This window comes from Choloepus didactylus, chromosome 15 (genome assembly GCF_015220235.1).
Source record: "Choloepus didactylus isolate mChoDid1 chromosome 15, mChoDid1.pri, whole genome shotgun sequence".
Taxonomy (NCBI): Eukaryota; Metazoa; Chordata; class Mammalia; order Pilosa; family Megalonychidae; genus Choloepus; species Choloepus didactylus.
The window spans coordinates 67,090,760-67,146,307 of NC_051321.1; the positions used below are offsets into that span (position 1 = coordinate 67,090,760).

At 43.6% G+C, this 55,548-nt stretch overlaps 2 protein-coding genes and 1 non-coding gene across 3 annotated transcripts; 2 read left to right on the plus strand and 1 right to left on the minus strand.

Annotated features, from left to right (window-relative positions):
- Window positions 1-212: 212 nt before the first annotated feature.
- On the plus strand, window positions 213-33,144 carry EIF4EBP2 (eukaryotic translation initiation factor 4E binding protein 2). Its single transcript, XM_037804690.1, has 3 exons — window positions 213-693; window positions 25,570-25,755; window positions 26,736-33,144. The coding sequence occupies exons 1-3, from the start codon at window positions 549-551 to the stop codon at window positions 26,765-26,767; spliced, it is 363 nt and encodes a 120-aa protein (XP_037660618.1). The 5' UTR covers window positions 213-548; the 3' UTR covers window positions 26,768-33,144.
- On the plus strand, window positions 22,113-22,282 carry LOC119511018. The gene has a single exon (XR_005212110.1). It is a non-coding gene; the product is annotated as a U1 spliceosomal RNA (small nuclear RNA).
- Window positions 33,145-36,408: 3,264 nt separating the features above from the next.
- NODAL (nodal growth differentiation factor) lies at window positions 36,409-43,046 on the minus strand. Its single transcript, XM_037803902.1, has 3 exons — window positions 42,860-43,046; window positions 38,193-38,890; window positions 36,409-36,741 (listed from the first exon to the last, which is right to left on the minus strand). The coding sequence occupies exons 1-3, from the start codon at window positions 43,044-43,046 to the stop codon at window positions 36,589-36,591; spliced, it is 1,038 nt and encodes a 345-aa protein (XP_037659830.1). The 3' UTR covers window positions 36,409-36,588.
- Between the last annotated feature and the right edge of the window lie 12,502 nt (window positions 43,047-55,548).

Sequence of the window (55,548 nt, forward strand, 5' to 3'; positions counted from 1 at the left end):
AAATTACTTTATAGTAATAGGAAACAGGAGTCGGCGGGAGTAAAATAGTGTTGACAATTTAAAAAATATATAGAAACTGTTCCAGTCTGCCATCGCAGGGCTCACACACCTTGCACAAGCTCCCTCCTGGCACACGCGGGTTTAAGCCCCTCCTCCACCCTCGGCCCCGCCCCCTCCGCGCTAGGCCCCGCCCACCCACCGGAAACGTCACCTCCGGCAGGCCCGCTTCCCCGAACTCTTCCAGGCTCCCGCCTTCGCCTGCTTCCGGTTGTCGTCGTCGCCGCTGCTGCCGCTGCTGCTGCTGCTGCTGCTGAAGCTGCTGGCGGAGGCCGGAGGATCGGGCGGCGGCGGCGGCGGCGGCTGAAAGGGCGGCGGCGGGAGCGGAGCGGGACAAGGGAAAGAGAGGGAGCGTGCCAGGAACGAGTGTAGCGCGTCCAGCCGCGCCCGTAGTTCCGCCCGCCTGGGGAACCGGAGCAGCCCCGGCCCCGCAGCCGCCGCCGCCGCCCGCCTACCCGCCGGACAAAGCCCGAGAGCCCGCGTCCAGAGCCATGTCCTCGTCCGCCGGCAGCGGCCACCAGCCCAGCCAGAGCCGCGCCATCCCCACCCGCACCGTGCCCATCAGCGACGCCGCGCAGCTACCTCATGACTATTGCACCACGCCCGGGGGGACGCTCTTCTCCACCACGCCGGGAGGTGAGCGCCGGCAGCCCCGCGCGCCCCCGTCAGCCCCCAGAGCCTGCAGCCAGCTTCCGAGCGCGGCCGCACCAGCCCTCCTTGGCGTCCCCGATCCCGCCACTGTCCTCTGCAACACTTTCAGGGCGTGTCCATGATGGGTCGCTTCGCCAACCATTCCCCCTCCCCCGGGTTCCTGGCGCTTCCCCAAAGCCCTGGAAACTGACTTTGGGGCGCGTTCGCCCTGTCGGGAACCTTTAACTTCGAGTTCTTCCTTCCCAGCAACTTGATTCGGTGCGCGCCGTCTCTGGGAACATGTCGCTCCCGTCGCGGAAAAAGCCCTTGTTCCCGCTTCGTGGCAGGTTTACGCACTTGACCCGGTTTTCTCTTCCCGCTTGGTTTACTTCCCGGGCAAATGGGTCTACACTAGGCTGTGCGTTCATTTCGTATTACCGCTGCCTTTTGCAAATTGTGCATTTGTGCATATTAATGTTTGATTTTGGAGCTGTCTCCCGGGCCTTTTTAGAAAGGAAGTTGGGGAGAGTCATTCACTCCTGGGACCCTGCGACGACTTGTGCTCCTTTTAGAACACAAGGAGGAGGCAGGAATGCGGAGTTTGGAAGCCTCGCCCAGTGTTATCCTGCTTTGACAGCATTGTTTACTTTGCTGGATGTGGTCCCACGGGTGGGGGTAGTCCTCGGCCAGGAGGAGAAAATGATAAAAGTAATGCTGAAGTAATAGCCAGGGGAAAAGAGGTGGTGGTGGTAGTTTTTGGCGGCGTCGCGTTTGGAGATGGGTTGAAGTGGGCATTGTCACAGAGGCCACCCTAGACGGACGGGGTTGCTCGATCCTGGTGAAGGGGCATATGGAGAGGCGGTGCAAAGGGAGGAGGTTCCTGGGAATTGCTTTTCCAAGTAAGATCAGGAACTGTTTACGAGTAAGTAACACTGGGGTAGAGGTGACGCGTGTTGACTTGGTCACGGGAAAAGGGAGCTCAAAGGTTGTCTGTCTCCTGACTGGGATGTTCTCCAGAGGGAGGATACTGGAGGGCAGGATTTGCGGGACGTCGTGGAAGGGAATGGTGCTTTTCTTTCTTTCTTTTTGCTAACTTTTCTGTAAGACTCCTTTATGACCTGGTGCTTCATTTTTAACTTCTGAACCTTGTCTTTGGGTGATGGGTGTCTTCTTGTTAGAGGGTCAGACTTAAGTGGCAGCCCCTGCAGTGTACAGGATCGCTAGCAGCATTCCTGTGGGCTGGGCTCCTGGCTTGTGCTACCACCGATCTGGTGAAGTTGGGCCTGGGCAAACCCTTGAATCTATTGCACAATAGCAAGGCCTGTAGAATAAGGAGGCCTTCTTGCCAAAATCAAGGAGACAGCTTTACAGCTTTACTCTAGGGGAAGGATGGCTGTCTTAGAAGACTTCAAAATGACTCAGACAGGAGAAATTCATCCATATGTATGTATCGATAAGTTAACTTTCACAACAGTGGAGTTCCTAATGAAGTTGTTTAACCTTATTAATGAACACCCCCTGATCTTTAAGGACCAGTCCCTGTGTTTGAGCATGCTGAGACCTTGCTTCTTAATGGTGACAGATTTTGACAGACCAGAATCTCCTCTAGATAGTTTCTTAAACTTGAACTGATAGATTTTAAGAAACAGTTATTGTTTTCTAAGCTGATGAAAAGAGATTTGTAACTACTTCCAGAATTCTTTGTGATATTGGTCAGTAAACGCCTTTGCTTCTGCAGTTCAGAACATGTCATAGTAATAACTGCACTCAGCCATAATTTATTTGGGGAAGGAACTAAACTTGTAGCTATATATTCCGCTGAGAGAAGAGCCACAGAGGGGCACCCTTTTGGCATAATTCAAACAGCCAAGCTACCATGCTTTTAAAATAAAAGCATAGTCTTTGAGCATCGCTTTAAAGATAGAAGCCCATCTCATAGTCTGGATTAGTTCCTAAAATGCTTGGAAAGATTCTGCCAGAAATACTGATTCATTTACCCCTCCTCCCAACACACACACACTCACCACCTCTTTCTCAAATATCACTTAACCTGCCTAAAAATAGTTTCTACACACAGTTTTAGGTTTCAGACTTAAATACTTGTCACCTTGGTTCATTTACAATGTTGAGCCTGTATCTATTGATAGAGCATGTTATAATCTTAGGATTTTTAACATTAGGGCTTACATAATATGTTTATAGCATTGTTGCAATTGGATTTAATCACTATTTCCTAGCAGATAACTCAATGCTGTTTAGATGCTCAGTATTTATTGATTTAAATTTTTCCTCCTGTGGAGTTTTTCCTCCATCTGATGATTTGTTCCTCTCCTTCTGTTTTGCCTGTTCCCTCATGTAATTTTTTAACATATTTTTTATTGTACAGTAGAGCACATATACATAAAACGATAACTTTCCAAGTGCAATTTAACAAGTAGTTAGCAAATTTCAAAGAGCGTTATGGGTTACAGTTCCACAGTCTCAGTTATTTCCTTATTGTGAAATATAACATAGATGCAAAAAGGTAATAATATCTTTCAAAGTATGCTTTAACAAGTAGTTACATAGGAAATTTCCAAAAATGTTATATGAGTTACAATACAGTAGTTTCAGTTATTTCCTTATTGTGAAATATAACATACATGCAAAAAGCTGATAACTTTCAAATTACAATTTAACAAGTAACTATAGAACAAATTTCAAAGGATGCTTTGGGTTATTGTTCTACCACTTCAATTCTTTCCTTCTAGCTATTCTAATACCCTATCCCCATGTAATTTTATTTCCCTGAACAAGGGTGAGATAGTTTGTTGTTTGGTCACCTCCAGTCACCTAAATTAATATGGCTAGGGTATTGTAAGTGTGCTTTGTGTACCCAGTGCAGTGCTTTGCAGAAAAGGGAGCAACAGATGAAAGTAGGAAATGCAGTTCTTTCTCTGAATGGGCTTAAAATCTTGATGGAGAAAAAAACAAAACAAAACAAAATCTTGATGGAGAAGTAAAATTTTCAATTCTAGTACAGTATAGAGTCAAGTGTAACATATTTCAGGCTTGAAAACATCTAGAAAAATGTTAGTAGGCTTGTATTGGAAATCTCTGTATAGTGGGAGGGGAGAGGATTACCATCTCCTTGCCTCCAACTTCTGGAAAACTTCTGGAGTGTCACATGAATGGTTGATGTGCTGAATGCCCTAAACGATCAGACAGGACAGGGACATTCACAGCATAGTGAACTTCTGTCTTCCCCGTTGAGAGTCCTTTATCCCTGGACACAGCCTGTCCTTGAAAAGATTTCTCAAAATCGCCTTCCTGTAGTTTTCGGAAATGAAATAGTGGATTTCTCATCTTGTGAGAGGAGTACTTCTTCTCATTATTAAGGAAGATTTTATTTTATTTTTTTTCTATCTGCCTGCAGAGGAGTGGGATGATGTTTGATTCTTACATTGAGAGACTACTCGTGCCTCAGTGGAAGATAAGGTTGCTATAGCCAGCTTCACTTTTATAACACTGTAGTTGGCTTGAAGGGACCTAATGCTTTTGTTTTATAGTTGAGGGAAACCAAGACCCTAATATGACATCATATAGCTCATTAATGTTGGTGGGTAGCCTTGGATTTAGTGTCCTGATTGCTATTCCAGTTTTTTCCTCCATTATTTTAGGATGTTTATCATACTGGAAGAGGATTTAAAGAGACCTTTCTACCTCTGGAATATTAGTGGAATGTGATTCTTTCTTTTATAGGTGCTAAGCTGTCTCCTTTTGGGAGAGTTGTGCTCTGGGGAATGCATAGAAACGTAGAGACTTAGCCTTTCTTTTTGCCTTTCTTTTCCTGCTTAACATCCTCCTCAGCTGTGGAAAAGTATGCTGTTGCCATAACAAGAGCAGCAGAGGAGAACTAACCGTTGGGGTCTGAAATCTCGTTCATGGGGCTACTCTTCTCACTGCCAGCTGGAGAGTTGCTGTGATTGGTTTACAGCAGCAGAATTACCTGAAGGCCATCAGAACTGTGGAGAAAGAAAGGAGAAGGTAGAAAGAAGGGGAAATACCCCACTTAGAGTGAGATATATCAAAATAAAAGTATTTTGGGGGAGTCTTAGTTTTGAATCTGGTTTCTTGGGAGAAATGAATAAAGCTGTGTATGTAGATACAGGAAAGGCAGACCAGTTTTTTACTATGTCGTGAAATTTCTAATTTGGTGACCTTGGGCCGAGTTTATTCTAGGCAAATAACTTGTGAGCCAACAAGTGTTCTTATATAGCTCTTTAACTTCATTTATTAGCCAAAGGACTACATTATTACACTTGAGAAGTGCATGAAAAACATAATGAAAGGTGTGTTTAATCACTTTGTCTAGTTGTCGAGGAAGATGGACTTTGTCTTGAAGTAATGCAAATTAACATGTATTATTCTGTAGGAGATTCCATTTAGTGTTACATTTGTTCGCTGTGAAAAAAAAGTATATGTATACACACACACACACTGAGATGCACTTCAGTTTTTGTTTGGGTGCATTTTCGCTGGTGGGGAACTGAATTCTAAGCCTGGAAAAGGAGCAGTCCCCATCCTCAGGGCATGTATCAGGGCACCATGTGGAAGGGAGAGCCTCCACCTGACCTTAGGTCAGATGCAGTCCACCGGGAGTGCAGGGCTCTTAAAGTTGATAGTGTGGTGAGCATGACACACCTGGGCAGGGCTCCATTCGCCTCCCGGGCATGCTGTATGAAATAGGAAGGGTGAAAAACAATGAGTTTGTAATCTCAAAGTTTATACAGTAAAGATTTTTTTAAGGTTTGGAGTCTTAAAGACAATTTTGTAGTCATCTTGGATGGTTTGGAGACATTGTTGGCATAATATAGTGGTGGTATATGAATATTTGCAGATCAGATGGCACAATTAAGATGGGGAAAGGTTGGGTTCGTCTGATTGGTGAGGGAGAGAGCCTGAGCAGGGTAATAGTTTGTTAATGAATGAATGGCAGAAGAGCTTAATTTTTATCTTCTTGGCTCCCAGTTCTGTAGGTGAGCAAATTGACATTTAATATATTTTTTTAACTTTCTATTTTGAAATAATTTCAAACTTATAGAACAGTTGCAAAAAATAATATGAAACCAATACAGAGAGCTTCAATATATCCCCTACCCAGATAAACAGGTTTACTAACTTTTAGCTTTTGCCACATCTGTTATATCTATCATCTGTCCGTCTATTTTCTAAACAATTGAGAATAGTTGCATACATCATGCTCCTTGAATATTAAATACTTCCAGGTATATTTCCCAAGAACAAGGATATTCACGTATGTAATCACATTAAGTACAGTTATCAAATTCAAGAAATTTAATTCTGAGCATTTGCTTGGAAAAAGGAAGAAAAATTAAAGAAATTTAACATTGTGATATAAAGCTATAAGTTCCAATTTTTTGTTGTGTCCATTTCTCTTTCATTGTTAGATCCAGTCAGGGGTTATCTATTGCATTTAATTGTCATTGGCTTTTTAGTCTCTTTTTTAAATGTTAGAAATGTATACAACATAAAATTTCCCATCTCAACAACTCCCAAGCATACAATTTAGGTGGGATTAATCACATTCACAATGTTGTGTTACCCCCATCATGGTCCATTACCAAAATTTTCTGTCACCCCAGACAGAAACCTTGCGCCCATTATGCATTAACTCCCCATTCCCCATCTTCCCTGTCTTTACTGTCTTTCTCTAATGAATTTGCATATTCTAGCTATTTCATATAAGTGGAAACAGTCACACAATATATGTCCCTTTTATCTGACTTGTTTCACTCAACATGATGTCTTCAAGGTTTATCCAAGTTATAGCATATGAGAACTCCATCCCTTTTTATGGCTGAATAATATTCCTTTTTTTTTTTTTTTTAATCCCTGCATCTGTTGATGGACTCTTGGGTTTTTCTACCTTTTGGCTATTGTGAATAATGCTGCTATGAACATTGGTGTACAAGTATCTGCTTGAGTCACTGCTTTCAGTTCTTTTGGTGTATAGCTAGAAGTGAGATTGCTGGGTCAGAACTTTTTCAGAATCCTTAGTATGTCATACCACTGCCTTCTCGCCTCCATGGTGCCAGCTGAGTAGTCAGTACTTAGTCTTACATTGTTTCCCTTGTACGTGGTGAATCTCTTTTTTCTTGCTACTTTCAGAACTTTCTCTTCAGGATTTGACAATCTGGAGTGGGTTTATTTGGATTTATTCTATTTGGAGTTTGTTGGGCATCCTTGATTTGCATATTTATGTCGTTTAGAAGGGTTGGGAAGATTTTCCCAACTATGTCCTGAGACATTCTTCGTAGCCCTTTACCCTTCTCTTCTTCTGGGGACACCAGTGATTCTTATACTTGTTCTCTTCATGTTGTCCATCATTTCTCTGAGATCCATTTCAAATTTTTTGATTTTTTTCACCATTTGTTCATTTCCTTTATGTCTTTAGCTATCTTGTTGAAGTTCTTTTGGGGATTTGTTGTTTGTACTGCTTAAATTAATTGCTCCAAATTTTGTGTCTCTTCTGTCTTTTTTAATTTGTTCGTTTGGCTCTTCTAGATTCTTCAAGTGCTTTGTAATTTTCTGTTGGCTTCCGGGCATTTACTTCTCTTGATAAGGTTATTTTGGGAAATGCAAGATTATTTGAGCATTTATTTTGGGAGAGCTATGGCTGGCTGAAGTGCAGTTTCCCATTCTACCAGCAGGTGGCGCCCTTGAGCCACCTTTTACTCTCAAGCCAGCCTTTCTCAGACTTCTCCTGTGCAGTAGGTGGAGTCCAAACCTGGTGGAGAAGCAGTTCTTCGTGTTCACTGGGGACTGCCTGCCCTGGGCTGCAACGTGGGCCCAGGACAGTTAGGCAGGGAGTCTGCTGAAGGTATCCTGCAGATCAAACATGCAGGCTCCCTGCCTGTCATGCACCTGTGAGCCTTTGGGGTGTGGGAGGGGCTCCTGATGCATTGGTATGGCACCCGCTACTATCTCCACCTCTTGTTGGTGCACCTCCGGACTTCTGTGGGGGGAGAGTAAATGCTGCCTCCCTGATTCCCTCATAGGATCTCCCAGCTGTCTGGCTGTGGAGGCTCACCTCGCAAAGGTGGGTGCACAGGAGTGGAGAGCCACTGTTCACTCCCTTGCCTGGAGGTTGTCCAACTGCTGCCGCCCCAGAGGCGGACCCAGACAAAGAAACTCACCCGGTCCCCCGAGGCGCCATTGCTCCACATTTTTGTCCACCACCCCTCCACATACTATGGGATACCCTCTGTGGCTGGTCACACCCTGAAACTGCAGTCCTGGGCATCATCCAGCCCCTCTCTAGTTTCTTTCAGAGAAGAGCAGCCTTGGTCAAAACTTTTTGAGGAAATGCCAAACTGTTTTCCACAGTGGCTACACCATTTTACATTCCCATGGGCAATATATATATATATAAGGGTTCCTATTTCTCTGCGTCCTTATCAGCATTTGTTATTTTCCATTTTTTCCATTCTTCTGTGTATGAGGTATTATCTCATTGTAGTTTTGATGGACATTTCCCTAATGACTAATGATGTTGAGCATCCTTTCATGTGCTTATTTGCCATTTGTATATTTTTTCTGGAGAAATATCTATTCAGGTTCTTTGCTCATTTATTAATTGGGTTGTTTGTCTTTTTGTTGTTGGTTTGTAGGAGTTCTTTTTATATTCTGGATGTTAAACCTCTATCAGATATATATGGTGTCCAAATATCTTCTCTCTGTTGGTTACCTTTTCACTTTCATGTTAATGTCCTTTGATACACAAAAGTTTTAAATTTTGATGAAGTCTGGTTGAGTTAATTTTTTATGTGGTTTGAGATAGGGTCCACTTTTGTTGTTTTGTATGTGGATATCCATTTTTCCCAGCTTCTTTTGTTGAAGATACTATTCTTTTCCCTTTGAGTGGACTTGACACCCTGGTCAAAAATCAATTGGCCATAGATGTGTGGGTTTATTTCTGAACTCTCTGTTCTATTCCATAGGTGTATATGTCTGTCCTTGTGTCAGTACCACACTGTTTTGATTACTGTAGGTTTTGAAATCAGGAAGTGTGAGTCCTTTGACTTTGTTCTTCTTTTTCAAGATGGCTTTGGCGATTTGGGTACCTTGCCCTTCTATGTGAATTTGATGATTAGCTTTTCCATTTCTGCAAAAAAGGCTGTTGGGATTTTGATTAGGATTATGTTGAATCTGTAGATCGCCTTGGGTGGTATTTATATCTTAACCAATATTTAAGTCTTCTGATCCATGAGCACAAAGTATATTTCCATTTATTTAAGTCTGCTTTAATTTCTTTTATTAATGTTTTGTAGTTTTCAATGTACAAGTCCTTTATATCTTTGGTAAATGTCTTTTGGTAAATTCCTGGATATTTTATTCTTTCAGTTGCTGTTGTAAATGGAATTGTTGTATTGATTTCCTTTTTAGATTGTTCATTGCTGGTGTATAGAAACACCACTGATTTTTTTTTTAACATATAATTTATTAGATGGACTCAGAAATCATCACAAATCAATTTTAGGCACTTCTTGAGTACAGACTACAAGAATTTTCTACCAAAGAACAGTATAACTAGCAGACAACACCATAAAGATTTAAAGTTTAGTTTTTAGAACAATACACAAGGGCCAGACAACTGAAAATACTGCATAACTAACCCAACTGTATTCTGTTAAATTTTTTTTTGTAATTCCACACACAAATATAGGGTTTAGTAAAAAATCACCTTTTATCATCCAGAGTTTTAAATTCTGTTTCTCTTTCCTTTATGCCACATGATGGTCTTAAAATAATCTATCATACCTTGGAGGCAGCATGATATAGTTATGTTTTTGTGCAAGAACTTTAAAGAAGTATTTTCTGTATTATGCCTACATCTACAAAGAGTCAACACATGATAGCTGACTATTTTGATGTCTTTTAAAGCCCATTTCAACAGGTTTATTTTTTAAAGATAGGCTTCTTATTACTAATTTTTCTTGGCAACTAACTAATGTTTATCCTTGTTCTTTAAGTAAACATGAGGAAAGAATGGAATGTGGGCAACAGTTTTTAAAGATGTCTTTAGGTTAAACACAACATATAAATTTGTTCGGCATCTTTTTACCAGTTTAAACTGTTTGTGCTGGTATTCTTCAAAACGTAACCCATTCTTGGTTATGGAAAGATAATACACATATTACTTAATCTAATCCCCTTTGTAATCCCCTTTGTGCCTAACTAGTAGGTCAAGGAGCTGGCAGAGTCTAGGTAGTTCTCTTATTTTTCTGAATCTACTTCTTAGCATATGAGGCTAAAATTAAGAAGCCTTAAAACGTCAAATATAGTATAATTTAAAGGATTCTGCTACTACTGGCATGTACATACTGTACAAAAAGCAAACCAGTCTTCTGATGGACTCCGCAACTCTGACACTGGTCTCAAATGACCAAAGTTCTAATCAGTGAATCAAGCCAGTGGTGGGAAGATAGCAAGACCTAGAGAACCTACTTAGAAACTAGTAGTTTGGGAAACAATGGGTGCAGTCAAAGTTAAGAATACCCCCAGGAGTTATATGACATGTCTTCATTGACGGTGAATGAAACTACAGGAGAGCAAGGAGTGGCTGAGCTAAACACCATTGATTTTTATGTGTTGATCTTATACCCCACCACTTTGCTAAATTCATTTTTTAGCTATAGTAGCTTTCTTATATAGATTCTGCAGGGTTTTCTATATATAAGATCATGTCATCTGTGAATAGGGGCAGTTTTACTTCATCCTTTCCATTTTGAATGCCTTGTATTTTTCTTGCCTAATTGTTCTGACTACCACTTCCAGTTACAATGTTGAATAGCACTGTGAAAGCAGGTATCCTTGTCTTGTTCCTGATCTTAGGGGAGAAACTTTCAGTCTTTTTTCACCATTGAACATGGTATGTTAACTGTGAGTTTTTCGTATATACCCTTTATCATGGCGAGGAAGTTCCCTTCTATTCCTAGTTTTCTGAGTGTTTTTATGAAGAAAGGGTGCCCGATTTTGTCAAATGCCTTTTCTGCCTTGATTGAGATGATGCAGTTTTTCCTTCATTCTATCAATGTGTGGTGTATTACATTAATTGACTTTCTTATTTTGAACCACCCTTGCATTACTGGAATAAATTCCACTTGATCTGGGGCAAGATGGCAGACTGGTGAGCTGTATGTTTTAGTTACTCCTCCAGGAAAGTAGGTAGAAAGCCAGGAACTGCGTGGACTGGACACCACAGAGCAATCTGACTTTGGGCATACTTCATACAACACTCATGAAAACGTGGAACTGCTGAGATCAGCGAAATCTGTAAGTTTTTGCGGCCAGGGGACCCGCGCCCCTCCCTGCCAGGCTCAGTCCCGGGGGAGGAGGGGCTGTCAGCTCCGGGAAGGAGAAGGGAGAACTGCAGTGGCAGCTCTTATTGGAAACTCATTCTACTGATTCAAACTCCAACCATAGATAGACTAAGACCAGACACCAGAGAATCTGAGAGCAGCCAGCCCAGCAGAGAGGAGACAGGCATAGAAAAAAAACAACACGAAAAACTCCAAAATAAAAGCGGAGGATTTTTGGAGTTCTGGTGAACATAGAAAGGGGAAGGGCCCTGAGGCGCATATGCAAATCCCAAAGAAAAGCTGATCTCTCTGCCCTGTGGACCTTTCCTTAATGGCCCTAGTTGCTTTGTCTCTTAGCATTTCAATAACCCATTAGATCTCTGAGGAGGGCCTGTTTTTTTTTTTGTTTTGATTTGTTTTGTTTTGTTTTGTTTTGTTTTTTAATCCTTTTTTCTTTTTCTAAAACAATTACTCTAAGAAGCCCAATACAGAAAGCTTCAAAGACTTGCAATTTGGGCAGGTCAAGTCAAGAGCAGAACTAAGAGAGCTCTGAGACAAAACACAATAATCCAGTGGCTGAGAAAATTCACTAAACACCACAACTTCCCAAGAAAAGGGGGGTGTCCGCTCACAGCCATCATCCTGATGGACAGGAAACACTCCTGCCCATCGCTAGCCCCATAACCCAGAGCTGCCCCAGACAACCCAGTATGACGGAAGTGCTTCAAATAACAGGCACACACACAAAACTGGGCGTGGACATTAGCCTTCCCTGCAACCTCAGCTGAATGTCCCAGACCTGGGAAGGTGGAGCAGTGTGAATTAACAAAGCCCCATTCAGCCATCATTTCAGCAGACTGGGAGCCTCCCTACACAGCCCAGCAGCCCAGAACTGCCCTGGGGGGACAGCACACACCTGTGACATAGCACAGTCATCCCTCAACAGAGGACCCGGGGTGCACGGCCTGGAAGAGGGGCCCACTTGCAAGTCTCAGGAGCCATACGCCAATACCAAGGACTTGTGGGTCAGTGGCAGAGACAAACTGTGGCAGGACTGAACTGAAGGATTAGACTATTGCAGCAGCTTTAAAACTCTAGGATCACCAGGGAGATTTGATTGTTAGAGCCACCCCCCCCCTCCCTGACTGCCCAGAGACACGCCCCATATACAGGGCAGGCAACACCAACGACACACGCAAGCTTGGTACACCAATTGGACCCCACAAGACTCACTCCCCCACTCACCAAAAAGGCTAAGCAGGGGAGAACTGGCTTGTGGAGAACAGGTGGCTCGTGGACGCCACCTGCTGGTTAGTTAGAGAAAGTGTACTCCACGAAGCTGTAGATCTGATAAATTAGAGATAAGGACTTCAATTGGTCTACAAATCCTAAAAGAACCCTATTAAGTTCAGCAAATGCCACGAGGCCAAAAACAACAGAAAATTATAAAGCATATGAAAAAACCAGACGATATGGATAACCCAAGCCGAAGCACCCAAATCAAAAGACCAGAAGAGACACAGCACCTAGAGCAGCTACTCAAAGAACTAAAGATGAACAATGAGACCATAGTACGGGAGATAAAGGAAATCAAGAAGACCCTAGAAGAGCATAAAGAAGACATTGCAAGACTAAATAAAAAAATGGATGATCTTATGGAAATTAAAGAAACTGTTGCCCAAATTAAAAAGATTCTGGACACTCATAGTACAAGACTAGAGGAAGTTGAACAACGAATCAGTGACCTGGAAGATGACAGAATGGAAAATGAAAGCATAAAAGAAAGAATGGGGAAAAAAATTGAAAAAATCGAAATGGACCTCAGGGATATGATAGATAATATGAAACGTCCAAATATAAGACTCATTGGTGTCCCAGAAGGGGAAGAAAAGGGTAAAGGTCTAGGAAGAGTATTCAAAGAAATTGTTGGGGAAAACTTCCCAAATCTTCTAAACAACATAAATACACAAATCATAAATGCTCAGTGAACTCCAAATAGAATAAATCCAAATAAACCCACTCCGAGACATATACTGATCACACTATCAAACACAGAAGAGAAGGAGCAAGTTCTGAAAGCAGCAAGAGAAAAGCAATTCACCACATACAAAGGAAACAGCATAAGACTAAGTAGTGACTACTCAGCAGCCACCATGGAGGCAAGAAGGCAGTGGCATGATATATTTAAAATTCTGAGTGAGAAAAATTTCCAGCCAAGAATACTTTATCCAGCAAAGCTCTCCTTCAAATTTGAGGGAGAGCTTAAATTTTTCACAGACAAACAAATGCTGAGAGAATTTGCTAACAAGAGACCTGCCCTACTGGAGATACTCAAGGGAGCCCTACAGACAGAGAAACAAAGAAAGGACAGAGAGGGTTGGAGAAAGGTTCAGTACTAAAGAGATTCGGTATGGGTACAATAAAGGATATTAATAGACAGAGGGGAAAAATATGACAAACATAAACCAAAGGATAAGATGGCTGATTCAAGAAATGCCTTCACGGTTATAATGTTGAATGTAAATGGATTAAACTTTCCAATTAAAAGATATAGATTCGCAGAATGGATCAAAAAAAAATGAACCATCAATATGTTGCATACAAGAGACTCATCTTAGACACAGGGACACAAAGAAACTGAAAGTGAAAGGATGGAAAAAAATATTTCATGCAAGCTACAGCCAAAAGAAAGCAGGTGTAGCAATATTAATCTCAGATAAAATAGACTTCAAATGCAGGGATGTTTTGAGAGACAAAGAAGGCCACTACGTACTAATAAAAGGGGCAATTCAGCAAGAAGAAATAACAATCGTAAATGTCTATGCACCCAATCAAGGTGCCACAAAATACATGAGAGAAACACTGGCAAAACTAAAGGAAGCAATTGATGTTTCCACAATAATTGTGGGAGACTTCAACACATCACTCCTATAGATAGATCAACCAGACAGAAGACCAATAAGGAAATTGAAAACCTAAACAATCTGATAAATGAATTAGATTTAACAGACATATACAGGACATTACATCCCAAATCACCAGGATACACATACTTTTCTAGTGCTCATGGAACTTTCTCCAGAATAGATCATATGCTGGGACATAAAACAAGACTCAATAAATTTAAAAACATTGAAATTATTCAAAGCACATTCTCTGACCACAATGGAATACAATTAGAAGTCAATAACCATCAGAGACTTAGAAAATTCACAAATACCTGGAGGTTAAACAACACACTCCTAAACAATCAGTGGGTTAAAGAAGAAATAGCAAGAGAAATGGCTAAATATATAGAGACGAATGAAAATGAGAACACAACATACCAAAACCTATGGGATGCAGCAAAAGCAGTGCTAAGGGGGAAATTTATAGCACTAAACGCATATATTAAAAAGGAAGAAAGAGCCAAAATCAAAGAACTAATGGATCAACTGAAGAAGCTAGAAAATGAACAGCAAACCAATCCTAAACCAAGTACAAGAAAAGAAATAACAAGGATTAAAGCAGAAATAAATGACATAGAGAACAAAAAAACAATAGAGAAGATAAATATCACGAAAAGTTGGTTCTTTGAGAAGATCAACAAGATTGACAAGCCCCTAGCTAGACTGACAAAATCAAAAAGAGAGAAGACCCATATAAACAAAATAATGAATGAAAAAGGTGACATAACTGCAGATCCTGAAGAAATTAAAAAAAATTATAAGAGGATACTATGAACAACTGTATGGCAACAAACTGGATAATGTAGAGGAAATGGACAATTTCCTGGAAACATATGAACAACCTAGACTGACCAGAGAAGAAATAGAAGACCTCAACCAACCCATCACAAGCAAAGAGATCCAATCAGTCATCAAAAATCTTCCCACAAATAAATGCCCAGGGCCAGATGGCTTCACAGGGGAATTCTACCAAACTTTCCAGAAAGAACTGACAGCAATCTTACTCAAACTCTTTCAAAACATTGAAGAAAATGGAACACTACCTAACTCATTCTATGAAGCTAACATCAATCTAATACCAAAACCAGGCAAAGATTCTACAAAAAAGGAAAACTACCGGCCAATCTCCCTAATGAATATAGATGCAGAAATCCTCAACAAAATACTTGCAAATCGAATCCAAAGACACATTAAAAAAATCATACACCATGACCAAGTGGGGTTTATTCCAGGCATGCAAGGATGGTTCAACATAAGAAAATCAATCAATGTACTACAACACATTAACAAGTCAAAAGGGAAAAATCAATTGATCATCTCAATCGATGCTGAAAAAGCATTTGACAAAATCCAACATCCGTTTTTGATAAAAAACACTTCAAAAGGTAGGAATTGAAGGAAACTTCCTCAACATGATAAAGAGCATATATGAAAAACCCACAGCCAGCATAGTACTCAATGGTGAGAGACTGAAAGCCTTCCCTCTAAGATCAGGAGCAAGACAAGGATGCCCGCTGTCACCAGTGTTATTCAACATTGTGCTGGAAGTGCTAGCCAGGGCAATCCGGCAAGACAAAGAAATAAAAGGCATCCAAATTGGAAAAGAAGAAGTAAAACTGTCATTGTTTGCAGATGATATGATCTTATATCTAGAAAACCCTGAGAAATCGACGATACAGCTACTAGAGCTAATAAACAAATTTAGCAAAGTAGCGGGATACAAGGTTAATGCACATAAGTCAGTAATGTTTCTATATGCTAGAAATGAACAAACTGAAGAGACACTCAAGAAAAAGATACCATTTTCAATAGCAACCAAAAAAATCAAGTACCTAGGAATCAACTTAACCAAAGATGTAAAAGACCTATACAAAGAAAACTACATAACTCTACTAAAAGAAATAGAAGGGGACCTTAAAAGATGGAAAAATATTCCATGTTCATGGATAGGAAGACTAAATGTCATTAAGATGTCAATTCTACCCAAACTCATCTACAGATTCAATGCAATCCCAATCAAAATTCCAACAACCTACTTTGCAGACTTGGAAAAGCTAGTTATCAAATTTATTTGGAAAGGGAAGATGCCTCGAATTGCTAAAGACACTCTAAAAAGAAAAACGAAGTGGGAGGACTTACACTCCCTGACTTTGAAGCTTATTATAAAGCCACAGTTGCCAAAACAGCATGGTACTGGCACAAAGATAGACATATAGATCAATGGAATCGAATTGAGAATTCAGAGATAGACCCTCAGATCTATGGCCGACTGATCTTTGATAAGGCCCCCAAAGTCACTGAACTGAGTCATAATGGTCTTTTCAGCAAATGGGGCTGGGAGAGTTGGATATCCATATCCAAAAGAATGAAAGAGGACCCCTACCTCACCCCCTACACAAAAATTAACTCAAAATGGACCAAAGATCTCAATATAAAAGAAAGTACCATAAAACTCCTAGAAGATAATGTAGGAGAACATCTTCAAGACCTTGTATTAGGCGGCCACTTCCTAGACTTTACACCCAAAGCACAAGCAACAAAAGAGAAAATAGATAAATGGGAACTCCTCAAGCTTAGAAGTTTCTGCACCTCAAAGGAATTTCTCAAAAAGGTAAAGAGGCAGCCAACTCAATGGGAAAAAATTTTTGGAAACCATGTATCTGACAAAAGACTGCTATCTTGCATATATAAAGAAATCCTACAACTCAATGACAATTGTACAGTCGGCCCAATTATAAAATGAGCAAAAGATAGGAAAAGACAGTTCTCTGAAGAGGAAATACAAATGGCCAAGAAACATGAAAAAATGTTCAGCTTCACTAGCTATTAGAGAGATGCAAATTAAGACCACAATGAGATACCATCTAACACCGGTTAGAATGGCTGCCATTAAACAAACAGGAAACTACAAATGCTGGAGGGGATGTGGAGAAATTGGAACTCTTATTCACTGTTGGTGGGACTGTATAATGGTTCAGCCACTCTGGAAGTCAGTCTGGCAGTTCCTTAGAAAACTAGATATAGAGTTACCATTCGACCCAGCGATTGCACTTCTCGGTATATACCTGGAAGATCGGAAAGCAGTGACACAAACAGGTATCTGCACGCCAGTGTTCATAGCAGCATTATTCACAATTGCCAAAATGTCCTTCAACAGATGAGCGGATAAATAAAATGTGGTATATACACACGATGGAATACTACGCGGCAGTAAGAAGGAACGATCTCGTGAAACATATGACAACATGGATGAACCCTGAAGACATAATGCTAAGCGAAATAAGCCAAGCTCAAAAAGAGAAATATTATATGCTACCACTAATGTGAACTTTGAAAAATATAAATCAAATGACTTATAATGTAGAATGTAGGGGAACTAGCAATAGAGAGCAATTAAGGAAGGGGGAACAATAATCCAAGAAGAACAGATAAGCCATTTAACGTTCTGGGGATGCCCAGGAATGACTATGGTCTGTTAATTTCTGATGGATATAGTAGGAGCAAGTTCACAGAAATGTTGCTATATTAGGTAACTTTCTTGGGGTAAAGTAGGAACATGTTGGAAGTTAAGCAGTTATCTTAGGTTAGTTGTCTTTTTCTTACTCCCTTGTTATGGTCTCTTTAAAATGTTCTTTTATTGTATGTTTGTTTTCTTTTTAACTTTTTTTTCATGCAGTTGATTTAAAAAAGAAGGGAAAGTTAAAAAAAAAAAAAAAACAATTAAAAAAAAAAGATGCAGTGCCCCCTTGAGGAGCCTGTGGAGAATGCAGGGGTATTCGCCTACCCCACCTCCATGGTTGCTAACATGACCACAGACATAGGGGACTGGTGGTTTGATGGGTTGAGCCCTCTACCACAGGTTTTACCCTTGGGAAGACGGTTGCTGCAAAGGAGAGGCTAGGCCTCCCTATGGTTGTGCCTAAGAGCCTCCTCCCAAATGCCTCTTTGTTGCTCAGATGTGGCCCTGTCTCTCTAGCTAAGCCAACTTGAAAGGTGAAATCACTGCCCTCCCCCCTATGTGGGATCAGACACCCAGGGGAGTGAATCTCCCTGGCAACGTGGAATATGACTCCCGGGGAGGAATGTAGACCTGGCATCGTGGGATGGAGAACATCTTCTTGACCAAAAGGGGGATGTGAAAGGAAATGAAATAAGCTTCAGTGGCAGAGAGAATCCAAAAGGAGCCGAGAGGTCACACTGGTGGGCACTCCTACGCACACTTTAGACAACCCTTTTTAGGTTCTAAAGAATTGGGGTAGCTGGTGGTGGATACCTGAAACTATCAAACTACAACCCAGAACCCATGAATCTCGAAGACAGTTGTATAATAATGTAGCTTATGAGGGGTGACAATGGGATCGGGAAAGCCATAAGGACCACACTCCACTTTGTCTAGTTTATGGATGAATGAGTAGAAAAATAGGGGAAGGAAACAAACAGACAAAGGTACCCAGTGTTGTTTTTTACTTCAATTGCTCTTTTTCACTCTAATTATTATTCTTGTTATTCTTGTGTGTGTGCTAATGAAGGTGTCAGGGATTGATTTGGGTGATGAATGTACAACTATTTAATGGTACTGTGAACAATCGAAAGTACGATTTGTTTTGTATGACTGCGTGGTATATGAATATATCTCAATAAAATGAAGATTAAAAAAAAAAAAAAAAGACATAATGCTGAGCAAAATAAGCCAGGCACAAAAAGAGAGATATTGTATGTTACCACTAATGTGAATTCTGTGAAAAATGTACAATGTTTTATACTGTAGAATGTAGGGAACCTAGAGATACCAATTAGTGGAGGGGGAATGATAATCTAATAAGAACAGATAAACTATGGAGGGTAATCTCAATGTTATGGGAATGCTCAGGAATGATTATGGTTTGTAAACTTTCTTGGATATAGTAAGATCATGTTGGAAGCAATAGAGTTATTTTAGGTTTTTTTTTTCTCTTATTCCTTTGTTTTCTTAGGGGTTGTTAATTTTCTTGGGGTATGGTAGGAACATGTTGGAAGCAATGTAGTTATTTTAGATTATTTGTTTTTCTTACTCCTCTGTTTGGACATGGTTTATTAATTTTCTTGGGGTATGGTAGGAACATATTGGAAGCAAAGTAGGTATTTTAGGTTATTTGTTTTCCTTAATCCATTGCTTTGTTTGAAATGTTGTGGGGTTTTTTTGGTTGTTGTTTGCCTGTTTGTTTTTAATTTTTTGATAAAGTTAAAAAATTGAAGAAAAATCAGTAGAAAAATGGGAGTAAAAACTAAATGACAAATAGGGTGGGATGGAGGGATGGTTTGGGTATTCTCTTTTCACTTTTATTTTTTGTTCTTATTCTGATTCTTTCTGATGTAAGGAAAATGTTCAGAAATAGATTGTGGTGATGAACGCATAACTATATGATCATACTGTGAACAGTTGATTGTATACCATGGATGACTGTATGGTTTGTGAATATATTTCAATAAAACTGAATTAAAAAAAAAAATTCCACTTGATCATGGTGTATTATCTTCTTAATGTGCCGTTGGATTCAGTTTGCTAGTTTTTGTTGAGGATTTTTGCATCTATATTCATAAGGGATATTGGTTTGTAATTTTCTTTTCTTGTGATACCTTTATCTGGCTTTGGTATTTGGGCGATACCAGCCTTATGGAATAAGTTAGGAATTTTTCCTTCCTCTTCAAGTTTTTGGAAGAGTTTGAGAAGGATTGGTGTTAATCCTTCTTGAGCTGTTTGCTAAAATTCACCAGTGAAGCCATCTGGTCCTGGATTTTTCTTTGTTGGGAGGTTTTTGATGACTGAATTTCTTTACTTGTTATTCATCTGTTAAGATTTTCTATTTCTTCTTGAGTCAGTTTAGTAATTTGTGTTTCCAGAAATTTGCCTAAGGTTATCTAATTTATTGACATGCAATTTTTCATAGTTTTCTCTTACCTTTTTTTTTTTTTTCCTGTAAGGTCAGTGGAATATCCCCACTTTCATTTCTGAGTTTTGTTATTTGTGTTCTCTTGTTTTCTTTGTCAGTATAGTTAAAGGCTTATCAATTTTATTGATCTTTTCAAAAAACCAGCTTTTGGTTTCGTTTATTCTGCTATTTTTTCTATTCTCTGTTTCATTTATTTCCACTCTAATCTTTGTTGTTTCCTTCCTTCTGCTCACTTTGGGTATAGTGTGGCTCTTCTTCATCTAGTTCCTCTAGGTATGATATTAGGTTACTGATTTGAGATCTTTCTTTATTAATGTAAGCAATTACAGCTATAAATTTCACTCTGAGCACTGCCTTTGCTGCATCCTATAAATTTGGGCGTGTTGTGTTTCATTTTCATTTGTCTCAATATATTTCCTAGTATCCCTTGTGATTGTTGATTGTTTAAAGAGTATATTTTGTTAATTTCTATCTATTTGTGAATTTTCCAGTTCTCCCTCTGTTACTGATTTCTAGCTTCATTCCATTGTGATCAGAGAAGATACTTTATGATTTCAATCTTTGTAAATTTATTGAGACTTATTTTGTGACCTGACTTTAAAAAATGGGCAAAGGGTCTGAATAGACATTTCTCCAAAGAAGATATACTTTGGAATGGCCAGTAAGTACATGAAGAGATCCTCAATATCATTAGCCATTAGGGAAATGCAGAATAAAACCAAACCACAAAAGACCACTTCACACCTGCTAGCATGTCTAGAATCAAAGGCAGGTAATAACAAGTGTTTTAAGGATGTAGAAAAATTGGAACCCTCATACACTGCTGGTAGGAAGGTGACGTAGTACAGCCACTTTGGAAAACAGTCTGGCAGTTCCTCAAAACATCAAATGTAGAGTTACCACATGACCCAGCAATTCAACTTTTAGGTTAGATACCCAATAGAAATGAAAACATATTATCCACATAAAAACTTGCACATGAATGCTTATAGCAGCATTATTCTTAATTACCAAAAAGTAGACACAATACAGATGTCTTACCAATGGATGAGTGGATAAACGAAATGTGGTATAACCATACAATGGAATGTTATTTGACAGCAAAAAGAAATCAAGTACTGATAAGTGCTACAACCTTGAAAACATTATGCCAAGTGAAAGAAGCAGTCTCAAAAGACCACATATTATATGATTCCACTTATGTGACTTGTCCAGAATAGGCTAATCTATAGAGACAGAAAGTAGATTTGTGGCTTCCTAGGGTTGGGAGGCTGGGGGAAATGGAGAAAACCTGCTAATGGGTGGGGGGTTTCTTTTTGGAGTGGTGACAGTATTCTAAAATTGATTTATGGTAATGGCTGTGCAATCTGTGAATACACTAAAAACTATTGAATTATATACTTTAAATAGGTGAATTGTATGGTATATGAATTATATTTCAATAAAAATGTAAAAAAAAAAAAAGCATAGTTGTTCAGGTTTCTCTGATACCTCCTATTAGGCAGAATCTCTTCTACCTGTTTACTTTTGGTACAGTTACAATTCTTTAATGCATAGGTTATTGCTAATATATACCTTAGAAATAGAAAACTTGCTTTTACCCTGTGCTTTTTTCCAGTACCTCATCCCTAGAGTTTCCAAGCTTGGTATACTGGAGAAATGAGAAAAAATCTTGTTCCAACTTGCAAGTTGAATGTTAGTAAGAACATTTCACAGTGAAACCTCACCGTTCTGAAATGTAGCCATGAACAAAAGTGGGGATGACACAACAGCTGTGCAAAGCTCCCTCTCTTTGGAGAGCCATGAGGCCCCTTCTCAGCCTGTTTGCTCTTACTTTACTTTTCTAGTAAGCAGATGGCTGATTTTCCAACCCAACAGATTAGAAGCATCTAGTTAAAATGGGTGTAAAGGATAGGAGTCTGTATGGAAAAAAAAAGGTTCATCTTAACGAGGCAGTGAGGGAGGAGACAAACTATAGAGTGGGTGAGTGTGTGTGACAAAACAAGCAAAACCTTGGCATCTAAGTTCTGTACAGTATAAGGTAAATAGCAACAATGGTATAGGTCCTGAGGCTTTCCAGGTCACAACATAATGTAATAAATGGTTTTCATTATAATGACCCTGATTCATCAAGAAAGGGTCAAATTATTTTCTGTTTAAGGTGGTAGAAAGTTTTAAATCCTACACTTACCTGGCAGGGGAAATACCATGATCATGAAGGTGGTTTTCCCAGGGTGAGGCGAGGCTGGTCCATTGCATTCCGGGGCCTGTTGACCCCTGCGATTTCCCCACATGCGGGAAACTCGACTGCATAATTTGTGTTGGTGGTGGGTTGCGTGCATGCTTTCCCCTGGAAAAAAAGGAAAGTTTTAAATCCCTATCAGAAAAATTGCCATCCAATATTATTTTCCTATTTTTCAATTTGAAAATAATTCAGATTGTTTACTTTTTGAAAGTTGGGCTATTATCTGCTATCCAGAATGACTCGTTCCTCATAATTTCCAGATGCTTTTGAGTTGTTACTACAGTTCTTTTTCAAAGCAAAGACGTGAAGATAAATTTCTACTTCTTTGTCCTAGGATGATGTTTAAAACAGGATATAGGACTTGTTTCACCCTTAAACCAGGAACAAATGGTTCCCAACTGTTGTTAAAGGACTGAGGACTAGATTGAGGCATGCAAAGCTTTTCTGCTAAGGTTAATGTGGTGTTGATTCCAGTCACAAATGGACTCTGGGCTTTTTTTTACTGTTAGTCTTTCTAACAGTAAAAATAGGAAGATTAATTCTAGCCCACTCTGGGAGTAGAATTCTTTTGTGAAGTCTTCAGCCTTGAATGTTTCATTTCACATTAGAGATAAAAGAAACACTGGTTTACAGTAATTAGAGCTGTTTATTCTAGTGCTCATTTTTGTTAACCTGACTTCCGCCGTGCTGTCCTTTAGAGCCCGGAGATTATCATCTACACCAGCATTCCCTTTTATTACCAATATTTTGTAATGCCCCCTTTACTATTCTGAAATGAATTTCTTAGATTGTATAACCTAGCTGTTCACATAATTGATTTTTCTAATTGTCATATAAGATGAAATATAAGGATTACGTAATTTATAAAATATATCAGCACTCAATCTCTGCCAAACTAGAAAACCAAAAAAAAATGTTTAAACCAAAACCACCTCCACCGAAGTCTGTAACATTCCCTAGGGGGCAGTAACTCCCCATTGAGAAGCAGTGCTTCGTGGTCCTATTGAATAAATAGGTTGCTGTGCCATCTGCTCTTGACGCTGTTATTTTATATGTAAGTAGCAGTTACTTTCCACTCCTTTCACTTTAGACAACCTAATCCCACTCTCGGGATGTAGAAAGAGAGGAAAGAGTGCTGGACTAGAAGTCGGTAGACCACAGTTAGTTCTCATTCTGCTTCTAAAATTAGCTCTATGAATTAAGACACTCACCTGTCACGATGAGAAGCTGTAATAGAGGATCTCTATTCTTAAACCATTGTTACCGGAATTTTGAACGAAAGAAGAGGTAGAGATGAAGTTGGGTCCTTTATCTTATTGCAGCAATTCCCAAACTTTAAAGTATATAAAAATCACCTGGAAACTTGAAAAAATAGGGGTTTTCAGGTTCTGCTCCCAGAGATTCTGATTTTTTAACAAGCAGCCCAGATGATGCTGGTGCAGATATCTGTAGCTCACAACCCCCAAAATATTGTTCTGGTGTGTTCCAAAGTATGGTGCACTGTTTTTCTTCATAATTTATTAAAGAAGTTGAAAACCAGATACTTTATTTTCACTTCTTGTAAACTATAAATATGATTGTTTCCAGGGTAGTTACAAGAGAAATAGATAGTAAAAAAGAAATTCAATATCCTTTGGAGTTGGTTTGAAAGCTTTAAGGGTTTTGTTTTGAAGTGCCTTCATGTGCTAATAGATGTCCGGCTGAGAGCATTCTGGAACCATTTCCATTTTGAAAAACTTAAGTCATCCTTTCCTGTGACTAAGTGCCTTTTGTAGTATTATCACGGAGAATATGTTTAGTGCTTAATTTTGTTGTTAAAGCAAGGATGTGGGGGTGGGAGCAGGGTCTCTGTTTTCTTACCTCAGAAGGCATTAATTTGACTATTTTCCATCCACAGGAAAAAAAGTTATTTTCTAGCATTTGTGCATCATAGCACCACTGTGAATATTAACCTTAGAAAATCACTGGGTTTGTAACTTGTTTCCCAACTATTAATGTTGGCAATATTTCTTTAGATTAAGTATTATTCTTCCTTTAGAAGGATTCCTGAGTTTCCATTTTTCTTGCAGTAAATGCCTTGCTTTTTATCCATTTGCTCCCTCTCATTTCATATAGATTGGTTAGCTGTTCTATCTGTTCTCCTGGGATATAGCCATCACATGTTATTGGAGGAAATCTGTCCGAACCAGACCCTCATTATAATATGACAAGTTTGTTTTTGTTTTAACCTGAGAGCCTAAAAGCATTTTGCCAGCAAGTAGTATTTAGATTTTACTCCCTTTAAACTGGGTAGGTTTGTATGCAATTTTACTGTTAAGCATAATACCATCTTTAATTTGGATGTCTTAACTCCAAAGGCAAGTTTTTCTTCTCTGGATTTAAGCCTACCACCTCCAGTGGCCGCTTCCCTTTGTTTGCTTAGGCAGGGATGGCAAATATGCTGGGCTATCCCTACCCCTCCCCACCCTTGCCCCCTTAGCAGACATCACTGATCACCACGTTCTTTCTTACTGCCTCAGCCATAGTCTTAGAATCATCAGCAGAGTGCCAGGCATCCACTACATCTGGCCATCAGGCATCTCTAACCTGTCACTTAGTTGTATGTCTTATTTATAGCCATTAGTGCCTTGGGAAGACCATGACAGAAGGAATAGACAACAGTTTTCTTAACTGTTTATCAGGTAGAATGTACTCTTTGAAACCATGTTTAAAAACATTGTGGTAGCACTTTTTGGTAAGCATATTCTGTTTTGTAGAATAGAGAGAGGCCACCATTTCCAGCTTCTACCAAAACTATCTGGGAAAAGTATCAGTCACAGAAACCTTAAAGTGGCTATCTATCTATTGCCTATTTTTTTCACGTACTTCTTGTTTGTTTATTCCTTCATTTAATTTTGATTTTTGTTTGTTTTTTGTTGTTTTCTTTTTTGGGGGCGAGCTACTTAATGTAGATCTTAAGGTCCTAGGACCTAACACAGATATAAATAGGACATAGCCCCCTCATAAGGAACTCAGTCTGTAGAGAAAGATAGGCAAACAGACACATGCAAATACAGTGTGCGGAGTCCTGTAATAGTGATATGTGTTAAATAAGGTGTGGAACTGGGGAGAAAAACTTTTTTTCAATTAAAAAAAAAATTCTCCAACAGGAACCGATGTTGGAGCTGCAGCTTGAAGGGTGAGCAGGAGTTGAACCAGGCAGAGGAGGAGAGCAGGGCATTCTAGATAGCAGAGGAGGCTGGTCAGTCAGGGAGATTCTAGCTTGTCTTTTGTCCCTGGGATTGTAAAATCTTTAAGGGTTAGGATTAGGTGGGGCTTAAACTAAATTCCTGGGTATTATTATATGCTGACAGGCCCATAATTTGTTTCAAACCCTTTTCAACCCTATTTTCCAGGAACCCGAATCATTTATGATAGAAAGTTTCTGTTGGATCGTCGCAATTCTCCCATGGCTCAGACCCCGCCCTGCCATCTGCCCAATATCCCAGGAGTGACTAGCCCTGGCACCTTAATTGAAGACTCCAAAGTAGAAGTAAACAATTTAAACAACTTGAACAATCACGACAGGAAGCATGCAGTTGGTAAGAGCCTGCCAGGGGTGGGAACCAAGAGGGTGGCCCTGGGAATTTGAATGTCCATCTGCTGTCAGTTGGGAAAATGTTGATGGTTCAGTTATAATTAATGTTCCGTTATATGCCTCTAAGGTTTCTTAGGCCCCCCACATCCCGACGGTTTACTGAAATACTCTGGAGACCCTGAGAGCTAAATCATGATCAAATGTAACATAGTTAGGAGGGCAGAGTGGAAGGGATCCAAAATCAGGGAATGGTAAACCTCAAAGATGACTCCTTGAACCATACCTTAAGGCCTACCTAGCCTAGGCTTTATTGGTCTATGGATGAAACACACACACACAAAGAAAAACAGAATTTAGTCGCCCCATTTCCATCACTCTCAAGAAATAGAGCTTATTTCTTATAAGAAGAATGTCCTTTTTATTGGTATGGGAACTATTTCTCCCATTTTCCAGAACTGCCTATAATATTTAAATAAACACCCTCCTACACACACAGATACACATTGTAAGTGATAAATCCTCTTTATCTATCTGGAAGCAGAACAGTGAGGTGGAAATGGTCAGCTCCTGAAGTAAAACTCAGGGGTTGCACTTGGTGACTCCTGTACTTGAGCCAGCATTCTGCTTCCTTAAATTCAAAATGAGTTTTTAATGGACAAACTGAAGATTAAGAGCAGAGCCATAGTTCAAAGCCTCCGGAAGAGTGTGCTGACGTGATACATGGCAAATTGCTCCCCATGGGCTGCTGTTTGGTCAACCTGTGGAAAAAAAGACACTGGGAAAGTTTTCACTTGTATCATTTCCCCAAATGCTCCTTACCAGGGGTGATGTGACTGCTGTTATTTTTCTGATTAAAAACATCAGCCACGGCAAAGCAGAATAATTTTTTAAGGCCACGGAGAATAGGGCAAAAGGAATGACAGTTAAAACTGTTTTGCTGCTTCTTTTTTGTGAAAAATTTTTCCCTTCCTTCATCCTAACCAGGGGATGATGCTCAGTTTGAGATGGACATCTGACTTCCTGCAAGGATCAGAGGAAATGCAGCAACACTGACACGTGTGCACCTGATTTGGCCAACAGGATCAACATGGAAAAGACAGAAGAGGCAGCACCAGCAGTCCCCTTTGCATTTCTCCACCTCCTCCTCTTCCTCCGGTGCCAAATGATGAGATGAGCTTCATCTGACCATATCCTCTCCCTGTTTCGTGTTCTCCTTCCCAGTTAGATAGATTACATTGACAGCCCTTAGCATATTTCTGTAGAACTAAGCAGCCCACAGAGGAAAACAGTTAAATTCTGGCTCCCCTGGTCATTTTTCCATTGAGACTGCCCCCCACCCACCCTTTTTTTTTTGTCTCAAATCTTATTTACAACCTACCAATAACCACCTGACTGGGGAATTGGGGAAGGGATACAGAAGTTTGATGGGTTCAACATTATTCATGTCTCACCTTCCTGTATCCCACTTGTGGTTCAGTCCTGCAGGAGTCTGGGTTCAGAATCTTTAAAACTATTGACAAAAATAATGAACAAAAGGAGAGCTGCTTTCCTTCTGACCTTGGGGTGTTTGTCCTTAGGGACAGAGCAGTTTGTGCAGCTCTGGTAGCGTTACTCTCTGCTTCCCCTCCTTCCTCTGGAAGGAATGTCTTGCATCTTTAGTACTATAGTTCATCTTCCCATTTCTTTACTTAGCGCATTTGTGCAAAAAATTTAAAACTCTTTACATCAGAGGGAAGCCTTAGTAACCAGCTATTCTTTCCTCTTCTCCCATTCCTCTCTGCTTGCCATCTGATTGCTCTGGAGTCCTCTTGAACTCGGAAATATCCAGGTGACTTTCTCTGCTCCCAGAGCAGGTCTATACCAAGTAATAGAGAGAGGCACTTTGGCCTCCACTTTTTGGATAAGGCCTGAGATAATGTTGTGCCGGATAATAAGAATGACCTCTGAATAGCATTGAACCATTTGAGTACCCAGTCTCTGCAGTCACTGTTTTACAATCCAATGGGCATTGGGATGTTTATTGCCTTGCATTACAGTTTCTTATATTTTGAATTTGAAATTGACTTTCAGAACTTTTTTTTCTTTTGTGGACCTGCTTTGTTTGGCTGCTGGGATAGATAAGCATGGGCTGATAAACATGTTCTTCCCTGTTTTCTTATTTCCCATTGTACTCTGAATTTTCCCTGTCTTACCCCCCCACCACCACCACCTCCTTTCCTTCCTTTTTCTCAGCCAACCCATTTTTCAAATTCACATCTAAGGTACCTCAAGTGTTGGTATCTGATATGTGTCATTCCTCTTATCTGAGGAGTGACCGTTTATTTTTAAAATGACTACAGACCTATTTTTAGATATGTTTTCAGTACAACTCTGAACAGCAACTTTTTAATTAAACATCTTCCAGTGTTAGGAGGTGAGAAGTGTCTGTGGAAGAGTCTGCTGCTCTGTGTCACCAGCCTTTGTCCCCCAGCCCTCAGGAGCGCTTTCCTTCCCCTCTGGTTCTGGGCGTGAATGTTTAGAGTTAGTAGTGGGTGGTTTGTGAAACTGGACTATCCTTCCTGGCTGTGGGTCGATCGTGAAAGCCTCGTTCTTTTCTTGCTCCTTTGCTTTTTTATTCTCTGTCTTCCCTACTCCGCTGTCCTATGACTGTCGACTGGCACAATAATCTCAGAAGTGACTGCCCTCATACAAAGACAAATCCATCCCCGCATAAGAAAGACCAGTGAAGTAGCCACTGGTGTCTTTGGAATTTCTAGTTGAATTTGGTGCCCTGACCCTCTTACTAAGAGATCAGATATCAGGGTGAGAGTAACAGTACAATTGGTTAAGCAAGAAAACCATTTTTCTTTTGACCCATGAAGAGTCTATTTGTAAATACATTTTAGAAGGGAGAAGGATGTCTGAGGAATTTTTTTGTGCTTTCTGCTACAAAATGTGAGTAGTTCAAACAGTGAAAACCTTTTGTGATGGTTGATGCCTCTCAGGAATAAGCTGGATCTCCAGTGTTTTGGGGATGCTTTGAGTCCCAAAATTTGATGACCAGAAAAGTATTTTTGTTTGTTTGTTTAATATATCCCTGTTCTGATTTTAATTAAAATCCAAATTTCACTTTACATACTCTTGGAAAATTTTAAGTTGCACTGTAATTTGCATAAGAAGCTTGCTCAGGACAGCACCTCTTTGGCACTTGGGGAGCTTGATTCTGCGAATGGAGCTTTTCATTCTTCAAACACTGGCTTGGGCATCCTGTGGAATCTTGACTACAACTAGTAGCTACTTCAGTCTTATCAGTTAGCAGAAGTCCCCTTGATCTTTACCCCTGCAAATGAAAACTTGGCTTCATCTCTGAACAATGGGGAATGCGTGGATTTAAAACACAAGACATTGAATAGTATCAAGATGCCATTTTGCCCTCTCTTGGGGAATTTCTGCACATTGCCCCCTAATCAGAACATAGGTTTCTAGTAATTCTTCGGAGTGCCAGCTGTATATGACTGCAGTGGCCAAATCCCTTTTTCTTCTCTGCATGGACCTCCTCACTGCTTGCTGCAGTTCTTTCCTGGAGGCTACCACTACTAGAGATGCTGGGATTGCCATAAATCAGCACTTTAAAAATGGTTCCACAAGGCAAGAGATAAACTTACAATAGATGTCATTTTTGTGTTATGCCTTATAAAATCATTTTCAGGGCAAGCTGGAGTCCATTAGTTGGTTTTCTTCTGGATGTTTGGCAGGAAACTGACAGGTGAAGCCCTAAATGAATAATCTATCTTGGCTTTTTCTTGGGGAACACCTTCAGGGTACCATTTGAATGAGAAGGTTCTTAAAATCTCAGTTACCATTTGTACTTTTCTCTTATGAGGAAACCATGTTTCTGTGCTTCTGGGGCAATCAGTCTTAGTGAGAAATGACCTCTCTCCACATTCCTGCAGGAGATATGCATTGTCTTTAGGGGGTGGTTCATTGAGTGTACTACTTCCTCATATTTTGATTTAATGGTATATTTTTCTTGAGAACACAGGTGTAGAGAAACTGGCTTTAGGTATTGGTCTTCCAAGTCAAGGGTTTTGTTCTTCCATCTGTATTAGTTATCTATTGCTGTGTAACAAATTACCCCATAACTTAATATCTTAAAACAGCAGACATTGCCTCATGGTTTCTGTGAGTTAGGAGTTTGGGGTGGCTTAGTGTTGTGGTTTTGGCACAGGATCTCCTGGGGCTGCAGTCCTCTGAGACTGTGATCTGCTTCCAAGCTCTTTTTATGGCTATTGGCAGGATGCCTCAGCTTTTCATCATGTGTGTCTATCCATGGGGCAACATGAGTGTCCTCACAACATGGCAGCCGGCTTCCCCTAGAGCACATGGTCCTCCAGAAAGAGGGCAGTGCCTTTTATGACATAGTCTCCAAAATAACAGTCCCTTTCTCTTTATTCCATTCCTTAGAAACAAGCCACTAAGCCCAGCCTATACTCGAGGGGAGGGGAATTATCCTTCGCCTCTTTAATGGAGCAGTATCAAAGAATTTGTCTCCAGCAGGACACCCTGTCCCCAACAGGACAAAACCAGGTCAACAGGGAGGTGCGTTTAAACTAAATGATATGCTGAGAGAGATATTACTACTGAAAACAATTCTTTTAAGATGTGGTCACCAAACTGGGATAGAAGATAGGCTTTCTGTCTTCCCCAGAATACATCTGCTGTTTTTGAGAGGGATGGCAAGAAAGGGCAACTCCCAGAAGTATAGTATCAATACATCTGCTGACTACCAGCAACCCAAGGACACTTATTTGCAAGTCCTAGGCTTTGTGTCACTTATAGTAATGGCTAGGAATTGACAGAGAAAGGGGAATAGATCCTAACAACTGAGCCACTAAAGCTGATTTAATTGGAGTCCAGATTGTCAAGCAAAGGAAGCACAGTGAATTCGATGTTAGGTTATTGGGCGGAAGAAAGGAAAACAGTTTAGATTCAGAATGAAACAGATAATGGTATTGGGAAGCCAGGTCCCCACCGGAGTCAGTGCCTGGTACATGGACTTTCCAACCACACCAGCTTAAATAGATAGGTCAGGTCTCTTACCCAAGAAACAACTTCTCAGTAAAGTAGGGAAATCTGGGAATTAAAAATGTTTGGTTGTGCTTGATTGCTCCTTTAAATCCAATGTGCAAGTTAACCCCACGTGCCTACCTCGTTCCTGGCTTCCTGATGGAAATGTACTATCAAAGAGAACCAGTCTTGTCTTAATCCTCAAGAGAAATTTAAATGAGACTTGTCAGTTCAGCAAATTCTTTTCGAATGTCTGCTACATGTTTCTGGGCACCCATTCCTAACCAAGTTTTTAGATATTTTAGATATTTCAGACATCTTGAAGATGCAAATTCTTGTTTATATTTAGGCTCTGCCTCTTCCCAGCTTCTTCCTCTTTGTAGTCCTGCTTGCTTTAGAGTGTACTTGATAAGAGGTATCACTGCTGAGGCAGCTATAAGAAAGGTACTTCTCCCAGAAGAAAGGAACTCATTTTTAAAGGACCTCAAATGGATTTTGTTTTTCCTTCTGAATGGTCTTCTTTTTTCTTTCTTTCTCCTCTATTGGGGTTACCAGCTCTTTGGTACTCTTAGACCTTACCTTCCCAGTTTAACATGTTAAGTCCCACATTTCCATTAGAATGCAACCTGATGGGTTTCACCCTGGGAGTCCACCCTTCAGCTAGTATATATTAATTAATGCCTGCTTTGAATCAAGACACCTGGTAAGGGGCTTACCTGTTGGCAGCAATGTCCCGGAGATGGAATCTTTTTTCCTCTCTTGATAACTAGCTGCTTGAAGCCCAGGGCCCTTCCCCCTTTGCATTCCCCTTTAGAGGAGGCCCTACTGCTCTTCTCTGTCTGGTTCAGAACTTTCCCTTCTTGGCATGTCATCTGGGCTACATGCATATGGGCAGCTATTTATTAATCTGCGAAATCCAATCACTTACCCACCCTTGATATCTGGGAGGGGGTAGTCTTTGTTTTAAAGAAGGATTGTTTCTTTTGGAGGGCAATTTATGTCTGGACTATGAAGGGGGAGTAGTTCCCCCACAATTAGTTACCTCTCAGCTTTTAAGAAAAGATGAAATCCAATCTTGATACAGTGGGTCACACTTTTTAGAATCCTTATACCCCAGAAGCATTTCTGTAACAGTAATGGGTTTCGGTTTAGTACTGGAGTTTTCTTGAGACTAGTTCACAGAAATTTCTTGCTCAAGACTGTAAAGATGGTTGCCTCATACTAATTTTTCCAATTAATCATTCACTTAACCTCTCCCACCCTCTGGAATTTAAATTTCTTTCTCTGGGCTAGTCCTGGAAGTTGATACCTTTTGTCAGAGCTTAGACTTAGGAGAGGTCTTTGAGTCCCTGTTCAGATGGTCTGTGATTTCCTCTTTGCTTAACCTCTGCCTGCAAACCTGGCAGATCAAACTATATGTCACGGATGCCAGGTGGAAAATATTACTGAAATGAAACAGATTTTCCAGGTTGTTTAAACTCTCCCTCTGCTACCTTTCCAAGTGAGGGAAGCTGGCAAAAGAGATGCTGCAATGCTTGATAATCATTTGACCACAATGAAACTTCCAAATGGAGCTCTTGCTGGTGCTTAAAACCGAAATTCCTGAGCATTTCAAGCTTAGAGGATCCTATGAATTTAGTGTGGAATATCCATGCTAGCCCCTCAGTGTATCCCTTCCCTCTTCATTTTAATCTTAAAAAAAAAAAAAAATCCAGGCCCACGCCAAGGGTAATTTCTACTTGAAGCCACGGGAGTGGGAAGGAACACTACATAGAGCAGAGATGACGGGCAGGTTGTGTGAGTGAGCCATCCTGCTCCTAGCGTCTGTATCCAAGCCACTGAGTACTGTGAGCCAGTGCCTTTCCTTCACCTGAAGTTGGAGCCCATCTCTCCACCTGGGTGAGGATGCCCTCTGCTACCCCAGAGGGTAAACCCTAAAGAAGGTGTTTGGGAGAGCCCAGAGGACACTTACAGATTTGGTTGTCCATTTTAGGTGTCTTTAAAGTATTTTACAAAGAAGATGCCCTTCCCCACCTTAGTGCCACCAGTGGCCCACTTCCATCATTCTAACTGGAGAAGTGGAAGCTGCTGGCACTTCCCTTGGTCTTCCCTTCCTCTCCCTGGTGTGGTTGTCCCCTCACCTCTCCCATCCATTTCACTGTTGTGGATGGAGAGCAGCGGGCACTGTGCAGTCTTTGAGGCAGTTCTGTGTGATTCCATGATAGGTTTTTTGTTTGTCTGTTTTTTAACCGTCCTTCAAAACCAGCAGTTTAGAAATTAAGAAAAACATTAAATTCTCACCAATGGTTGCTGTTACAGTTAAATCAATAAAGATCTTGAATATCAACTTCATGTTCAGTTAAAAGTTTTTTTTCAGATGATATCCTGAGGACTATTTCACATTTGGGGGCTCTTAGCTGGTGAGGGAGATGGGCAAAGGTAGTTGGCCTCTTTATGCATCAGTTCTCAACACTTAGGGAGCACCTTTGTCCATCTGGCCCTGGATATGCAAGGAGATATGACCCTTTCAAGAAGGAAGTCCCTGATCCTGTGCGCAGGAGCTTGGAGAAGGTGAGTGTGCTGGGGACAAATACATGGAAGGCCTTGGTGCCAGCCAGGAGGAGTCCTAAAGGTTGTTCCTCTTCTCTGAAGGGGCTCTGCCTCTGCCCCATGAGCATCAAGTGCCTTGCTGCTGCTAATCTCCTTCTCACATGTTGGTCTTGAGAAGGAGAATTGTGCCCTTGCAGGTTTCAGATTTTCCTGTGAGCGGAGGTCCAGATTTGAGGAGATGTATTCCTAACAGGACAGTGTGGAGGTTTAGGACCCAGACTTTGGAGTCAGACGGGCTTGAATTCCAGCTGTCCTGCTCAGTGGCCACATGACCACACATGGGCTGCTTTCTCTAAACCTTTTAGTTTTCTCTAAAACGGGATTAAGGAAGCAATGTTTTCTAAGTTGTTGTGAGGCACAGGCAAGATAATGTAAAGCACTTAGCCCATGCCTGGTATGTTAAGAATTCAAAAAATAGTAGTTACCATTAAAAAGCTCAAGCTAGCTCAGTTGGCATGCATAGCCAGAAGCTGTTCAGATTGGGTCTTCTTTCCCCTTGGATTTTGGGAGTGGAGCAGGCTCCACCACCTAGTTACGAGAACTTCAGAGTAAAGAAATTCTTTAAGGGAAGATGGGGCCAAAATAATTTTGAAAGCACTTTGATACCCTTTACTCTGTCCCAGTCAATTTGGGATGGAGATAATTTTACTGCGAATAAAAGGAGACTTTTTCCAAGATGGAGATAAGCCTCACAACAGCTGTGGTGCTATTTGATGGTCGTGTGCACTTCCCTCCTCTTGTCTAGCCCATGTTTCTCTTCCTCTCCTCTTAGGTTGTCTTTCCTTTTCTCCACTTCTGCCTACTTCCAGGGCCCGTATGCTTTCCCAGCCAGGAAAAGGAACACATCCAGTTTTTCCACTCAGCTATGGATTTGGCACTGCTATTTGAACAGTAGATTTTTGCCTTCTGAGCAAGTTAAAATAACTACTGACTATTCTATTAGGGCCCCCTCCTAGCCCCCAGCTTAGGACAGGACGCAGTTCTCAGAGGCAACATTTCCTCTATGATTTAGAAAGCCTTCAGCTGACACAGGGTCAAGGGCCATGGAGCCATGTGGCAGGCTCAGACGTTGGCCTTGGCCCCAAATGCCTCCAGGCAGATAGCAGAATAGCCCTAGTGCTGGCACAGTGAATACTGAGCTTTCAACAGGAGCCAGCAAAATGCAAAGTTTAACTAGTTTGTGCCTGCATCTTCTACTTTATATGAGGCAGTGCCCTGTCATCAGGGAGGTTCTCTGAATCAATAGAGCTGCTAACCGTAAACACTCCCAGACTGTAGCCACAAATAGCTTGACCTTTAGCTTTCCTGGCCCCAGCCCTGTAAGAGCCTACTTAGTGAAGATGTTCTAAAGGCCCATGGGATTTTCACTCCCAAGAACTTCAGTGCGATGGGTTCAAATGTTTGGTTTCAAAAGGCTAAGGCCTTAATCAAAAGCTAGGTCAGCAAAAACCTCTGAGTGCTATTAAGAACACCACCCTTGGGGCTTGAGAGACCAGAGCTCAGCTCTTGGCCCTGCCACTTCTAGTGATGTGGTCAGGCCACTAAGCCTCTCTGGGGTCTTGTTTAGGAGAGAGGATGGGATGAGCTACCTCACAGGCCACCCCAGCTCTACCATACTCGAAGTAGAGTCAGATGCAGAATCTGATGGTGATTTTGTATTGTGGTTAGGATAGAACCTGGGCAGGTTTATTTCCATTCTGAGAAATGAGCAACTGGATCAGCTCTGTTGCTGAATTAGAATACTGAGGCTTCTTAAGCCCAAAACTGGCTCTAGCAAACCCAGCCCCTGCCTGGGTGAGGATTAGTACCTTGAGTCAACCAAGACTTGAGGTGAGTCACATCCAAACTCTGTAGAGGTTCCCACACAGTGAATCATTTTGCTAACGCTAGAGTGGACACGTGCCCTTGTTTGGGCAGTGCTTAACAAGATCAGCAGTTAAGCACAGAATTGCTCCTGTCGGAGTCTTTTAAGCCAGAGGATGAACCCTTGTGCTCACGTGTGTTTGGCGATAGAGCTTCCTACAAGAAACCTTAGGTCCCTTTTCGACCTGCTTCGAGGAACCTAAAATGAAGCCAGTCTTAAACTGTGTGCAATAAAAAGGCTGATAAAGGGCAGGCAAAGGGGATATGGCAGGGACTGGGCTTAAACTTTATAAGTTTTAGAGGGAGAAGGCTTAAAGCCATGGCCTAAAATCTCATGGCTCTTCTGAGTTCATCAACCAAACATTTAACAGGGATACATCAGGATCTAGCCTCTTTTTGTCTTACAGCAAATTACTCACCTGAGGTCACATAGTTTCTCAGTGGTTGAGCTGTGACTGTAACCCAAGTCTCATGCCGCGTAGGGCAGGGCCTTCACCCCTGCTGGATAGAAAGCTCTGGGGCCTCGTTAATAACATGCATTGAGGTTGAGGTGAATTGTCACCAGGTTTAATAGTATTGAGTTGTGTCTACTGAAGCAAACTGACTCAGGGAAGCCTGAAAGGCATCAGCCTTTGTAGTTCAACATGATCAGTTCACTTGAATGAATTCCTGCCTCTCCCTTCAGAGACACCAGCTGTCTTAGGGGAACTAGACAATGGCTTTATTGTTTGTGCAATTCTTCAATAGAGACCCACTCAGGAGCCTTTGGACAAGGCAAACAGATTGCAATTGGACAGCCAGAAAGACGTGGGGGAGGTGTCCCCCAAGCCAGCCTGAGTTAACAAGAGCGGACTGTTTTCATCTAATAACAGCCACAATCTTTTTTGAGGGTTGGGGGGTGGAGAAAACATGAAAGCTATTGACCTTGTCCCACTTCAAAAATAATAATAATAATAATAATGCACACATGCCCCAACTTTTGCAGACAATTTCAGGGGGTTCACAGGTTTTTTTTTAAAATCATGTAAAGAACTCTCACACTAGTGCTTTTACTCTCTGTTGTCTTTTCATTAAAGAGAAAACCCAGCCAGGGCCCTTCGTGGTCTTCCTCCTCCCTCTTCCTGACAGCAGTGTCTGTGGTGAGCCCCAATCCACAGGGCCCTGCAGTTAGCATGGGCAGCCTTCCTCTTCAGTTCTGGGGACAGAGCAACCTTGCCCCTCTTTGTTTCTCTTCAGTGGATCTGATGGTTACCATGTCTTCCAAGAGCTTCCCAACCTTCCAGGGGACAGGCAAATCCAACATCCCTCTCAAATCTCTTCATAGACACCCACATTCTTCCACTATCATGTCTTTATGATGATCTAGCAGGACCCTGCCATTGTCCACATAAAGCATACTCAACGGCTTGGTCTTCACTGGGGCGCAGCAGGTAGAGGGGACGCGATGGGGCTGGTAACGTTTCAGCAAGCTCTGTAAAAGGGAGGGGAGCAAGGTCAATTCACATGCCGATGATCAGGTCAGAATCGTCTTATTTCTGGGTAAAGAGTAAAAAAGTTACAGGGAGTTAAAAGTCAGTTTCTGGGAGCAAAAATAGAAGAAAATTGTTTTCGAAGAAGAATCGCATGCCAAAACATCATCAACTCCAACGTCTAAAATAACTTTAGCTCTGTTTTTCTTTTAAACAACAAGATTCTAAAAGTTACATGTGCCTGGGCAGAGTAGTAGCTAACTTACATGTTTTCCTGCCGTTCCGCTCTAGAGTGAATACCAATTTTAAAAATATTCCAAAAATAGGAAGTAGAACAGAGACAAAAATTCTTGTGGGATTTTGCTTTGCTGCCCAGAGCAGGGCAGATGAAGTTAATGGGAGAAAAGGTAACTACCCTTTGGCATTTGGAACTGGGCCCCATCCCTGGGGACACACAATGTCTCTCTGGGTCTGAGATAGTGGTTGCAACTCTTGGTCTCTGCAGTTCCCTTTGAGGAACTGTACTGGGTTGGGGGAGGCCTGTGAGGACCCTGGCCCCCACCACTGCTTCCCTTGCATGAGTTCAGCTCACATGGTCATGTTCCCTAGAGCCTCTGAACCCTACTGAGGCTTTGGCATGGAGGATGTATGCAGGTCCAAGAGATTCTCATTCCAGGCCTCACGGATTAAAATAAAAACAATTTGACCCCCATTTGACCTTTGAGGGCAGGGTAGGGCTATCACATTAGGCTTTCTCTCTCTCCATCCTCTGTTCTAGCCCACCAGTCCTTTCTGCTTCTCTCCCCTCCACCACCTCCCAGACCTTAGGCTGGTTAGCAGCACCTGGTGGAAGCCTGTGAAAAGGTGACCAACTCCTGTTTTAGGCAGAAGTCCAGTGGCTGATACAGTATTATCACAGCCATAGCCTCGTAAACGTGGCCCCCATTTTATCAGTGAATCACTGATGACATCTAGTAAGTCATCATCAAACATGCCTATTACCTGCCAACTACTATACATGCCTTACACATTTCATTTCACTTAACCCTGCTACACCCCAATGAAATATAGCATTGTTATCCCCATTTTAAATGTGGGAGAACAGGCACAGATAGTTGGCAACTTGGTCTGTATATCTAGGTGTAAAACCCAGGCCTGTCTATTCCCAAAGTCCAGATTCCAACTTCCTTTCCTGGAAAGTCAGGGCTAGGGAGGCCCTGAGACCTTCTAGACCACCCACCCCTCATCTTACAAAAGGGAAGCAATGTGTTCAGAGTCACACAATGGGGCATGCTGATAGGCTCTAGGAGGGTGTTTGTTGGTCATCTGCCTATCTCTATTAACTATCACAGGATCTGGTGCTCAAATAACTGAATCCAGCAGTAAGACCACTTCTTCCCCCGGCCCCCCGCAGCTTACTGCCTCCCAGTCCCCCGATGCCCCAGCAACACACCTGGATGTATGCATGGTTGGTGGGATGAAACTCTTCCCCCACGGGGTTGGGACACTCGCCCTCGCAGCGATAGGCATTGTACTGCTTGGGGTAGATGATCCAGGAGCCCCAGCCGATCAGGTTGAAATCCACCTGGAATTTGACCTTCCGACACAGTTGGCTTCTGTCTGGCAAGTGTTGTCGCCGGTGCCTCCGGCTCCTCTCCTTGGAGAGCTGCCCCTCCTGGGCCCGCCAGGAGCTCTCAGCCTCCCACAGGAGTGTGGAGCCGCCCAGCCGCCTCTGCTCCTGGGGGAGGTTGGAGTAGAGCATGAGGAGCACGTTGGTGCTGGGCAGCTCAGGTGGCTGCTGCCAACACTCTCTAGCTGGACCAGAGAGCTGCTCCTCTAGCTCCCTGGGGTGCTTCAGCCACTTGGAGAGTGGCCTGGTTACCTCCAGGACTATGCTGCCTGATGAGAAGGTGACCTGAGATGGAGTGACAGTGAACAGGTCCATCTGAAGTCGTTCCAGGCAACCGGCTGGGTCCTGCTCTGCGTCCAGCTTTGGCTGGTGGAAAATCTCGATGGACACTGGGGCCTCAGAGGGAGGGTCCACAGGGGTTGGCAGCTGCAGCCGGAGCTCAGCCCATGTCAGATCCTCTTCTTGGCTCAGGAAGGAGAAGTCAAAAGCAAAGGTCCAGTTTTGCCCCTGCACCTCCACATCTGGGTGGGAAAAAACCGGGAGAGAAGCAGGCTGAGTGGTAAGCTCCCCTGGCAGCTCATGTTTGAGCCCTTACCATATATAAATCATCTGCCTTAATCTTTACACCAACCCTACAAGTGGAAATGCTAGTGCATCCATTTTAGAGATGAGGGAAACGGAGATGCAGAGAGGTTAAATTACCTGTCCAAGCTATCATTCTTGGGAGGTGGCAAAGCTAAGAGCCAAACCTGGGTTTACCCAACTCCAAATCACTGTGATGCCACACACACACAAACACACACCCTGCCCCATACCCTCTGCAGCCAGAGAGCAACTGGTAAAAATTTAATGGTTTCTGTCTCCCCCTCTCTCTTGACACATCCAGTCCAAGGCTAAGCCTTCTCACCTAAACTCCGGCTTCCACTCAACCTATGTCCCTGGAACAAGTCCACCTTCTCCAGGCTCTGTTTCCTCACTGGAAACGGGGGACCTGGTTTCCCAGGCATATTGAAGTAGAAATGGAAAGGCTCAGAAAGGCAATAGAAATAAAAGACGGGCCACCCTCACCCCCACAAGTCTCCAAGGAGGGAGGAAGAAACCTAAAGAGTTTTCTGGCAACCCTACAAATATGTTACTAAAGGCACTCTAGGCCTGATTTTGCACAGACCTCAGTTTTCCAGCCAGTGGTCCTTCCTATCTACCTGTAGGCACCCACTTCCTCCTGCCAGGGGTCATCCACACCCACCCACCTGGGGCAGACAGGCAGCCATCACACCCCCCAGCCCTGGTCCACTCAACCAAGAAAACCAAATGCAAACCAAAAGAACAGGAGTGGGAGGTGCATTCCATTTCTTCTAGTCCTGGACTAATTTGGTCTGATGCGTGGGAATAGCACATATTTTCAGGTCACTTAAAAGTGATCTTTAACTTTCTCAAGCCCAGTTTCCTTTTTTTGCAATGGGCAGAGTAATGCTTTACCCATTTTGGCATTTCATGAGGACCACGGGAAATAAGAGGTTTGAAGGTTTATTGCTAAATAAAAGCCAACAAATTTTATTCAATAGAAATAAAAACAGGGAGTCTATGACCCTTCTCTGTATAAAACCTGGAGTAACTGCTGATCTCTGATTCAGGTCCCCTCTAGGTACATTGCCTAGCATTTTATCTTACTTGTCTCACAGAGCAGATATTGAGTTAATTTCTCTGGGGAATCCTGCTTGCTTTATTAGGGGGCAATTCCCAGCTTCAGTCTCCTGGCAGTCCTCCCAGCCCAATTCCAGCTGCTCTTTTTCACTTAATTTCCACTTCCCTCCTCGTTAGCACCTCCAGGAAGCAATAACCCGCCCCTGACTAGCAACTCTCTCCAAAAGGTGTGGGACCAGGAGGTTGCAATTATCATTATCCATCACCCATTGGAGAACTACCCAGCAATTAGGAATTCTGTGAGTCATTCAGGCACCGCCCTGAAGACAAGCAGCAAGTCCTGGCCACCTGCCCTAGGAGGCCTGGGGACAGTGGTTTTAAAATGCTTTATCTCAAGTATCTGCAAATGGCCATTTAGAGGAAGCTCAGTGGTTAAAAGCAAGGCTCTGGAAAATTTGACCATGGTGGTTCAAATTCTGGCTCTGCCATTGCTAACTGCTTGACATTAGATGGGTTACTTTCCTTCTCTGGGTCTTGGTTTCCCTATCTGTAAAAGGGGATTGGTAATAGCATCCACCTCACATGAGATAATGCACATAAATTGCTTGGTCCAGCACAACCACCAAAGTTCAACAAATGATGGCTGTCATCAACCTCCTCATTATTGTCCAGCTCCAAGAGTTAGAAACGAAGGTGCCTGGCCAGGCAGAGGCAGACCACAGGGGTGCGAAGTCATCTGTAAAGGAAACGGGATGGGCATTGTGTATGGAGGAAGCAGGGAAGATTGTTCCTTCCAGCTGGAAAAGTGCAGCACCATGACCTGCCCCCACCCCCCCATCTCCAAGCCAAGGGCTCCCTGGGACGCGGCGCTGACAAATTCTCCTACATGTGGCTCTGGTTCATCTTAGAGTAGGGGGACCTTATCTTTTGGGGGTCACAGATACCTGGGGTAAGCTAAGAATGCCCTCCCAAGAAAAAAAAAATGCCCCCACCCAGTTGTGCAAATGCCACTTCGAAGTAGGCACTAGGATAGGGTTCATGGATGCCCTGTAACCCATCCATGTGGTGAGGCTGAGGAAGACTTAGGGAGCCCACAGGAAAGGGTGGGGGTATGACACTGAGTGCCCACTCCACGTGATGATAAATTTTAAGAGTGCCAGCCATGAAGTGCTGCTTTCCATGTGCCAAGTGTCTTACAAGCATTGTCTCCCTAAATCTTCTGTATGGTTAGCACCATTTTGCAGATGAGGAAACTGAAGGTCGACCTTCAGTTATCCCAGTTGCCCAAGGTGAAGAAATTTAAACAGCTGTTAAACAGATTTGTGGGTCGGGGATGCAAACCCTATCTGTTCTGACTCCAGGACCCAATTCACCCTGTCATGGTACAGCTTATAAAGAAACCGAACAGGGCAAGGGGCTGGTTTAGGGCATCCCTCTTCCTCGAAGCCCTCTGCAGGCAGACTGTCCTTGCAGCTCCTGAAAAATCAATCAAAAAAGACAGCCAATTCCCTTATTTTACAAAAGGGGAAACCAGAGAAGTGAAGTGACGTGCCAAGAACACGCGAAGAATTGGAAGCAGAATTTGAAGGACCGAAACCCAAACTTTCGTGAACTTTCCGCGAGGAGGAAGGGAACCGGAAAGTGCGCTCCCCGCCCCCACCCCTGCCCCATCCCCACTTGGCCCATCCCACCCCGGGTTACTTTCTGGCAGAAGGACCGAGCGCTCCAGCAATTTTCTCCTTGCCCCGCCCCCCAGGCGTCCCCCGTCGGGGCTGGTCCCCAGGTGACCCTTCCGGAGAGGGTCACCGGCCGTCTGACCCCGGACGCGGCGCGCTGGAGAGCTGGGGGAGCCCCCGCCCCCAGGCCACGAGGGGCCGGCGAGCGGCCTGTCAGATCAAATTAGCGGATGTGGATTGCGCCGCAGTCCTGGGGAGGGCCGTCTGGCCCCGGGAGGCGGAGGGAGGCGCGGGCGGCTGGGGCTCCCCGGCAGCGGGATGTGGATTCCGCGGGGCAAGGGGGATGCTGACTCGGGGCTCCCTCCCCTCTGCACGCACCTGCCTGCCCGCGCTGCCGGGTGTCCATCCCGAGGCGGCGACACTCCCAGGTCACTGTCTACACCGACTCCCTCCCGCCCCCTCTCCAAATCTAGGCCCCAAGTGCGCTGTCACTCGAGGACCCTAGGCTGCCTCCGTTCTCGATTTCGGATTCGGGGCACCCCTTCTCTGATTTCGGATCTCTGATCTCTAATTCCTGACGTTACGTTGCTGATACCGGGGTTTCCATACTCGCCCTTTGCCTGAGGCACTCCCAGCGCAAACCCAGGGCCTCATTCACCCTCGCCCGGAAGAAGGAGGGGAGGGAGAAAGAATTCAACCAGAAAAAATAATCGTAGCAATGTTAGTACCGTTTATTGCTCCCATGCCGAGCTTTGTGCTAAACGTATTACCACTTTGTTACCCAGCCCTCTCAACAGGCTTATAAGGGAGGTACTATTATCCCTATTTTACAGATGCGGAAACTGAGATGCCTGGAGGTTAGCAATTTAAATTACAAGATAAGAGGCGCAATCAGGCACCCGCCCTAAAAGCACTGCTTTCTCCCCACCCAACCAAGACCCGGGACGCAGAGATTACCATCGGAGACACCTCCTGGATCCACGAATCCCCTCCCTACCTCGGCATCCATCAGCCCTGCGCCCCCAACTATGCAGACTCCAATACACCCCCAGATTCAGACCCTCGAGGACGGCGTCCCCACCACGGAGCTCAGCGCACTCCCGGTATCCCAAGGCTGGGCGCGGCGGGAGGTCCCCCAGGTGCCCGTCGAGGCGCGGCGGCGCAGCCTACCTTGCGCCTGCAGGCTGCGGATGATGTCCGCCCGGGGCAACGGGTCACGGTAGAGGCTCAGCATATAGGCAAGAGGGGACGGCGACGAGGGCTGCCCCCATGTACGGAGGTGCACGGTGGCCACTGGCGCACAGCCTGCCTGGAGCAGGGCCCACCAGACGTGGAGGAGGAGCGGCAGGCGGTGCATGGTGGGCTGGCGGGCCTGGAAGCAGCGCCTCCGCCTCTTATATCCTGGGTCCCCGCAGCCGCCCCGCCCCCGCCCTTCCTCCCTACGGAGAAGCTTAAAGATCATGTTAACACCCCCCTGCCCCCCATCCCCGTGTGGGCTAGAAGGACCCCCTGCTGAGGGCAGGCGAGACTGGAGCCTGGTGGGGAGGAGGCTTTTGGTTTGCCCGGCCTGGGTGCCACTCTAGGGACTAGAAGCCTTGTTCTGCGACGGAACAGGATTTTCGCTGGCCAACGACCAGGTCTGAATCTTCACCACCTCTGCCTCTCCTGGGAGCCCTGCCCCTTCCTCTCGCTCAGGGCTCTAAATGGATGTCTGGCTCTTTAAGGGACAGGTAGGTGATGGCAGTGAGTCCTGGAGGCTTTCAGGCAGCCTTCCAGTGCAGCCTTCCCCAGCAATGCCCTGTGGTCTCCCTGGGAGTCCCTGGCCTGCCTAGAAGACCAGTCTCTGGGATACTACTGGATACTGGCAGGTTGCTGGTGCAAAGAAGGTGAGCTCCAGGTGAGACACATGGGTTCATAACAGCATGCATCATATATTGAAGGGCTCTCCTGGGGGAGACAGGGTGCAGACATGGCCCACCCTCTCCTGGGGAAGACAGAGGGCTGAAGTGGCCAGGACACAGACTTCATCTGCAAAGGGAGGAAGCTGGAGCGGCGATGTGGGGTTATAGCTAACACAGTGATCCCCACCCCCATGTGTGAAGATCCTTCAGTGGGGTCAGGCTCTATTCTCCCCAGGCCCACATCACCCAGTGATTTTAGGGGGAAAGTCACTGTCCGTGTTCTGTAAGGAGAATCTCCTTCCGGGTGTCATCAGGTCAGAGCTGGAATTACTTTTAAAGAAATGTAAATCCTTGCCCCCATGTCAGGCTTGATCTGTTTTCCTGTGCACAGACCCCTCTCCCCATCCCAGTGCCCTTTCCTAGCCATGACAAGCACATTAGCAGCTGGCTAACATTTACTGAGCACTTAGTATGTGCCAGGCCCAGTGCTAAGTACTTTCTGCACCTCAGCTCCTTTCACAGGAGGCTTCCAGGTCAAAAGAACCAGGGGCTCAGACCTGAGCAGGTGTTAGAAAATGGAAAGAAGCCCAGCAGGCTCAGCCAGGAACCCCAAGCCTGTGTCTGGGGGAGGCTGCAGCACCCACCGGGAGCAGCCAGCCAACCAGCAGTAGCGAAAGGGGGTTGTAATCCCAGCACCAGCCACGAAACCTTGGAAAATCTCCTGACGCAACAGATGGTTAATTCCTTAAAGTTGGGAACTGTCTTATTCATCCTGCTCTCCCCACAGTACATATCATAGTTGGGACCCAAAGAATCTTAGTTATGTACCTAAATCAATTAATGGCACTGTGACTTGCCTAGAGAGAAGTATCACCTGGGATTTTTGTTCAACTATTGATTCCTGAGTCTGGACTACCAGACCTTCAGAATTAGAATTTGGAGAGAGGGGCTTGGTAATCTATATATTTAACAAGCACCCAGTGATTCTTTTCAGACAACTTTGGGAACCTGGGTGGGCTAGGGTTCTAGTCGCAGTTAGTAACCCATAAACCACTTATCTTTATTCAGTTTCCTGATCTGTAAAATGTGGCTGTAGGTACCTCTTTTCAAGCAGATGAAACTAAATGAGTGTAAAAATGCTTTGCACACTCCAGAACCTTATGTGAGCATTATACACACGGGTATTATTGTGGGTGACCCATGGTTGTCGTAACTTCCCCAGCCTGGGAGGCTCACTGGCTGGGGTTGTCAGCCCCAGCCCTCCGCATCAGACCCCTCTTCAGTGAGGGAAGTCACCTTCACCCAGGCTGGCAGCTTCCACGCAAGTGGCCCGCAGCCCTCCCTGGGAGTTTGCCTTGTCCTCAGCCTGTGGGGAGCTGAGGAGGCCCTGCTGGCCTGGCTGACTATTAGGGATGGACTGACCATTGAGCAGGGCCAGTGAGTCCGGCCGTGGTGTCTGGGGCAAATGGAGCCTGTGGACACTCGCTGCTCCCACGGAGTGGCTCTAAGAGTCAAAGGTGCTGGGAAAAGGTGTTGGTGAGATGACTGCACAACCTCTGAGGTCTCCTCTTGCCTGGGGAGTCTGCCATCCTGCCTGGCAGAGGGGAGGTTGCTGTGGCCCACCTCTGCTGGGAGCCAGGAGCTCCTTGAGGGTCCCCAGTGAGTCCTGGCTCAACTTCAGGCCCAAGGAACCCACCAGGGTTCCTGCACCTTTTCCACCACGCCGACTGGCCTTGCCTCTACCTCTCTTCTGCAGGGCTTCCGAGTCGGAGAGGGAAGACGCATGAGCCACAGACCCAAGGCGGACAGCCCAGCAGCCTGGGGGGAAATGCGCCCTGCTGCTGTGGTCTGGAGTGCATGCTCCGCTGTCTCCAGGGTGGCTGAGTCAGGCTGTGGGAACCAGGCCCAGGAGTTGTTCAGGCAAAGCTCTGTGAGCCGAGGGGCCCTCCCTGGAGAGAATACAGTAGGGGATTGTGTGAAGGACACAGGCTGGGGTCCAAAGGCCAGGGTCCTGATCCCATTCTCTGTTGAGTCCCATCACCTGCCACAGCCTGCCACAAAGCAGCAGGTCAGTAATATTGTTTGATTAAAACAATGCAAACGTCCTTCGGTAGGGGGTTGGCCAAACGAAACAAGGTCCACTAAAGGACATGTACCCAACATTCCCTTGCTGGGGGCCTGGAGGTGGGGGAAACAGGCCTAGAGCTGGTGAACTTTTTCTTTCTCTATAGCAGGAAACAGTTATATTAGAGAATCATCACACGGAGTTAGCTTTGAGATTCCCACCCAGTCATCAACTGGGTGACCTTGGGCAAGTGAGTTGACCTTGCTGAGCTTTGATTTTCCCACCTGTAAAATGGGAGAGCACGGTACCTAACTAACAGGGTGGTTAGAAGGCTAAATGAAGTAGGATGTGGACAGCCTACAATCCCATAAATGTAGCAGCGATTACTGTCTAAATCTTTTTACTTACTAGCCCCTTATGATGCCTTGTATATATTTTCTCTTTTGATCCCCACAACACAGCCTTGTGAACTATGAATTATTTTCCTATTTTATTATATACCCATTTTCAGTTGAGGAAACTGAGGTCTGAGAGCATAAATGTCTTCAGTTCAAGTCACCGGTGATTTGGGGCATGCTACTTGAACTCTTTCAATGCTAAATGTTGGGAGTGCAGAGATCCATTCCACTCCTAGTCTTTTTTTTTTTTTTCTTTTTTTTTCTTTTAAGAAATGGAGCAGAGGAGGCATGGGTTTTATTATCTCCATGTAGGTGAGAAAAGAGGGAAGAGCTCGTGACCTTCTGGATTGACAAAGAAAAATTCACAAGTGTTTATCCCTTCCAGACAAACAGGTGTCAATTGAAATATTATCAGAGCAGCCCATTATTTAGTTAGACGCCCTATCAGAGTAACAGACCCTTCAACAGTTGATTACTCAGCAGGACACAGCAGCTGCTCTGAAGCCCAGATGCTTGATCCAATTCCCCTTTATACAGAGCATTTGAAAGACAGTCTCGGGAGGCTGAGTGGCACTTACCATCCCACACCTGTAAAGGAGGAAAGGGAGCAGGATGTGCCACACCCTTTCTTCGTTTCACATTTTTTTTTTATGGCAGTAAAATACACACAAATAGAAATCATTTTAACCATTTTTAAGTGGACAATTCTGCGACATTCAGTCCATTGGCAACGTTGTGCAACCTTCACACTATCTATTTTCAGTATATTTTTATCATCCCAAACAGAAATTCGTACCTGTTGAGCAATGGCACACCTATTCTTGAGTGTCTGCTAGATGCCAGGCACTGGCTGGACAGGAGCAAGAGGGACAGAGACAAGGTCCTCGGGCTCGTGGGGGCATGTCCAGCAGGAGTGGTGAGAGGTGGTGGGGAAGCAGACAATAAGAAAAATCACATTTGACAGTGTGATTGTGAAGACCTTGTGGATCACACCCCCTTTAGCTAGTGTATGGATGAGTGGAGGAATGGGGATAAAAAGTAAAGGACAAATGGGGTGGGATGGGGGGATGATTTGGGTGTTCTTTTTTCACTTTTATTTTTTATTCTCGTTCTGGTTCTTTCTGATGTAAGGAAAATGTTCAGAGATAGATTGTGGTGATGAACGCATAACTATGTTATCATACTGTGGACAGTGGATTGTATATCATGGATGATTGTATGGTGTGTGAATGTGTTTCAATAAAACTGAATTTAATAAAAAAAAATTTAAAAAAAATGCTATTAAAAAAAAAAAAGAAAAATCACATATAAAGAAAATGATAGATTACAATGACTGCTACAGAGGCCCCTGACAAGCACATGGGAACCAAGAATGGCAACCCAGGGGAAGGGCGGGCAGTTGGAGAGGTTCAGAAGTCATCCTGGCTGGAACCCGTTCTGAAACCCAGCTCTCCCAAATCACCATGTGTCCTCGAATCCAGGGGATACCTGTTTTAACAAGGATGTTCAACACAGAGCAGATATATCTACTTCCATACTGGACCAGAAGCTTCTTGAAATGAAGGAAGGATGAAGTTTTATTCGTCCTTATGTCCCTTGCACTATGTGGCACATAATAGGTATTCAAATAAATGTTCTCTAAATTAAAATGAGTGATAGTAACAACAGCTAACATGTATTGATCAGTTCATGCCTCGGGCACTCTGCTGATCACTGCATTAATTGTATCATCACCCCTACTGCAGAGAACAGAAAACGGAGACTCAGAAGAAATAAGGTAACTTGCTCAAGGCCTCGGATTTACAGCGGAACCAGCCGCTATATGAAAGGTAGCTCTACTCATCAAACCCTTTCTTTTATCCCGTTGCATCCCCATGGACAACTGGCTGAAAACATGCCTTGTAGTAAGACTTTAAAACTCTCAAATAAAAGTCTTGCCTTTCCCAGGATCCATCCAGAAGTTGCAGACAGAGTTCATTCCAGATGTGTATTGGTTCAGGGCTGTATGGGGGCCTGGAATTGCTCTGTGACTAGCCTGAGCGACCGTCTGACAAAGCCGTCCATCTCTGTAGAACCTTCTCTGCTCTGAAACTCTGGAAGAATCCAAGTCCCTGTAACCTCTTTGGAACAGAGACTAATAGTCATACTTCTTATTTTTTAAGGACATTAGTCAGTCCAGGATCTATTCCCGTGAGAAGGACCAGAAGTACCCCCTTCCCAGAGGGGATGGCATCTTCCAGCTTCCCCTGCCCCAGACAGACCGACAGATTGCCTGACCTGGGAGATAACCTTTGAGGCCATCATCACATCTGGCTGGAGGGGAAGGGGGCAGAGCCTGTAGCAGTTCCCGAGTGTTTTCCATTGGGTGGTTGGGACCATACCCCAAAATGAGCAGGCACGTGTGGCACCCTTAAGTGCAGAGACCCTGAGGTCAGCTTGCCTGGCAGCAGAATCTGGACGCTTCTCCATCACTTACTGCCTAGGCACATTAGACCATTCTCTTTCCACCTCGAAGCTTCTGGTTCCCCAGCCTTAACATGGAGATAAATAATAGTGTCTGCCTCATAGGGGTGTTGTGAGGAGTAAATGTGTGGAGAGCATAGTGTTTGTAGCATTTAGTCATTTGTGCATTCATTCACCGACCAAGTCTTATTTCGGGGGGCTATGGCAGGTTAACTCAGTGAAAGCTATAGAGAGTGAGATTCTCAGGGAGTCGAGGAAGGAAGGCTTTGCAATTCTGCCATATTGGAGGAGCATATCCTATACATCAGGCTGCCTTACATGTACACACATATATATATTTATATATTAGCTTATCCTATTTGCCCTCACTGAAGCTCTGGGAGGTATGCAAGGCATTTCAGAGAAGAGGAAACAGAGTTGCAGAGAAATGAAATAAACTAGATTATATCTGTCCAGTGCCTAGCACAGCCCCTGGCACATGGGCACTCAATAAGGGTTTGTCAGTGATGGAAAGAATTCTACATTCCTGAAGCAGGCTCCTCATGCACACTTGCCTTCTGTGTGCTCTTTTCTCTGCCTGCAATCTCCTGCTCATTCCTACCCATTTATCAAGTTACAACTTGAAAGTCACCTCCTCTACAAACCTGCCACTAGCTCCCCCAGCAACTCAGCAGAGCCCACTTCTACATCAAGCATCACAGAGCAGTTGTCCAAACTCACTTTGGGGTCTGCCCCCGACTGTGAGCTTCCTGCAAGAGAGATGACTACTGACTCAGTTCTCTCCAAAGCCGTAGCTCTGCTTCATAACCAACCATCACTATCTGTGATCTGCAGCCTCAGCGAATGAATCCAGTCCCATAAATGGTAAAGCTGGGTCTTAGTATATGCCTTTTGCCTCCACCTTCAGTATGTACCCACCCTTTCCGGACCTACACTGCCATCTTGGTGGTCTTGGAGGCTGATGTCCAGAGGCGAGAGGTGCCCTCCAGACACCTCTGCTGGGCACACGTGGCTGCCTGTGACCCATAGACAGAGATAAGCCAATATCCCAGCCCTGCAGCCCACTCCCTCCCCCAGTCCTCTTGTACCCCCTGTGCACTCCAGTCACATGGAAACATCAGCCCTTCCCCAATGTTCAAAGCTGTTCTTCTGCCTGAAATGATTTTGCCTCCTCTTTATTTACCCCAAACACAGCTATTTATCCCGTAGAATCCAGCTCAAGGGTCTCCTCTTCCATGAAGCCTTCCTTACATGGCCTTCGACCCCCTTTAGGCACTCTACCCCTGACCCCCTCCTCATTCAGGCTCCAATGCCAGCCATTCTTTGTTTATGGGTTCAGGTCCTCCAACCCCTAGGAGTTTTCCACCAGCAAGCCTGGTCCCCTGTTCGCTCTACTGAGCAAAGGGCCTAGCCCCCAGTGCATGCTCAGCAAATGGAGGCTGCAAACTGCCTGCAGCCAGCCTAGGCTGACGGCTGTGTTTTTTCTGCCCTCCTCCTACCACCCCACCCCCGAAAAAGTGTTTTGGAAAGTTTAAGTTGCCAACAATGAAGCATGCTAAGATTTTGCATGAAAAAAAATATATATATGTATATTTTTTTTTTTTGGAGGGGGGGTGGGGAGTTCATTTGAGAACTGGAAAGTTCTGGGCCCTCATTTCAACATGGCAAACATTTCCTAAAGCCGAGGAGTAACTGCTCCCTTTAGGCAGGGTGGTTCTCCTAAGTGTGCCACGGTCCCCACCACACCTCAACTTTTTACAGCCATTTGCCTGGCCCTGAAGACAAATGAGTTTGAGACCCCTGCTATAGGTTGGATGGGAGAAAGACACTCTGGAATCAGTTAGAAAATGCTGTGGGGAGTGTTTGGGTGGGTCCCATCCTATTGCCCTCACTCCAGAGGAACTAACCCATGGGCTGGGAGTTACTGGCCCAGGCTGGATGAGATAGAAATAGTCTATTGTTTAATAAGTACTTGTCGTATATGCTTACCACATTGTGCTAAGCTGAGCATTTTACATGCATTATCTAATCTACCCTTCCCATCAATCCTGTGAAACAAATTGGATATTTACTCTCACTTTACAGATGAGGAAACTGAGGCTCAGAGAGGTTAAGCAGCAAGTGGTAAAGCTGTGATTACCCTAAGTCATTCTGACTTGACCCACACTGGACACCACCACGTCCCAACCTAGGCAGTAATAACCTCCGTGGCTCAGAGAGGCCATTCCTGACTCACCCAGGTGAATTAAACTCCTTTACTCAGTCGTACCACCGTGTTCATTTCCCCCATTGCACGTCTGCATTTGGAAATGAACTTGTTTTGTTTAACAGTGTTTGTTTGTTCTTTCTCTGACCCCTCCCCCCAGCACTGGCATATAAGCCAGATTCCTGTCTGTTCGGTTCACCGCTATATCCCAGGGCCTATTCCAGTTCTTGACACATGTAGCTGCTCAATAAATATTTGCTGAACCTCTGGGGGACACAGAGGGAAGAAGTCAAGGATGGGAGAGGCAATTCTTAATCCTGTGACTAGAAAGGCTGGAAGCCCCTCAGGACTCCAACTTCCTGTGGTTTCAAGGACTTCTACCTCACTCTCCTCCTGAGCACTTGATGGGGTACACGGTGGTGCTTAACAAATGCTGGGTACGTCAGTGTCTTGACATCAGCAAGACAATTTGTTCTTAGTGCTCCTGTCTCCTTATGAACAGATCATGTTATTGCCCCTTCTCTGTGCCCACAATATACTGTCCTCTTCCTTCCATTCCCCCTGGTGATCCTTGGTGGAGCCGTGACCTGAGCAGGGCTCACATCACCCTCAGAGAGGGCGACTGGCCCAACGTCATCCAGCTGGTCAGGGGCCAGGCCTGTCTGCCTCTGACCTCCCACCCCCTCCGGCTCCTGGGGCCAGGCCCTGCTCCCAAGCCTCTCCTGGGTGGAGCCCAGGTCCTGGCTTGCTCTGCTTCCCACAGGGTCAGGAGGTGAAGGCTCAGCCTGCCCTGGGAACCTGCGGGATGGGAGGGTTTTGTGAAACAAACAAAGAGATCACCGGGAGGATGCCCTCTTTTCCAGCCCCAGAAGCTTCTCAGAGATTCCCACAGTCCTGCTAGCCACCTCTGCCTCCCACCTCCCACCTCCCCTGTTTCCCCTCCACCGGGACTCACTGGTGCTGAAGTTGAGCTGGAGTTTGATGATTCAGTTGGGCCTGGGGCTGGAGAAGGGCTGTGTGTGTGCGTGCACACACATGCAGGCACACGTATAGGGGCATGAGAAGAATCAGAACTAAGAAAAAACACTTAGGGAGTGCTTGCTGTATGCCAGACACTGAATGTACTAAGCAATTTGTGTGCACTATTAACCCACTGTCTCCCAAAATTGCTTGGTCATAATAATCACCTGGGGCTCTTTTTAAAAATAAAAACTTATTATAAAGCTACAATAATTGAAACAAAGCATGAAACTGGCATAGAGACCTATGGAATTGAATTGAGAGTTCAGAAATAAACCCTCACCTCTGTGACCAACTGATTTTATTTTCATAGTAATAATAGCAACAGCAACATTTATCGAATGCCCAATATGTAATAAGCATTACACTAGAAGGCTTACTTGCTTTTTTTGTTTTGTTTTTGCTTTTTATGCAATTTTATTGAGATATTCACATACCATACAATCATCCAAAGTGTGCTCAGTTGTTCACAATATCATCATATAGTTATGCATTCATCACCACAATCAATCTTTGAACATTTTCATTACTCCAAAAAATAAAAATAAGAAAAAAAATGAAAGTAAAAAAGAACACCCAAAACATCCCATACCCCTCCTGCTCCCCATTACTCATTTACTTTTTGTCCCCATTTTTCTACTCATCTGTCCTTACACTGGATAAAGGGATTGTGAGCCACAAGGTTTTCACAATCACATGGTCACATGGTATAAGCTATATAGTTATATGATCATCTTCAAGAATCAAGGATACTGAATTGCAGAAATTGGATACACTTTTAGGTATTTCATTCTAGCCATTCTAGGACGCTAAAAACTAAAAGGGATATCTATACAATGCATAAGAATAACCTCCAGAATGACCTCGCAACTCCATTTGAAATCTCTTGGCCACTAAAACTTTATTTCGTTTCATTTCTCATCCCTCTTTTGGTCCAGAAGCCTTTTTCAATCCCACGATGCTGGGACCAGGCTCATCCCCAGGAGTCATGTCCCACGTTCCCAGGGAGATTTACATCCCTGGGAGTCATGTCCCACATAGGGGGAGGCAGCAAGTCCACCTGCCAAGTTGACTTAGAGAGAGATGGCCAATTAATTTTTGATAAGGATGTCAATTCCACTCAATGGAGAAAGAATAGACTCTTCAACAAATGGTGCTGGGAAAACTGGATATCCACATGCAAAAGAATGAAAGTGGATCCTTACTTCACACTATATACAAAAATTATCTCCAAATGGATCAAAACCTAGATATAAGAACCAAAACTCTAAAACTCCTAGAAAAAAATATAGGGAAACATCTTCAGGAACTTATGTAAGCAATAGTTTCTTAGATTTTATACCGAAAGGTTGAGCAACAAAAGAAAAAATAGATAAATGGGACTTCATCAAAATTAAAAATTTTTGTGCCTCAACTTTATCATGAAAGTAAAAAGGCAGCCTACCGAATGGGAGAAAATATTTGGAAACCACATATCTAAATCCAATTTAGAAATGGGCAAAGGACTTGAATAGATATTTCTCCAAAGAAGATATACAAATGGCCATTAAGCACATGAAAAGATGCTCAACATTATTAGCCATTAAAGTAATGTAAATCAAAACCACACTGAAGTACCATTTCACACCTGCTGGAATGGCTACTATTAAAAAAATGGAAAATAACAAGTGTTGGTAAGGATGTGGAGAAATAGGAACACTCATTCACTGTTGATGGGAATGTAAAATGGTGCAACTATGGAAAACAGTTTGGTGGTTCCTCAAAAAGTTAAACATAGAATTACTATTTGACCTGGTGTTTTGGTTTCCAAAGGCTGCCAAAATGCAATATACCAGAAATGAACTGGCTTTTGACAATGGGGATTTATTAGCTCATAAATTTACAGTTCTAAGGCTGTGAAAAGGGCATCAAGAGAAAGATAAGTTCCCTGAAGAAAGGCTGCTGGCACTGGGGGTTCCTCTGTCAGTTAGCAAGGCACATGGCCAGATTCTGCTGGTCTTTCGCTCCCAGGTTTTGTTGCTTTCAGCTCCTGGTTCCAGTGGCCTCCTCTCTGAGCTTCTGTGGGTCCTTTCTTAGCATCTCCAGGACTTTTTTCTCCAAGCTCTCTTCTCTGGGTGTTTCTCTCTGAGCTTTCTTGGCCTTTTCTGCCTTTTATCCTCACATAAAGGACTCCAGTAAAGGACTAAGACCCACCTTGAAATAACTAGATGGAAATACCTGAAACTGTTGAACTGCAACCTGCAATCCAGTAGCCCTGATTCTTGAAGATGATTATATAACTTTATAGCTCACACGGTGTGACTGGGTGATTGTGAAAACCCTGTGGCTCACACTCCCTTTATCCAGTATATGGACAGATAAGTAGAAAAATGGGAACAAAAATTAAGTGAATAATAGGGGGGAAGGGGAGATGGGATGTTTGGGTGCTCTTCTTTACTTGTATTTTTATTCTTATTTTTGTTTTTTATTTTTTGGAGTAATGAGAATGTTCAAAAATTGATTGTGGCAATGAATGCACAACTATATGACAAATTGCACTCGGTGAATATTTGCAGTATTTGTATATCACCTATACCTCACTAAAGCTGTAAAAATGAATTTAAATATACTAAACTTTAAAAATATAAAAATTATTCAACTAATAAAACTAAGTGTAAAAGAAATTCAAATAAACTTAGATGTTCTTTGTAAGTTTGTACTGTTTAGACTTCCATTTCAAACTATACTTCTATTAAAGTTTAAAAGTGTACTAGGACTTTTGAGACACCTTGTATAAATGGACTCAGTGGACCGTGGATGGGACCCGGGAATCTGTAGTTTCAGTAGCTCCCCACCCACCTTCCAGGAAGGCTTATATTAGGTAAAATGGGAAATAAAGCTTTCAACAAACCCATGAGGTGGGTGCTTCTGTGGTCTTCTTTCTAAAGATGAGGGATCTGAGGTTCAGAGAGGTTGAGTGATTTGCCCAAGGTCACATAGTTAGTTAGTAGCAGTGCTGGGATTGGAGTCCGGCAGTCTGATTCCAAAGCCTGCCTTTAGGGTAGCTTAGGTGGAAGGACTTCCATCTCCAAGCTTCCCAAGCCCTGTGCCCCAGGGACCACTACCACCGGCTCCAGCGAGCCCCAGGCTGCTGCAATCCCAGCTACATCAAAGGGCCCAGGACTTCAAAGGCAGCTTAGGGGAGATGCACATACAGGCTGGGAATGCAGGGGCACCCCCCCACCCCCACCCCCACCCCGAGAGCTAATATAATTAACCAAAGACCCAGTGGGGCAGGAAGTGTCCTCAGTGAGCAGACAATTCACTGGAAGTGACTTGAATACCTTCTCACCCACCACCCACCCTTGGAGCCTTTCATTCTACGTAACCAAACCCGCTGGACACCTGGGAAAGGAGACAAGGTGGGGGCTCTGCCAAGTGTGTGTCCATTTCATAGGTGGAAAAACCTGAGGCCAGCTTTTGCCCATTTTGTGCCAGGCATAGTGTTGAGTGTTTTAGATACATGCCTCATCTTTATCTTGAAACTAGGTACAGGGTCACCATGGTGCATGAGCCTAAGAAGCTCCTTTCAAATTGCATCCTATATGTGTAATTATACCCATTTTACTGATGAGAAAACCGAGGCTTGGTTTGCTTGGGGTCAAGGTGGTATTAGGGGGCTGAGCAGGGATTGGAGCCCAGATCTGTTTTGACTATAATCCCCACCCTCCACTCCACCATTCAGGAAGGGGTGCAAGCTAAGACCACAGAACACTCTTCTGGCTCTTTCCCTTGACTCTGGGCAAGCCCAGTGGGTAGCAGGCTCA

Bases quoted from the DNA above. Each gene is read 5' to 3' on its own strand.
- EIF4EBP2 (XM_037804690.1), top strand. From the start codon at position 549: ATGTCCTCGTCCGCCGGCAGCGGCCACCAGCCCAGCCAGAGCCGCGCC. The intron at 694-25,569 runs GTGAGCGCCGGC...CCTATTTTCCAG, and splicing joins CTTCTCCACCACGCCGGGAG to GAACCCGAATCATTTATGAT. The intron at 25,756-26,735 runs GTAAGAGCCTGC...CATCCTAACCAG, and splicing joins CGACAGGAAGCATGCAGTTG to GGGATGATGCTCAGTTTGAG.
- NODAL (XM_037803902.1), bottom strand. From the start codon at position 43,046: ATGCACCGCCTGCCGCTCCTCCTCCACGTCTGGTGGGCCCTGCTCCAG. The intron at 38,891-42,859 runs GTAGGCTGCGCC...TTTCCCACCCAG, and splicing joins CCGCAGCCTGCAGGCGCAAG to ATGTGGAGGTGCAGGGGCAA. The intron at 36,742-38,192 runs GTGTGTTGCTGG...TCCCTTTTACAG, and splicing joins CCAACCATGCATACATCCAG to AGCTTGCTGAAACGTTACCA.